At 45.6% G+C, this 72,089-nt stretch overlaps 1 long non-coding RNA gene across 1 annotated transcript; it reads right to left on the bottom strand.

Moving 5' to 3' along the window:
- Positions 1-32,077: 32,077 nt before the first annotated feature.
- Positions 32,078-48,450, bottom strand: LOC133375023 (uncharacterized). The gene is made up of 3 exons (XR_009760048.1): positions 48,303-48,450; positions 42,899-43,358; positions 32,078-33,031 (listed from the first exon to the last, which is right to left on the bottom strand). It is a non-coding gene; the product is annotated as an uncharacterized LOC133375023 (long non-coding RNA).
- Positions 48,451-72,089: the final 23,639 nt, after the last annotated feature.

The raw sequence follows: 72,089 nt of genomic DNA on the forward strand, positions 1-72,089 counted from the left end.
ATATAAAATGGACAAGAAAATGTATGGGTTTGAAATAAGTAAATCTGATTTTGAAATAGGATTGTGTACAAATGATGAAAATATAATTGCGAAAATGTATAAACTCTTACTGAAAATGGATATGGAGGAAGAACAAGTAAAAGAGTGTATGGTAAAGTGGGCAAAAAATTTTGGTTATAACATACAAATGGATCAATGGGAAAATATGTGGAAAAAAGGCTTGAGATTTACACTATGCTATAATCTTAAAGAAAATTTCTATAAAATGATGTACCGTTGGTACATGACTCCAGAAAAGTTGTCAAAAATGTATAGTAATGTTTCTAATGTTTGTTGGAAATGTAAACAACAAGAAGGATCATTTTATCATATGTGGTGGCTGTGTAAAAAGGCAAAATCATTTTGGGCACAGATAGGTAGGAAGATGCAAAAAATTCTAAAGATAAATATTCAGTCAAAACCAGAATTTTTTTTATTGGGTTTTATGGATAAACAAATAGAAAAGAAATATGGAAGAATAATATTATATATGATTACGGCAGCAAGATTATTATATGCACAAAAGTGGAAAATGGAATCAACACCAACAACGGAAGAATGGCTATTGAAATTAATGGACTTAGTAGAAATGGATAAATTGACATGTCTACTTAGAGAAAAATCGACAGATACATTTCTTAAGGAATGGAAGCCTCTCTTAGACTTTTTGTTGAAAGATCAAAATAAAATGATGATATTGGGATTTGACGATTAACTAAGACAGCCTATGGAGAAAAGTGATCCTGTATGTATACATTAAGGGACAGGTTTGATGTACATTATATACTTATAGCTGATCTGCGACAAATCGGAAGTCAACTATTTTATTTTTATTTTTTTTGTTGTATTGTTATGTTTTTTGACTTTGTTTTGTTTGTCTTTTGAAAAATTTGAATAAAAATTATTAAAAAAAAAAAGAAAGTGATTGGGAGATGTAGTGAGAAGTATAGGACAGAGGAAGGAATGGGTCTATGGTGAATGTTCATTGTCATTTAACCGCCCCGTAAACAAATCCGAACAAAGGATCATTAAAGGCCGGCCATAGGGTCCTCCAGACGTGCTGTTCACTGCATGTTCATGATCATTTGGGTATCAAGGCAGATATACACATCCCCTCTTTCAGCTGAAATAAATTTCGAGGGAGAAAGATAGTTTTGTTTCCAATCAGTGCTTGTCCTGCAGTTTAGCTTTTTATATTACAAGCAATCCTTCTTTCTTTTTTTGACCTGGTGAGATCCTGTAACTTTTTATACTGCAAATATTCGGGGGGGGGGAGAGAGGGTTGTTCTGCTTTCCTTACGCTACAGCACCAGAGTGCCCCTCCAGGGGACTATAATGAGAGCACACTGGGGAAGTGTCACAGAAATGACAAAGTGGAATGACGTGCAGGGTATCTACTATAAATCCACCACTAATGCAGTATTATTGCCTCAATGACATATTGCAGAATACCCCTCAAAAGCAATAATAATGATCTGGAGAGAACCTAGGAAGCTGCCTTAGACTCAGTCAGACCATTGCTCTATCTGGCTCAGTACTGTCTACACTGACTGGCAGCAGCTATTCCGGATTTCAGGCAGGAGTCTCTCCCAGCCCTGCCTGGAGATGGATTGAACCTGGGACCTTCTGCATGCGAGGCAGATGCTCTACCACTGAGCCCTGGGACATGAAGTTTGTGTGAGCCAATCGGGATCATCTGAAGAACTCCTGAGGCTCCGTGCTCCTCTTTAGGCCTGGACAGCGGCATAGTGGACAAAGCACTGCATTCCCCCCTGGGCAATTCCTCAGAGGCCACAGAGCAGTGCTGGGCGGGGCCAGTGGCAAAAGAGGGTGGAGCAACCAATGCAAATGTCTGTCTTTGATGGGGCCTCCTGCATGCCTAGATGGAGGAGAGGGAGGGGTGTGTAGAAACAAGCCCCCTGCACAGAGTCCAAGGAAACCTTCCGCCAGGCAAAAACCTTTAGAATGCAAAGCATTCGAGGGATGTGGGTTGGGGAGAGTCCCAAGGTGCAAACAGAGCAGGCCGGAGGGCCACATCTGTCCCCAAATCCTGGGGTCCCCCCATCCCTGCTTTCAAAGGGCATGCATTGCGGACTCGGTGTAGTGAAAAGGATGGACCCAGAAAGCGATTGGTGTGACACCTCCCAGTGTAAAAAGTTATATACAAGCAAATCTGTGTGTGGCTTGTGAAGGCAGAATAGGCCTAGCTGTGTACAACCACTCAATCCCGGCCAACACCCCAGACAGATGTATTCTTAAATTGCAATCTGGTAGCATTGACAGAACACAGATTAGCAGGCAACCTGCTATTATTTGGAAGTCTGGCACAGTATTCTTATCAAAGTTGTGACTTAAGAACATCAGAGCCTAAGAAGAGTCTGCTGGATCAGGCCAATGGCCCATCTAGTAACGCATCCTGCTCTCAGAGTGGCCACCCAGTTCTCCATGGGAAGCCCGTAAGCAGGACCTGAGTACAGAGAGCAAATTCGCTTCCTGCAGCTTCCAGCAACTGATGGAAGCAGAAGCTTGCCACGGGCGTAAATAAGTCTGAGTTTCTCATGTAAGCTTCTGCTTTAATGACTCTCACAGCAGACAGGCGTCAATCGGACCAGGGTGACCATAAAGATCTAAGCAGTTTTTTCTGCCTGCCTCCTTCAATTGTGCGTGTCTCCCCTCTAACATTAAAACAAGAGCAACAGCCAATCAATAGGGCTTGCATCATGAACAACTGAGAGAGCTTCATCTCTGGGCGTTTCAATTTCATTTTAGGGCTTCACCACATCGAGGAGAAGAAAGGCTAAAGACAACCAAACCTGATCATGGTTCTCGACTTTCAGAATGAGTTTTAGCAAAGAAAAGGAGGGTTGTTGAGGAGGGTGCTTGAAATGATAGCTCTGTGAGGGATAAAGTGCCGTTCCCAGGACTCTTTGGGGGGAAATAACATGCTTTCATGCACTCAGAGTATGGTGTGTACCCAGCCTCTATTCAAAGCTCTACCACTGCCAAAATATTTTGCCACATAAATAAAACCCGTCTTTTGTTAATCACAGCAGCATATATATTGTTTAGAGATTAACCGGATCCCAAAAGGGATCCAGAGCAAGCTTGAGTGAAGTGCCCTTTGATACCTATCTAATTGGAAAGGGGGGATAAATAAATACATGGGCAATGGCATCAGAACACTGAGAACTAGTGTGATGTAGTTATTACCATTGTTGTTGTTGTTGTTGTTGTTGTTAAATAATAAATACATGTGCAATGGCATCATAATGCTGAGAGCTGTTGTGATTTATTTATTTACTTACTTACTTACTTACTTACTTACTCTAAACCTGCCCTTCATGCTGTGGTCCCACCGCAGGTTAGAACAATTTAAAATACCTCCTTATATATATATATATATATATATATATATATATATATATATATATATAAAACAACTTAGTATGGAAATATGAATTGGATTCAAGTCAATTCCGACTTATAGCGACCCTATAAATAGGGGTTTCATGGTAAGCGGTATTCAGAGGGGGTTTACCATTGCCTTCCTCTGAGGCTGAGAGGCAGTGACTGGCCCAAGGTCACCCAGTGAGCTTCATGGCTGTGTGGGGATTCAAACCCTGGACCCCCAGGTCATAGTCCAACACCTTAAATGAAGTGGGTCCTAAAAATATACATCTTAGTGTGTTGGGCTGGAGCCTGGAAGACTCAAGTTCAAATCCTCACTCTTCAAATACCCCAATGAACATGCCCAGTGATGGTGCCAGAGGGCAGCCAGGTCAGGCCCTGGCCAAGGGCCCCTTTGGCCCAAGGGGCCCCTCTTTAGGGTGGCTGGATAGCACTCTCTTCCACAATATGTGGCAGTGTTGGCTCCCAATCCTGCCACGGATCGCAGAGAGAGAGATCCCAGGCACCTCCCCTACTACCGTGCAGGCCCGCAACATCCGCCTGCATGCCCCACCTACCTTTCCCTTGAAGTAAATGCTAGTTGTGCTGCGGGCACATGCCTGCCATCAACCAAGATGGCAGCCGAGGTTTCCCAAAGGGACTGATGTCCCTGCTGCCATCTTGGTTGATGGCAGGTATGTGTGCACGTAGCACACAGCACGGGCAGCATTCACTTCCAGGGAAAGGTAGGTGGGGGGATGTGCAGGTGCCAGGGACCGGGGCAGACTGGTGTCCAAGGGCCCCAGCATGCCTGGCGCCGGCCCTGAACATGCCATTCTCCTGTTGCAGGATGTCTAGGGACTAGGCTCCTGGCCCCATGATCTCTGTATATTTCTGCACCGCTATAGTCTCAGCAGCTGTGGTCCTGGACAAGGAGCACTGGTCCATTGTTAGTGGCGCATTTGACAGGAGCTCATGTAGTTGCTTCAACGCATCAAAGGTGGAATTCCACCTGGTCTTGTTCAGTACCTTAAGACACACACCATGTTGCGCATGGATGTACTCAGCAATCTGCGCTGACTGGTTCTGCTTGGACCACAACTTCCTGCACTTTCCCATCAAGGAATGAAAGCATTTCTTGAAAGAACCAAGAGGGCTACTTTTGGAGGAGTCAGAAAGCATGGCCTCTATGTCTTGCGTTGCCACCAGGCTGAGGGTGTGGCTAGCACATCTCTGGTGTGGTGGTAAAATGAAATCTTCTCCTGAATCTGCAGCTTCCTCTGCCTCAGGTCCTGTGTCCAGGATCTCAGAGATGGGCACAAACTCCGCCTCAGCCTCCTCCTCCTGGTTATCACCATCATTGTCATTCGCACTGGTGTCTGCAGCTTCTGCTGGTTCTTTGGCCATGAAAACTCTGGACGCTTTCACAGAGTTGGAGTCATAGTCCGTGGCAGTGCACACTCCTTTGTTGTGAATCCTGTACTGCACATGCACATCATGCTGTGCTTTTTGCAAGGACGTCGTAAGTATGGCATTCCTTCAGATGCATGCAAGCCGAGGCCCCTATTTCAGGGTCGTTAGGTTGATCCAGTGGGCTGTTACCCCAAAGTAACTCTTCTTGTCATCGGTCCAGCAATCTATAGTGGTTGCTATATACGCCACAACACCCATTCGGTCTGCAAGTGTTTCCCTCATGTGGCATGCTCTCTTCTCAATTCTGTCAGAGTCTTGGCACATACGATGGTGAGGTCTTTGGGGAGTCCAATGCGAACCAGATTAATGAATGATGGTTCGTCCACAGTCTGAAGTGGCTCCTCTACAATGAAATCAATTATTTTCCTGTCGAGAGTGCTCTGGGTGACAGCCTCCCTGCTGGATCCCCACCTCTCAAGAGTTGTCTGCTGCTGCTTCAGCATTTTGGAAGGAGGGGCATCATGCATCAGTTCAGAATGGCCACATCTCCTTGCCCTTATCGCAGATTCAATTGCTCTCAGCTTCTCAGGGTGTACCCTCCGAGGAAGAAAAAGATGAACCAAGCATGAATCCCAGGAAAAATGGAAGAGGCACTTCACAATTGAAACATAGATAGGCAATGGACACTTTGTGAGGACCAGCATGACAAAGGCTCACCTCTAAACGTTTCTTCACATTGGATGAGGAGGAAATAGCTGATTTCAGTGTTTTAATCCCCGGGAGGCAGTAATTGCATCATACAACGCCGTTTCACCCTCTCCGGCTCACAAATGTACAAGCTTTCTCAAAGCCAAACCATGGTACTTGCTGATCTGCAGATGTGGCTGTTGGCAACTGGCACTGCTTTATGTTGACCTCCTCCTTATGCACAGAGCCTCCCTTGTGAACGTTATGTCACCACCTCAGGCTGTGACTCAAGTGGCTGCAACAACTGGCTGTCGCTCTCAGGCGCAATGGCAAAACTGCAACAGGGTTTTCTGTAATGAATAAGAGAGATCTGTTTAGTTAATGCTCCTGTATGGGTGAACTTCAGCTGTGATGCCATGTGAAGTGTGTCCCCCCCCCGCATCTTTTCTCCATCCTGCAAGATAGCCCCCAGTCAGAGTGGAAGGAAGAGCAGGCTTGTAGCACAATTAAAAGAGATCCTCTTTGCATAATGTTTGCTCACTGAATATGCCTGCCTGGGCCAGTCGCTCATCCTAACCCACTAGTTCACAGGGAACAAAGTGAGAATAAAATGTGGGGGGGGGAAGCCATGTACAATGAATTGAGGCAGGATTTGAAGATGGTTATGATGATAATAAATATGCAGCATTTCAAATTGATTCTGTATGGGAAGAATTCTATGCCAAGCTTGGAAAACCAGGGACGAGGTATAAAATGTAGGCAAAAATACTTTTCACAAACTGCCATTTATCCTTTGTATCTATCTAATCAGTAGTATCTTTTCTTATACATATATATATATATAAGCTGAATGAGATGTATCTATGTAAAGCATTTTTTCTTTCCCTTTTCTTTCTTCTTATTTTTTGTTTTTATTTTAGTACTACTTTGTGATTTTCTTTTCCTTAATAAAGATTATTTTAAAATATTATTAATAAAGATAATTCATTGATTCTGCACAAGCCTCTATGCGCTACTGTAAAATGGCTTATATAGTGGGGAGGGGGGAAGGATGGATTGAAATGGGTTTGCTTTGGAAGGAAGAAACTATACAAACAAACTTCCCCTGCCAGCAAATTAAGGCACATGCTCGCCTCGCCTGCCCAAGCAAACATTATTAGGATGTGGGAAGCAGGCTGGCTAGCTAGCCTGCAGTAGTGGTCTCTCCATTGGTAAGAGGGGAGGGGAGGGAGGCAGAGGCCGTCACTGAGCTTTGTGCACCAAACCAAATGCAAAAACGAGAAAGAAAGGAACCACACACACACTCTCTCAGCCAGCAAACGTCTCTCTCACTCAACTACGTCCTGGACCCTGCCTTACCACCAGCTAACACACACCTGCCCAGTGGGGTGCAAAAAAAGTTGAACCTCTGCAAATGCAGCAAAGCAGCCAAGGCGGGAGGCGGAGGCCACTTCTCGCTAAGTGCCAACACAGTGTTCACACACACACACACTTTGTCGTCTCTCACCTCCACAGTTCTTCATCTCCATTCCGCTGCTGCCTCCTTCTCCTTCATTTACGGCCTTGCCATCCGGCTGCTTTCTCCCTTCACTCCCTTCTTCTCCATCGCCGTCTGTTTCTGAAACCTTTAATTTTGCTCTACACTCCACCCCCATCTCTCTCTCCACCTCCTCCCTCATCGCCTTCCAAACACCCCACAGAGCATGAGGGAAGAGCGATGCAAGCCCAGTTTGAGGCACATGACTTTCATCCATGAATCAGAGGAGCAGAAGACTTCCCCTGCTCCCCCCCCAGTAACACCCAAAAGGAATGTGGAAAACGTTACAATTACACCAAAAAAGTAACAAAATTATTCCTTGTTCTATTGCAATCAAAATGTAAAGAAATTACCCACTTATTCCTCACAAAAGTAATAAATTAGAAGTAATTCGTTTTTCCTAATGAATTCCTTCCAACCTGGTGATGAGTGTTGTTAGGTGACTCCTATTCCCCTCACAGAGCTACAATTTCCAAAGTTCTCTGGGAAGAGGGACTGACCATGAAAACACTCTGGGAGGAATGAGGGCTCTCCTAACAGCTCTCAGCACCCTTCAGAAACTTCCCAGGATTCTTTGGGGGAAGCCATGAGTGTTTAAAGTGGAATAACAGTGGAATAAATGTATGATCTGAATGTGGCCTGAAACTGAGGAAGCCGACAAGCAATGCCACCTCCTCAACTGGATGAAAGAAAGAACCAGGGGTGTAGTCGTCCAGAGTCTGGGGGGGTGTCTTAGACCCTTTACCTTTTGGGGAGGAGGGTCCCAGTAGGGTCCCTATGTCTCCAGCATTCTATGAGCCAATAATCATGAAAGGGGAGTGTGTTAGCCACTGAGAAGGGTCTTCTAACATGCTTCCTTGTCCTTTCCTGCTGATTGGAGCCAATCAGAGTGAAACGAGGTGAGTCAGCCAATGAGAAGACACTTCCCAGCAGCGAACACTCTCCCCTTTCATGATGATTGGCTCCTCGGGATGTCTGTTGTTGTGGGAGAAGGCATGAACCACCCAGCAGCAACAAAAAAAGCGTGTGTGGCTGTGACAACATGAAAGGACCCTGCACTTCTGAATTTGTGACTATACTGCTGGAAAGAAGGTGGGCAGATGGGGGCTGGCTGAGGGCAGACCGAGGGTGCTGGGGCCCTAATGGGCTAAGCTCTGTCCCAAATCTGGACCACCCAGTTCTTGGTAATGAACACAAGTTCTTCCCTTATTACAGGCAGAACTGGTGTGAAGTAATAGCACTACCAGATAGGCAGACAGGCATGAAAACTGCAATCCTGGAGGTGAGCAGCTGGTCCAGGACTCCAGCATAAACCTCAGGCTTCAGATATCAGGGGCCCCTTCTCCTGATCCAACTTGACCTGCTGCTGTGCCATAGAACTGCCGGCGACTGTCGCAACAGAGGCACAGCGGTCATCATTTCCCAACTTCCTCTCCTCCCAGACACAGGATCCATACAAGGAACAGAAGAGCGCACACTGACAAGAGTTGGGAAAATCAGCCCCCTCCCCAGAAATTCACGCATCAAAACCAGAGTACAGACTAGGTTCTAAGCGTACAAAGAGATTTCCTTTAAAAAAAACTGGCTGAAAATGAAATTCCACATACTGCTCTATAACACAAGAATGGGGAATCTTTTTTCAGCCAGAGGGCCATATTCCCTTCTGGGTAACCTTTCGAGGGCCACATGCCAGTGGTGGCTGGGTCCAGAAGCAAAACTAGGCAGAGCAGCGAATGTGAATTTTACCTTTGTACAGTAGGCTACTTTCTTCTGCACTCAGCTCAGGCACCCTTCACTCTGTCCTCCCTCTAGGCAAGCAACAGGCCCAGCCAGGCAAAAACATTCAGGGAAGAATCAGGAACACTGAGAGGCGTGGCTTGAGAAGAGGGGTGTGTGGCCAGGAGAGAGTTCTGAGGTCCAAATGGAGAGGTCTAGAGGGCCACATTTGGCTCTCAGGTTCCTCACCCCTGCTATAACAGGTCGCACCCACAAACCCACGAAATATAGCCAAACTGCAAAAAAATATAAATTCTTTTTTATTATTATTGACTTTTTGAATGCAACATCATTAAGGAAAAAGGAAAAAGAAAAACCCTGTCAGATCACTTTAACAGAACATTTAAAGATCTACACATACATTTAAGTTTGCACATAGCGATCGAGACATGCTGTCAAAATGTCCATACGTGTATCCAGATGAAGTTGGTACCCTCAAATGGAGTAAGGGTGTCTAGATCATCAAACCACTGCATAATAGTCGGCAGCTGGGAATATTATTATCATAATAATAATAATAATAAATTTAATTTCTGTGTCGCCTATCTGGCCAATGGCCACTCTAGGCGACGTACAAAATCATTAAAATACAAAATGATAAAATACAGTGATACAATATAAAAACAGTGTAAAAACAATGCAGCTGCAACAACAATATTAAAACAGGGCAGGAGGCATTTCAGTTATAACAATTAACCCTCCCCGGAGATCCCGAAGGCCTGTTGAAAAAGCCAGGTCTTTAAGGCTTTCCGAAATACATTTAGGGAAGAGGCGTGCCAGAGATCTTGTGGGAGGGAGTTCCAAAGAGTGGGGGCCGCCACTGAGAATGCCCTCTCTCTAGTCCCCGCCAATCTGGCTGTTTTTGTTGGCGGGATTGAGAGAAGGCCCTGTGTGGCCGATCTTCTTGGGCGGCATAATTGGTGGCGTTGAAGGCGCTCCGTAAGATAAACAGGGCCGAAACCGTGTAGGGATTTAAAGGTCAATACCAACACCTTGAATTGGGCTCGGAAAACAACTGGAAGCCAGTGTAGATCGAACAACACTGGTGTGATGTGATCCCGGCGGCGACTATTCATAAGTCTCCTAAGTGACAATCAGGACACAGGACACATAGTCCATCCTCGTGGCAATAAAATTATTCTATACTAAGCCCCCCCATAAAGAAAAAAAGAAACATAAATCCCAGATTGCAAAATTAATACTCATTGGACTTCAAGCTCCCAGTGAGCTTCTTGACAGAGTGAGGATTTGAACTTGGGTCTTCCAGGATCCTGCCCAACACACTAAGATATATATACAAACTTCCCTTCCCAGGATTTGGGGGAAGCAGCCGTGATTGCTTAAAGCAGAATAGGAGTGGAAGGAATGTACCTCCGTACATTTGATCTCATATGTCTCCAAGAAACATGGTTAATAGAAGATCAACCTTTTTTTGTTAATGGATTTAAATGTTGGACTAAACCAGCTAAGCGCTTTGCGCAGAAAGGCTGAGCCAGTGGAGGCCTAGCGTTTTTAATTTCCACAGAGCTAAACGCTACAGTAACAGAGATTTTTTTATAAATAAATTATTCAGTTTATTAATAAGTTGTTTATAGCCATAGGCTGTTACAACAAGAATACTATATACATTCATACAATATAAAATAATCATCCTAAATTGAATTTAAATTAAAATTTCAAATAAATTGATTTTAACAACTATTCCCAGAATAGGAAGCTCTCAGTTTCTTTGCCGCTAGAGCAAAGTTAGCAATAGAAATTATCATATGTGGCTGAATAGCAGATAATAAAAAAATCAAAATCTGGGACTTATTGTCGTTATTATTCATTGGAATCAGCGGTGCTAAAAATTTTGTTCGTGGGGAAGAATATAGAGGACAATCGAGCATGTAATGGATTAGATCTTCTGGCACTCTGCATCCTGCTATGCATAACCTTTCAGCATGTGGGATACCTAAGTATCGGTCATACAAATAATTTGAGGGCATCACCTGGAAACGTAATTCAGTATAGGCTCTTCTGAGGGGCACGCATGTTAGGACATCTAAATAGGGCGGCCATATATGATTTGGTTTGATGTAGATAAACCATTTGGAAAAATGGGAAGTGGCGATCCTTGTGATGTCATGTTGTGCGTCACTATCGTAAATTTGGTTAGACAGAGCCTTTGGATTGAGACTGGCGAGCAGAGGAGGGGTCAAATGATACTGGATACCCAGATCATAGAAATTTTTAGCCCAACCCCCTTTTTCTAGTTGTACCTCCCAGCAAAGTTTGGCCAGTGAGGGTGAGTTGGCCTCCGAGAATTTTTTCCATAAGCGTAAAAACGCTAGGTCAACTCTGGCTATTAGGGAGGGGGAATTAAGTTCTATTCTCATAAAAGCCGCCGGGGTGCCTTTGGGTAAGCCTAAGATTTGTTTAAAGAAGGTGTTTTGAATTGGTTCTAGGGCTGTCCGGAGGGAAGGGCCCCAGATCTCACACCCAAACAAGATTTTTGGAAGAATTTTTGATATGTAAAGTTTGGACATGGGTCTCAGCAGTTGGCCAACCTTGGAATAAAAAAATTTCTTCAAAAGACCAAGGGTCTTAAGAGCTAAAAGTCTGATGTGTGCCAACTGTTGAGCCCATGACAATTTGTTGTTAATGTAGATTCCCAAATACTTAAAAGTTTGGACCTGTTCTATTATATGTCCATTTAAGCGCCAGATGGATTTGACTTTGTTATACTTTCCGCATATCATTATTTTAGTTTTTGTATAATTAACTTGAAGACATTGAGCGGCACAGTATGTCTGGAAATGTGAGAGCATTCGTTAAAAGCCTATCCTATTTTGGGAGAGTAACAGAGATACCATTCTCATCTCCGGAACATTACCTAGCCCTAATTATATCTTTTAAATCACTTTCTTTACAAACGTCTCCATCTTTTCCACCTCTCATTTGTATAAATGTATATATTCCCCCCAGTGGCCCGAGCTTAAACTCTCAAAGGTGGCAAGATCTCCTAGAATTTATTGAGCAAATCCAAGAAAAATATCCCAGATATAATTTAGTTATGGGTGGAGACTTCAATGCCAGGACGGGACCCAATATTCCAAACTCATTAGTACTTCCAGACCTGTGTCAAGGAGACTATTCATTCCTTCCTTGTACTTCATATGATAAAGTAATAAATCTAAATGGACATGTTGGCAAAGAAAGAGTGCCTGAATGTATTTTTCCACAGCAGAGTTACAAGGCCAAGAAGCACAGAGTCCGTGCAGATCTCAAGGACAAGTATCCAAGGCAACCAGCTGGCCTTATCTATAAGACTTAGCAGATCTGGCCAGTCGGTGTGGGGGTCGAGGAGTTTGTACAGAGAGAGAGCTTGTGATATATTCTATTGTCAGTAAAGTGACTCTTAAAACTTATTACTTGTCTGGCTCATTGCTTCAACTGGCATCTAGCCTGTCACTATACTGTTCTGCATCCTGGGCATCTGCTTGCGCCAGATACAACATCCAACAAGTGGTAGCAGAGGATGGTTACCTGGTGCTGATGGTTACCTGGTGCTGAGGATTGCAGAAAAGCAGCAGAGAAAAGCCAGAACTGCAGACCAGCGAGTAAAACAGCAGAGAGACGGAGAAACTGAAAGCTGAGCTGAAAGCTGTGAGAGAGCCATGGGACTGAAGGACAGAGGTGAGAAGCTCTAATTACAAAGGCGGTGAACTGTGAAAAGTGAAAGTATGTCTATTACGTTATCGGCCGGGATTCCCTTGGAAAGGCTGACAGGGAAAAATTATGGCACTTGGAAACAGAGAATGCAGGCTTTTCTAGTGAAAGAAGACCTGTGGAAAGCTATCGCAGAAGACCCACCCTCCGGGGTGCCTATTCCAGCAGATTGGAGAAGGCTGGATGAGAGGGCAAAGGCGTTAATTGTTCTTGCTATTGATGATTCTCAATTACTGCACGTGCGTGATGCAACAACAGCTAAGGAAACCTGGGAAACTTTAAGAAATATTCATGTGAAAAAGACTGCCAGTTCTAAAATATATCTTGCCAGAAGATTGTATCAGATGCGCTTATCTGGAGATACAACCATGTCAGAGCATTTGTTGGAAATAAACAGACTGTTTACTGAGTTGTCAGAACGTGAAATTGAACATTCTCAAACGCAAAAAGTGTATATCACATTATCTTCACTAGATTCATGTTATGATAGTCTGGTGAGCTCTTTGGAAGCAATGGACGATGCAAATCTCAATATGGATTACATAGAAGGAAAACTTTTACAAGAATTTCAAAGAAGGCAAGAAATGACAAAGCAAGAAAGGACTGAGTCTAAACACGTGGAAAAGCAGAACAACAAAGCAGCGCAAGAGAGACTGTATGGACAAAAGGCATGTTATTTTTGTGGTTCCAAGCAACGTCTTCAAAGGAATTGTGAAGCAAGAAGAAGAGAAAGAGGAAGAAAACCATGTGTACAGGTGATCTATGCTAGTAAGAATAAGCAATGTATTAACAATGAGCAGGGAAATAACTGTAAAGATTTATGGGCAATTGACAGTGGGGCAAGAAATAGTATAATCAAAGATAAATCCATGTTTCATACATTTTGTGACGTAGAGGATCATGTAATAATGGCTGATGGATCTAAGAAACAGATCAAAACTAGGGGAACAGTGAAATTAGCACGTTTCAATACCATTATGACTGATGTGCTGTTTGTTCCTGATATTGAATGCAACATTATGGCTGTGTCGAAACTCAATGAAATGGGGTTCAATGTAATGTTCAAAAGGGGTTCAGTGCATGTAATGAGAGGAGGAAAAATATTCATGAAAGGAATAGTGAGGAACTCATTGTTCTTCTTACACGTGAAACAAACAAATCATGTACTCATGTGTGCTAATAAGAAACCCCATAATAATTGTGTTCATTTATGGCACAGAAAACTAGGCCATATAGGATATGAAAATGTGGTGAAAACAACAGAGAACAGTAATGATGTGACATTGAGAAACTGTGAAAAATATGTAGACTGCCACGTGTGTAAACAAACTAGGGCAGTTGTGACTGCAAAGAACAAAGAAGCCATGCCCAGTACAAATGCACCTTATCAATTAATACACGTGGACTTAGTGGGGCCATTTCAACCTACTCAGGGGGGTGCAAGATATTTCCTGACAATAGTTGATGATTTTTCAAAATTCTGCACTGTTTATTTACTAAAAGCTAAAAGTGAAGCTGCAGAGAAACTGAAAAGATTTATTACAAAAATTGAAGTGCAGTTTGGTGTCAAAATACAGAGATTAAGATCAGATCAAGGGGGAGAGTTCTTAGGACACTCTTTTACTGAATACTTGGATAAAAGAGGAATAAAACAGGAGTTAACAGCCCCTTATAGTCCTCATCAGAACGGGTTAGCTGAACGCTGGAACAGGTTGCTTCAGGACTCAATAAGATCAATGCTATGTGACTCCTCTTTAACACAAGGTTTCTGGGGAGAGTGTGTTCTGTATTCAGCTTACATTCAAAACAGAATATTCCATAAGGCCACTGGAATGTCTCCTTATCAGAAATTGTATGACAGAAAACCCAGATTAAAACATTTGATTAGGTTTGGAGCAGAATGCTGGGTACATGTTCCCAAAAATAAAAGGACAGGGAAGCTGCAAAGGAGAGCAGACAAAGGGTACATGCTGGGATTTGAAAACACGTATTACAGAATTTGGATGCCAAAACAAAGGTCTGTGGTGTTAAGCAGAAGCGTGCAAGCAATAGAGCAGGATTGGGAAGAGAAAACATATGTGGAGTTGGGAAACACTGAAGTTAGTAATGAACAAGAACAGGCAGATACAGTACCAAGAAAAAAACAAGAAGAAACAGGCAGCAGTAGTGAATCAAGTTCTAGCTCTGAGAGAGAAACTGAGGAATCGCCTGACACAGACACAGACACTAAGGCAGAAATACAACCACGCAGATCAGAGAGAACAACCAAAGGTATTCCACCTGTTAGATTTAAAATAAATTCCATTAAGCATATAGACTTCAGTAACTGGAAAAAGTGGGATGATGGGAATCATGAAAAATAATTGCTGAAAGAAATATAACGAAAATGATGCTGAGATTGCAATGGAGTAACTGTATTACAAATGATGCTGATGTAAACTGAAGAAAAGAAATGTATCATGTGGAGAAATGTAATTTAAGTGACTGCAAGAAATATAACTGTAATTGTGATAACAAAAGTTAGAAGAAACATGAAAGATGTAATGTAAATGATAAAGGTTTATGCTATGGAAAAATAGGTGGGGGGTGTTGGCAAAGAAAGAGTGCCTGAATGTATTTTTCCACAGCACAGTTACAAGGCCAAGAAGCACAGAGTCCGTGCAGATCTCAAGGACAAGTATCCAAGGCAACCAGCTGGCCTTATCTATAAGACTTAGCAGATCTGGCCAGTCGGTGTGGGGTCGAGGAGTTTGTACAGAGAGAGAGCTTGTGATATATTCTATTGTCAGTAAAGTGACTCTTAAAACTTATTACTTGTCTGGCTCATTGCTTCAACTGGCATCTAGCCTGTCACTATACTGTTCTGCATCCTGGGCATCTGCTTGCGCCAGATACAACATCCAACAGGACATGCTCTATATAAGATGCTGATAGGTATAGGCTTCTTGTGCCTCAATGGCACTGAATATGATTCGTCTGAAGGGTTTTTCACTTTTATAACCAAAAGAGGTGCCAGCGTGGTAGATTATGTGTTGATCTCTCCACAAATTCTAGATCTTGTAAAGAATTTTGATATTGCCTATAGATCTGACAGCGACCATCTTCCACTGTCACTGTCCTTGTCCCTTTTTGTTAGTAAATCAAAAATACCTTTAGTCAAAGAGACGTTTCAGGGCCCAAAACGCAGAAGATGGTCTCCCTTGGTTCTTGAGGAAGTAAAATCAATTCTAATGTCTTCTCCATTGATGGAGTTAAGGCATAAGGCTACCTTGCCATCTAATGACATAAATGTGATCTTTGAACAGATTGTATCCCATCTTCTTCCAGCTGTCAGCACATCTAAGGCTATCCCAGATATAATTCAGCATGGGAATAAACCGTGGTTTGATAAAGCCGGTCCTTCCCACACCCGCAAGGTCGTTGGTAGTCCTATCAGCCAACTCTCAGATCTCCAGTTGCTGTTATTAAATGCCAGATCGGTATATAATAAAACCTCCCTCGTCCACAATTTGATTGTGGATGAGGCAGCCGATCTGGCATGTATAACCGAGACCTGGGTGGGTGAGCAGGGAGGAGTTGGTCTCTCTCAGCTCTGCCCACCGGGGTACCTGGTCCAGCATCATGGTAGATCTGAGGGTCGGGGAGGTGGGGTCGCTGTCGTCTATAAGAGTTCCATCTCACTCACCAAGCACCATGTTCATTCAGTTACTGGCCTGGAGTGTTTACACCTTGTGTTGGGCCAGAGGGACAGGCTGGGAATCCTTTTGGTGTACCGCCCACCTTGCTGCCCAATGGCTTCCCTAACTGAGCTGGCGGAAGTGGTCTCGGATATATTGTTGAGGTCCCCCAGACTAATAGTACTGGGGGATTTCAACATTCATGCCGAGACCACTTTGTCTGGCGCGGCTCAGGACTTCATGGCTTCCATGACAGCCATGGGGCTGTCTCAATATGTTAGTGGTCCAACACATGTATCGGGGCACACTCTAGACCTTGTTTTTGCTACTGAGCATGGGGAAAGTGATCTGGATGTGGGGAGTTTTACAACACTCCCTTTGTCATGGACAGACCACTGCTTGCTGAAGTTTAGACTTTCAGTAACCTCTTCCCTCTGCAAGGGTGGGGGACTTATTAAAATGGTCCGCCCCCGGAGACTAATGGATCCTGAAGGTTTTCAAAGGGCTCTGGGGGATTTTCCGGCTGATAGGACTGGCGCTCCTGCTGAAGCCCTGGTCGCTCTGTGGAATACGGAGATGACCCGGGCTGTAAACACGATCGCTCCTGCACGCCCTCTCCTGTGTAGAGCTCATACAGCTCCATGGTATACTCCGGAGCTGAGAGCGATGAAGCAAGATAGGAGGAGGCTTGAGCGGAAATGGAGACGAACTCCCGACGGATACAATTATGCGCTGGTTAGTGCTTCGACTAAGCTCTATGTAGGAGCAGTGAAGGCAGCTAAAAAACATCATTTTGCTGCCACTATTAAATCATCTCTTTGCCGCCCAGCGGAGCTCTTTCGAGTTGTCCGGGGGCTTCTCCATTCAAACCCTCCGGACAGGGTGGAATCATCGGAGGCCCGCTGTAATCAGTTTGCCGATCACTTCCAGAATAAGATCTCATGTATCCGCCGGGACCTAGACTCTCAAGTTATAGCAGTAGATCCTAGTGAGGTGTCCGGAGCACAGTCTTGTCCTGTTTTGTTGGATGAGCTTCAGTTGGTTCAACTCGAGGACGTGGACAAGGTGCTTGGACAGGTACGTGCAACCACTTCGGTACTGGATCCTTGCCCCTCCTGGCTGATAAAAACTAGCAGGAATGGAACAGGTAGCTGGGCCAAGGAAGTGATAACTGCCTCTTTACGAGAGGGAGTGGTCCCGGGCTGTCTGAAAGAGGCAGTGGTGAGACCACTCCTGAAAAAGCCTTCCTTGGACCCAGACAATTTTAACAGCTACAGGCCAGTGGCGAATGTTCCATTCCTGGGCAAGGTCTTGGAACGGGTGGTTGCTGGCCAGCTCCAGGCGCTATTGGATGAAACTGATTATCTAGATCCATTTCAATCGGGTTTTAGGCCCGGTTTTGGCACTGAGACAGCCTTGGTCGCCCTGTACAATGACCTATGTCGGGAAAGAGACAGAGGGAGTGTAACTCTGTTGATTCTCCTTGATCTCTCAGCGGCTTTTGATACCATCGACCATGGTATCCTTCTGGAGAGGCTCGCGGAGTTGGGAGTTGGAGGTACTGCTTGGCAGTGGTTCCGCTCCTACTTGGCGGGTCGTCTCCAGAAGGTAGTGCTTGGGGAACATTGCTCGACACCGCGGGCTCTCCAATATGGGGTCCTGCAGGGGTCAGTTTTGTCCCCCCTGCTTTTTAATATCTACATGAAGCCGTTGGGAGAGGTCATCAGGAGTTTTGGAGTGCGTTGTCATCAGTATGCTGATGACACGCAGCTCTACTTCTCCTTTTCATCTTCTTCAGGTGAGGCTGTCGATTTGCTGAACCGTTGCCTGGCCTCGACAATGGACTGGATGAGAGTTAACAAACTGAAGCTCAATCCAGACAAGACTGAGATGCTGTTGGTGGACGGGTTCTCTGATCGGATGGTGGATATATACCCTGTCCTGGACGGGGTTACACTCCCCCTAAAGGACCGGGTTCGTAGTCTGGGAGTCTTTTTAGACTCTTCCCTCTCACTTGAGGCTCAAGTAGCCTCGGTGGTTAGGAATGCGTTTTACCAACTTCGGTTGGTAGCCCAGCTACGTCCCTATTTGAGTAAAGAGGACCTTACATCAGTGGTACATGCTCTGGTAACCTCACGTTTGGATTACTGTAATGCGCTTTACGTAGGGCTACCTTTGAAGACAGTTCGGAAGCTACAACTAGTGCAAAATGCGGCGGCCAGATTGCTGACAAGGACCAAGCGGTCCGAGCATATAACACCTGTTCTGGCCAGCTTGCACTGGTTGCCAATATGTTTCCGGGCTAGATTCAAAGTGTTGGTATTAACCTATAAAGCCTTATACGGTGCGGGACCACGATACCTTGCGGAACGCCTCTTCCGATATGAACCGGCCCGTGCACTACGTTCTGCTACGAAGGCCCTCCTCCGGGTTCCAACTCACAGGGAGGCCCGGAGGGTGATGACAAGATCTAGGGCCTTCTCAGTGGTGGCCCCCGAACTATGGAACAGTCTCCCTGAGGAAGTACGCCTGGCGCCGACTCTGCTTTCCTTCCGGCGCCAGGTCAAAACCTTCCTATTCTCTGAAGCATTTTAAGTTACATTGATCTAATTTTAATAATGTTTATTGTATTGTTGATTGTATTTTAATATTATTCTGTTATTCATTGTATTTTTATACTATTTTATGTTCACCGCCCAGAGAGCTATTGCTAGTCGGGCGGTATATAAATTTAATAAATAATAATAAATAATAATAAATAATAAATAAAGCCTGTTTGGCTAAAAAGAAGCAGTTCTGTTATCAAACCCGTTTTACTAGATTACATTATTTGGAATCTGCCATAGTCAAACTTTATACTCTCAAAAAAGAATATAATAACTTATTAAAATATAAAAGATCATCTTATGTTACCTCATTCTGGCAAAGACTTGGGGCTGCGGCTCTCAATTCCAATCAGGAGATCTTCTGGAGATTGGTTCGTAATTCTCAGTCTGATAATTCCCACATCTCAATTCCTCCAATCCTCCCCGAGTCTTGGATTACCCATTTTCAGGCAATTTTCGACGACCCATTCCCCTTGGATCTTCCCACCTTTGCCATCCCCATAGACTGTCCACAATGGCCCCCAGTAACTGGAACTGAAATAGACAACCTGATCACGCAATTGTGCTCCGGGAAAGCCCCGGGTCAAGACTTCTTACCAGCTGAACTGTATCAATCTTTCCCTATATGGTGGCACCCTATTCTTGCCACCTTATTGACTAAAATCAATGAAACGGGCCATATCCCCCATAGTTGGAAAACGAGCATTGTAGTGCCAATATTTAAAAAAGGTGATCCCACTAAACCATCAAACATTAGACCCATAAGCCTTTTGGACGTTGCGGCAAAACTGTATGGGCGTTTTCTTCTAAATAAACTCCTTGATTGGGACAAGGAGCAAGCTATTATATCAGACGTCCAAGCAGGGTTCAGGGAAGGGGCTTCAACAATACACCAACTGTTTATTCTACAGCACCTTATTAAGCATGTAAAGATGAACTCACAACGCTCTTTATATCTAGCGTTTATTGATTTCTCGGCCGCCTTTGATTCTGTTAACCGTCGTATACTCTGGAGTAAACTTGAAAAGGCTGGCATTAATAAAAGATTGCTTTGGCTTCTCCAATCCTTACATCAAGACACGGTCTTAAGAATTCGCTTAGGTCATACTGGTCGCCTATCGCAAAAAATTCCAATGAAGAGAGGAGTAAAGCAGGGCTGCATATTGGCCCCTTTCTTGTTCAACTTCTTTATTAATGATATTGTCCCGGCAATGTCCTCCCCGACTTTTTTTCCACCCTCAATCAAAGATAGAAAAATTCCGGTCCTTCTATATGCGGATGACTTATTCCTACTCTCCCAAAATAGGATAGGCTTTAAACGAATGCTCTCACATTTCCAGACATACTGTGCCGCTCAATGTCTTCAAGTTAATTATACAAAAACTAAAATAATGATATGCGGAAAGTATAACAAAGTCAAATCCATCTGGCGCTTAAATGGACATATAATAGAACAGGTCCAAACTTTTAAGTATTTGGGAATCTACATTAACAACAAATTGTCATGGGCTCAAAAGTTGGCACACATCAAACTTTTAGCTCTTAAGGCCCTTGGTCTTTTGAAGAAATTTTTTTATTCCAAGGGTGGCCAACTGCTGAGACCCATGTCCAAACATATCAAAAATTCTTCCAAAAATCTTGCATGGGTGTGAGATCTGGGGCCCTTCCCTCCGGACAGCCCTAGAACCAATTCAAAACACCTTCTTTAAACAAATCTTAGGCTTACCCAAAGGCACCCCGGCGGCTTTTATGAGAATAGAACTTAATTCCCCCTCCCTAATGGCCAGAGTTGACCTAGCGTTTTTACGCTTATGGAAAAAATTCTCGGAGGCCAACTCACCCTCACTGGCCAAACTTTGCTGGGAGGTACAACTAGAAAAAGGGGGTTGGGCTAAAAATTTCTATGATCTGGGTATCCAGTATCATTTGACCCCTCCTCTGCTCGCCAGCCTCAATCCAAAGGCTCTGTCTAACCAAATTTACGATAGTGACGCACAACATGACATCACAAGGATCGCCACTTCCCATTTTTCCAAATGGTTTATCTACATCAAACCAAATCATACATGGCCGCCCTATTTAGATGTCCTAACATGCGCACCCCTCAGAAGAGCCTATACTGAATTACGTTTCCAGGTGATGCCCTCAAATTATTTGTATGGCCAATACTTAGGTATCCCACATGCTGAAAGGTTATGCATAGCAGGATGCAGAGTGCCAGAAGATCTAATCCATTACATGCTCGATTGTCCTCTATATTCTTCCCCACGAACAAAATTTTTAGCACCGCTGATTCCAATGAATAATAACGACAATAAGTCCCAGATTTTGATTTTTTTATTATCTGCTATTCAGCCACATATGATAATTTCTATTGCTAACTTTGCTCTAGCGGCAAAGAAACTGAGAGCTTCTTATTCTGGGAATAGTTGTTAAAATCAATTTATTTGAAATTTTAATTTAAATTCAATTTAGGATGATTATTTTATATTGTATGAATGTATATAGTATTCTTGTTGTAACACCCTATGGCTATAAACAATTTATTAATAAACTGGGGGAAAAAAGGAGTGGAAGGAATGTATTGCGTGGAGCTCCAAGGTCAACTGAACTTTCAAGAGCTCTCAGAGGTGCTGGAACCTATTTCCAAAATAGTTTTGGCACCTTGGACACTTCCTTCAAAGTTTGGACTCAAACCCAGAGCGGATTCACTGCCCCACTGACATCAGAGACGCCAATCTCCCTGGAGGGACCACTTCCACTGAGCACCAGTCAGCACTGCTTTTACTTGCTATTAACATTTGGCATTTGGGATCGTTCTTTGGAGAGTTAGATACATTAGATACGGAGTCAAATGAATGGTCCTTCTAGTTCAATAAAGTCTAGGCAAGGGATGGGGAACATCTATATCCCTTGAACTGTTGCTGGACCACAACCCCTGTCATCCCTGACCATTGGCCGTGCTGGCTGGGGCTGATGGGCGTTGGAGTCCACCACTCCTGGTCTACACAGACTGCCGATGGCTCTCCAGGATTTCAGGTATCTTCCTGCCCTACCTTGAGTGATCCTGGGACCTTTCGCATGCAACACATTATCAATGATAATGATGATGATGATATTTATTAGTATATCTAACGAGGTCGTGCTGAAACACAGGGGTTGCTTCAGACCACCTAGTGGTCAACATGCATTTCCAAATTTGCGCCCCGTTCTTCCTTTCAAAAAGAAGCCCCCAGAGTCCTATTCCTGGGCTCCTGCCGGGAGGAAAGGCGGGATATAAATCTCATAATTAAGAAAGAAATAAAGGTACACAGCTGTGTGGCCTTGTGTCTGTGGAACAGAAGCACGTAAGGGTAGCCGGCTGGCTCAGGCCAGTGGCCCATCTAGCTGTTGAGCCTCGGCTCTCCCTGAAGGAGCAGGGAGGGGAGAGGCATGAGTTTCAGGCGCTTCAGCTGCCAGAAGGCGCTGAAGGCCCAGGAGTTCTTGAGTCTGCTCGGGACCTTGGGGGGGCAGTGAGCCTGAACTCCAGCCAGTTCCCACAGGTGGCGAGAGCTCCGAAGAGGAGAGTGCGCCGCCTCCAGTTGTTCTCGAGGGGGCGCCCCAGAGATCATGCCAACTCCTCCCTTGCCAAGCAGTTCCCAGGACGCTTCCAGCATGACACCTCCTCCTGACCTTGAGCCTGCAGCCCAAGAGCAGGTGTTTTCCGATGAGCCATTGGAAACACGCCCCCTTTGGTCTCGCGCCCGCCGCCGCGCGAAACAGACAGGGCAGAGGCAGGACTTGCGAAGGAGTCATAGATTACGATCAAAAACGTTCCCTACTTAAGCTGGCAGCTCACGGATGGGAGTCGCTGAGTCAACTTCCTTTACACACCGCAGAGCATGTCTAGAGTGCAGATAGGGATTTCTAGCGAGTAAGGCAGGTTTCTATATGAAGCGCAATGTCTTTGATGTATCCATTACTTTAATAAAGCAAGATGTAATTGCACCCGCGTCTCCGTCTCGTGGTTCCAGCTCTGGACGAGACACTAGCTCAGCATGCTGTTCTCACTGTTCTCCTGCTTGCCAGGGATCGAACTCAGGGCCTTCTGCATGCAAAGCAGGTGCTCTGCCGCTGAGTTACAGCCCTTTCCCTAGAAAACATACAAATTAAAATGTAGAAAACTAAACGAATGAATCCCATAGAACCGCTGCTTTAAAAGAGGTGCCTGCCTGCCTTGCCAGGTCGTTTCCAGGCCCACTTCAAGGCGCTCACATTAGTGTTAAACGCCCCGGACAACTTAGGTCCCAAATATCTCACAGACCGCCTCCTGCCCTACAGACCCTCTTGGGTGTTGAGGTCAGCAGAGGGGGCCCTTTTGGTAGTTCCGCCACCCTCAGGAGTTGGGGGGTCAGGAAGGGGGTATTCCAAGTGGCAGCCCCTAAGCTGTGGAACTCCCTGCCCCACCGAGGTGCGCCTGGCAACTTCATTGTACAATGTTCGGCAAATGCTGAAGGTGCATCTTTACCTTTTTACTCTTTACCCGAGAGGTATATTATTAGGACGCACCCTTTTTTCTGTGATGTTGTTTCAATTGTTCTTAACTGTTTCAAATTATACGTTTTGAAATTGTTGTTACCTGCCCTGGGACCTTTGGATGAAGAGTCCGTAATAAATTCTGATAGTGACATTGAATCAATATGTTTTTCCCCCATCACCAAAACCCCAATTTCTCATTTCAGACCAGCTCCATTGCTCCAAGATGTCCCACAGCTACATTCCATTTCTCCAGCACTCCTGCTACATCCCAACTGGAACCTCTTCTTGGGGGCACCCCATTAGCGGCACCAGTGATTTTGGGGGTGACGCAGTGCAATTGCAGTACCTTGCCATAACCTCTGGGGTCAGCGCTAATGGCGTCAATCTGATTGCATATTGTGATCACTTCCTGCCGCACCGTGTTATTGTGTTCGTCCCAGGACCAGGATTTAGACTTCCTCCCTCCAGAGGGCCGGTTGGTGGTTTCTAAAGGGAATGTCCGCAGCAGCAACTGACAAATACGATATGGCTTTACAGCAATGAGATCCTTCCTCTCTTCTCTCTGGTATGGGAAATGTCCTACGACTTCCTGCTTCTTTCATTAAAGCTTAGCTTCAGCATCGAACTCTGTGGATTTCTTTAAAGCTTTCCCCTCCCCCATCCCCAAGGGAGGCTGGCCCATTAGGGTAAAAGGGGCACCGCCCCACCAACGTCAACCTGCTCTCTACTGGCCCTCCCGCTTGTCTGCCTCCTTACTCAACAGCCATTCTATTTTTATTTGTATTCTCCCTTTTCTCCGAAAGGAAACGTACATAGTTCCCACCTCGTCACAACAACCCTCCAAGGTAGGTTGAGCTGAGAGGGAGACTTGCACAGGGTCTCCCAGTGAGCTTCTTGACAGAGTGAGGATTTGAACTTGGGTCTTCCAGGCTCCAGCCCAACACACTGTGTATCTATATCTATATATCTATGGTCTATATCACACTGTATATATAAATAAACACTGTAGATAAATAAGTACATCACAATAGCTCTCAGTGTTATGATGCCATTGCACATGTATTTATTTATCCCCCCTTTCCAATTAGATAGGTATCAAAGGGCACTTCACTCAAGCTTGCTCTGGATCCCTTTTGGGATCCGGTTAATCTCTAAACAATAGATATGCTGCTGTGATTAACAAAAGACGGGTTTTATTTATGTGGCAAAATATTTTGGCAGTGGTAGAGCTTGAGGATAGAGGCTGGGTACACACCATACTCTGAGTGCATGAAAGCATGTTATTTCCCCCCAAAGAGTCCTGGGAACGGCACTTTATCCCTCACAGAGCTATCATTTCAAGCACCCTCCTCAACAACCCTCCTTTTCTTTGCTAAAACTCAGTCTGAAAGTCGAGAACCATGATCAGGTTTGGTTGTCTTTAGCCTTTCTTCTCCTCGATGTGGTGAAGCCCTAAAATTAAATTGAAACGCCCAGAGATGAAGCTCTCTGAGTTGTTCATGATACAAGCCCTATTGATTGGCTGTTGCTCTGGTTTTAATGTTAGAGGCGAGACACGCACAATTGAAGGAGGCAGGCGGAAAAAACTGCTTTGATCTTTATGGTCACCCTGGTCCGATTGACGCCTGTCTGCTGTGAGAGTCGTTAAAGCCGAAGCTATTACATGATAAACTCAGACTTATTTATGCCCGTGGCAAGCTTCAGCTTCTACCAGTTGCTGAAGCCACAAGAAGGGAGAGTGCTCTCTGTACTCAGGTCCTGCTTACGGGCTTCCCATGGGCAACTGGTTGGCCACTCTGAGAGCAGGATGCGTTACTAGATGGGCCATTGGCCTGATCCAGCAGATTTTTCTTAGGCTCTGATGTTCATAAGTCACAGCTTTGATGAGAACCCCGTGCCAGACTTCCAAATAATAGCAGGTTGCCGCTAATCTGTGTTCCACCAATGCTACCACATTGCAATTTAAGAATACATCTGTCTGGGGTGTTGCCAAGTTTGACTGGTCATAGTCAGGGCGGCCTATTCTGCCCTCACAAGCCACATATAGATTTGCTTATATATGCCTTTTTTATCGTGGCAAGTGTCTCCCGTGTTTTGGCCGAGTGGGCCCATTTGCAAACTGGAGAAATTGTTGTGAGCAACCCACCCACAGACCACACACCGCCCCCGATTCTGTTTATTGCAATGGAATGCTTCTTTCTACGGGACGGGCTGTAGCTCAGTGGCAGAGTGCCTGCTTTGCGTGGAGAAGGTTCCATATTCTGTTCCCCAATGTCATTTACACGTGAGGCTCTGCATCCCCCATGGCTGAAACCGTGGAGTGCTGCTGCCTGTCGATGTAGGCCAGGGATGACCAGCTTGGTGCCCTCCAGCTTTTTTGGACTACCATTCCCATCGTCCCTGCCCATTGGTCACGCCAGCTGGGGATGATGGGAGTTGTAGTCTCACAACATCTGGAGGTATCCCATTGGCTACCCTCGGGATGGGAGATGGGCCACTGGTGTGATACTCAATACAAGGCAGCTTCCCTTGGAAGGCTGGCCTTTTCCTGTTCTCTCGGTGGGGTGGCACGGGGAGGAGACGCATATGAGTAGGGATGGGAAGATCCATCCATTTCTCTTCTCTCCGTTTCTCATTTTTCCAGTCTGAAATTCAGTCCCCCAAGTTTGTGCAGCAATTTGCGAACTTTTTTTTTTAAATCTATATGAAAATTCTTCAGCATTTTAGTGCAAATTTCTCCTCGCAAACCCATTTTGGTTACGGATGGAAAGATGTGTCCATTTCTTTTCTCTCAGTTTCTCAGTTTCTCATTTTTCCAATCTTAAATTCAATCCTCTACATTTCTGCAGCCATCTGCAATGCTTTTTAAAAAATCTTCATGAAAATTCTCCACTATTTTAGTGGGAATTTATCCTAATAAACACATTTGTAGACAGTTTTGACAGTTTTGCATTTTTGCATGCCATTTTTAGTCATATAATTTACTTTTGTATGTTAGTTTCACTCATATATTCGTTTTTATGCACACTTTCCCCTAATATATGCATTTGTACACATTATTTCATCGGGGAACTACGTCACAAAATTCTAATCAATGCGAATGTCTAAGGATAGCTGAGTTTTGGTTCCCACATTGTTTCAAAAAGTGCAGATTTGATCAATTGTGCTTGAAATGTCAATTGAATCAAAATTCTTGCCCATCTCTAATTCTGGTATGCAGTTTTGACTCATGCACACAGTTTTGTAAGCAATTTCTCTAAATATAATGCATTTTTGTATATTATTTTCAGTATTCGTTTTCATGCACACTTTCCCCTAATGTATGTATTTTTGAAAACAATGTGTGGTTGGAGAACTGCATTGAAAAATTCGGATAAGTGCGCATTTTGAAGGATTGTTGTGCTTTGGTTCTCATAGTGTTTTGGAAAGTGCGAATTTGACATATTTGATATATTTGGCTTGATATGTGAACTTAATGGAGTTTCTCGCCCATCCCTACATGCGAGTTGGGGGAAGCTGGGTCGAGTTTGCTGGCTGTGGGCATTATCTCTTTAAATGTCCCAGCTGCTCACATTTGAAGCAGAAGGATCCCAGCTCTGTCTGGCAAGGAGGAGGAGGTAGAATGTGTGTGTTGGGGCTCTGGGATTCTCTACTGCCTTAGCCAGACTTGTGGCTTGTGTGCCCATTCCCGGGGAGGGGTGGATAAAAGGCACATTTCCCTCTGCATCTCATTGGGCATGGCTGGGTTGCTGCTCTTGCCCCCAGGACAGCTGATCTGCTATCCTGGCAGCTTATGCGATCGTCGCCGTTGCCGCAGTGGACACTGGTGGCTCCAATATCAGTGGCAATGCATCCATTCCATGATTTACTGTGATCTTTCCAGGAGCTGTCCAAAGTGCTGAACCCATTTTGGGAATTGCTTTCAGCAGACTGGACAGATTCTTGAAAGTCTGTACTAAAACCTGGAGCAGATCCACTGCCCCACTGACATTGTAGACACGGAGTCTGGTCCTGGACCAGCTCTTGAAGTCCAATGAGTATTAATTTTGCAATCTGGGATTTATGTTTCTTTTTTTCTTTATGGGGGGGCTTAGTATAGAATAATTTTATTGCCACGAGGATGGACTATGTGTCCTGATTGTCACTTAGGAGACTACTATTCCCAGCTGCCGACTATTATGCAATGGTTTGATGATCTAGACACCCTTACTCCATTTGAGGGTACCAACTTCATCTGGATACACGTATGGACATTTTGACAGCATGTCTCGATCGCTATGTGCAAACTTAAATGTATGTGTAGATCTTTAAATGTTCTGTTAAAGTGATCTGACAGGGTTTTTCTTTTTCCTTTTTCCTTAATGAAGTTGCATTCAAAAAGTCAATAATAATAAAAAAGAATATTTTTTTTTGCAGTTTGGCTATATTTTGTGGGTTTGTGGGTGCGACCTGTTATAGCAGGGGTGAGGAACCTGAGAGCCAAATGTGGCCCTCTAGACCTCTCCATTTGGACCTCAGAACTCTCCCCTGGCCACACACCCCTCTTCTCAAGCCACACCTCTCAGTGTTCCTGATTCTTCCCTGAATGTTTTTGCCTGACTGGGCCTGTTGCTTGCCTAGAGGGAGGACAGAGTGAAGGGTGCCTGAGCTGAGTGCAGAAGAAAGTAGCCTACTGTACAAAGGTAAAATTCACATTCGCTGCTCTGCCTAGTTTTGCTTCTGGACCCAGCCACCACTGGCATGTGGCCCTCGAAAGGTTACCCAGAAGGGAATGTGGCCCTCTGGCTGAAAAAAGATTCCCCATTCTTGTGTTATAGAGCAGTATGTGGAATTTCATTTTCAGCCAGTTTTTTTTAAAGGAAATCTCTATATACGCTTAGAACCTAGTCTGTACTCTGGTTTTGATGGGTGAATTCCTGGGGAGAGGGCTGATTTTCCCAACTCTTGTCAGTGTGCGCTCTTCTGTTCCTTGTATGGATCCTGTGTCTGGGAGGAGAGGAAGTTGGGAAATGATGACCGCTGTGCCTCTGTTGCGACAGTCGCCGGCAGTTCTATGGCACAGCAGCAGGTCAAGTTGGATCAGGAGAAGGGGCCCCTGATATCTGAAGCCTGAGGTTTATGCTGGAGTCCTGGACCAGCTGCTCACCTCCAGGATTGCAGTTTTCATGCCTGTCTGCCTATCTGGTGGTGCTATTGCTTCACACCAGTTCTGCCTGTAATAAGGGAAGAACTTGTGTTCATTACCAAGACCTGGGTGGTCCAGATTTGACTCTGCTCTGTCCCCATTGGGTACAGAGCTTAGCCCATTAGGGCCCCAGCACCCTCGGTCTGCCCTCAGCCAGCCCCCATCTGCCCACCTTCTTTCCAGCAGTATAGTCACAAATTCAGAAGTGCAGGGTCCTTTCATGTTGTCACAGCCACACACGCTTTTTTTGTTGCTGCTGGGTGGTTCATGCCTTCTCCCACAACAACAGACATCCCGAGGAGCCAATCATCATGAAAGGGGAGAGTGTTCGCTGCTGGGAAGTGTCTTCTCATTGGCTGACTCACCTCGTTTCACTCTGATTGGCTCCAATCAGCAGGAAAGGACAAGGAATCATGTGAGAAGACCCTTCTCAGTGGCTAACACACTCCCCTTTCATGATTATTGGCTCATAGAATGCTGGACTAGTCCAGCTGCCGACTATTATGCAATGGTTTGATGATCTAGACACCCTTACTACATTTGAGGGTACCAACTTCATCTGGATACATGTCCTGGGACCTCAGGATAAATGGCTGGTTAATAAGTAACTAAATAAATAAGTACATCATAATAGCAGCTCTCAGTGTCCTGATGCCATTGCACATGTATTTATTTACCCCCCCCTTTCCAATTAGATAGGTATCAACTAGTACTTCACTCCAGCTTTGTCTGGATCCCTTTTAATCTCTAAAACAATATATATGCTGCCGTGAGTTGCTGTTGGGAGAAGCGCAGGTGGGAAGACCTTTTATGCAGCTCCGGGACTGTGACTCACTCTCTTGTTGCCTGACACTGTGTGCAGTTCTCCTGGCCTGAAGGCCCTTCCCAATGAATTTGGGCTTGCTAATTAATTTAACGCGGCTTCAGACAGGCATTTCTGGCCCGCCCTGCATTTATGATGTCCCTCTTACACACCTACGGTCCCCTTTCATTATCCAAGGGTTTATTTTTGAGAAGATTTCATACATTTCCTAAATAGGCCGCTCCCCTTTCTTATAACATATATGTTATTGACCTTCTTTTATCAGCGAGGTGGTCAATCTTTTCCATCAGCTGTTGAAATATTCTTGGCGAAAATTATTCCTCAACTCCTATATGGATCCCAAATTACCATCTTGGAGAAATTTACGGTCTTAGAATCTATTCAAAATACCTTTATGAGAGCTACTCTTGCAGTCTCGACCTATATACCCAGTTTTATTTTGAGGTTAGAAACAGGACTTCAATCTATAGAATCACGCATCTGGGCGCTTAAAATAAAAGCATGGTTAAAATTGATCTTTGAGCCAAAAAGTCTTTCTCCGCTTATTTTAGCCGATGATTTTAAATCAATATGGGAAATGCAAATTTTAGATAAAATAACCAAGTTGGGTTTCTCTATGCCCATAATCCTAGAAATGGGCCTAGACTCAGCCCGAGCGGCCATTTGTCAACGCATCAAGGACATTGATTTTCAGCATCATTTGATGCTAGTAAGAAAACATAGATACAACCCTAGATATTTTTCTCCCATGCCCTATCTAGGCGATTTAACACTTCCCAAATACCGAAGGGCTTTTACCTTGGCAAGGAGGAATACTCTCCCCTCTGCCCTTTTGGAGGGCAAGTTTAACAAAATTTCTTACAGTGAAAGTGCCCCTGTGGTGAGGGAGAAATTGAAACCAATGTGCATGTTTTACTGAGATGTCCCTTCTATTATGATTTAAGGCAACAGTTAATTTTCCCTATTTTAGTCCCTTTTCCAGGCAGACCAGAATTTTTCTATATCGACTACTTGCTGGGTGATTACTCCTCCCAGGTTACGTTTAAAGTTGCCAAATATATTGTGGCCTCTATTCTTTGTAGGAAAGTTCAGGTTAAGACTTTGTGAATTGTTATTTTTTACACTGTCCTTTGCTGTTGTATTGTATTTATATGTATCTGGTCTATGACTGAAATAAATTATTATTAGTAGTAGTTACGTCAAGGCTCTCCGTCCGCTGAATTCTACAGATGTGTTACAGTCCTCCTCCAAATCTTCCCATCCTTGGACAGTTTCATTTGTTGTATAGAAGCCGCTGCCGATTTCTGCGTGGAACCGAGACTTCCAAATTCAGCTCCAGGTCGTGTCTGTTTCTGCTTTGCTCCACTCTGAAATACAAATGCCATCTCGCTCTTGCAGCACTAAGGAAGAGAAAGCTGAGTGGTCACTGGGAAGGGCCTTCAGGCCAGGAGAACTGCACACAGTGACAGGCAACAAGAGAGTGAGTCACAGTCCCGGAGCTGCATAAAAGGTCTTCCCACCTGCGCTTCTCCCAACAGCAACTCTCGCCTTCTCCTGAGCAGTTTGTTCAAGACTTGGTAAGTGAAAGAACCTCTTCTTCGCTCACTTGCTCGCTCTCTTCCTGGAACCTAAACCTGCTTCTGCTCAGGGGAGGCTGGTTCAGGAGGGCAAAGGGGCCAGTGCCCCAACAGCCTCAGTCTGCCCTCAGCCGGTTCCCCCAGCCTGTCTCCTTACTTACAGGCAGGCGGAAGATAGCTCCGAGTGCCATTGGCTCTGGTCTGGCTGTGCCTGCTGCTGGGCCACATTCACGCCACCCATTAATTCCACTATTATTCCACTTGAAAAAGTCATGGCTTCCCCCAGAGAATCCTGGGAAATACAGCTTGTGAAGGGTGCTGAGAGTTGCTGGGAGACCGCTCTTCCCCTCACAGAGCAACAATTCCCAGAGTGCCCAGGGAAGAGGGAGGAATTGCTAAACCACTCTGGGAAATGTAGGGCTGTGAAGGGAATTGGGTTGCCCTAACTCTCAGCACCCTTCACAAACTTCCCTTCCCAGGATTCTTTGGGGGAAGCAGCCGTGACTGTTTAAAGCGGAATAGGAGTGGAAGGAATGCATTGCGTGGAGCTCCAAGGCCAACTGAACTTTCAAGAGCTCTCAGAGGTGCTGGAACCTATTTCCAAAATAGTTTTGGCACCTTGGACAGTTCCTTCAAAGTTTGGACTCAAACCCAGAGCGGATTCACCTCCCCACTGACATCAGAGACGCCAATCTCCCTGGAGGGACCACTTCCACTGAGCACCAGTCAGCACTGCTTTTACTTGCTATTAACATTTGGCATTTGGGATCGTTCTTTGGAGAGTTAGATACGTTAGATACGGAGTCAAATGAATGGTCCTTCTAGTTCAATAAAGTCTAGGCAAGGGATGGGGAACATCTATATCCCTTGAACTGTTGCTGGACCACAACCCCTGTCATCCCTGACCATTGGCCGTGCTGGCTGGGGCTGATGGGCGTTGGAGTCCACCACTCCTGGTCTACACAGACTGCCGATGGCTCTCCAGGATTTCAGGTATCTTCCTGCCCTACCTTGAGTGATCCTGGGACCTTTCGCATGCAACACATTATCAATGATAATGATGATGATGATGATGATATTTATTAGTATATCTAACGAGGTCGTGCTGAAACACAGGGGTTGCTTCAGACCACCTAGTGGTCAACATGCATTTCCAAATTTGCGCCCCGTTCTTCCTTTCAAAAAGAAGCCCCCAGAGTCCTATTCCTGGGCTCCTGCCGGGAGGAAAGGCGGGATATAAATCTCATAATTAAGCAAGAAATAAAGGTACACAGCTGTGTGGCCTTGTGTCTGTGGGACAGAAGCACGTAAGGGTAGCCGGCTGGCTCAGGCCAGTTGCCCATCTAGCTGTTGAGCCTCGGCTCTCCCCGAAGGAGCTGGGAGGGGAGAGGCATGAGTTTCAGGCGCTTCAGCTGCCAGAAGGCGCGGAAGGCCCAGGAGTTCTTGAGTCTGCTCGGGACCTTGGGGGGGGGGCAGTGAGCCTGAACTCCAGCCAGTTCCCACAGGTGGCGGGAGCTCCGAAGAGGAGAGTGCGCCACCTCCAGTTGTTCTCGAGGGGGCGCCCCAGAGATCATGCCAACTCCTCCCTTGCCAAGCAGTTCCCAGGACGCTTCCAGCATGACGCCTCCTCCTGACCTTGAGCCTGCAGCCCAAGAGCAGGTGTTTTCCATTGAGCCGTTGGAAACACGCCCCCTTTGGTCTCGCGCCCGCCGCCGCGAGAAACAGACAGGGCAGAGGCAGGACTTGCGAAGGAGTCATAGATTACGATCAAAAACGTTCCCTACTTAAGCTGGCAGCTCACGGATGGGAGTCGCTGAGTCAACTTCCTTTACACACCGCAGAGCATGTCTAGAGTGCAGATAGGGATTTCTAGCGAGTAAGGCAGGTTTCTATATGAAGCGCAATGTCTTTGATGTATCCATTACTTTAATAAAGCAAGATTTAATTGCACCCGCGTCTCCGTCTCGTGGTTCCAGCTCTGGATGGGACACTAGCTCAGCATGCTGTTCTCACTGTTCTCCTGTTTGCCAGGGATCAAACTCAGGGCCTTCTGCATGCAAAGCAGGTGCTCTGCCGCTGAGCTGCAGCCGTTTCCCTAGAAAACATACAAATTAAAATGTAGAAAACTAAACGAATGTATCCCATAGAACCGCTGCTTTAAAAGAGGTGCCTGCCTGCCTTGCTAGGTCATTTCCAGGCCCACTTCAAGGCGCTCACATTAGTGTTAAACGCCCCGGACAACTTAGGTCCCAAATATCTCACAGACCGCCTGCAGAATGCTGACAGGCAGGGCCACCCCATGGGCCAGTTTTAAAAGAAGAGAGGCGGGGGCTGGCTGGGGGCAGACTGACGTTGGTGGGGCACTGGCCCCAAGTGACCCACTGGGCGAGCCGCTGCTGCTCTCTGCCATGTTGCCTCCCTGACTTCCGTTTGGGAGGAAGGGCGGGACAGAGATGTAATAAATAAATAAATAGGTAGATAAATAAAATCTTCCATCCCTGGAGAAGAGCATTGCCAGGTGGTTGCACTCCAGAGCCCTACCCGCTTCATCCGCATGGGTGGGAGGCTACTGTTAGCACTTATCACACCAGCGATAAACAGAAAGCTCGAATACGGGGCATTTTGGGATGTGTGTGTGTGTGTGTGGAGGAGTCCGTTGGGGGCTTTGGGTCTGCTGGATCCAGACCCCACAGATCCCCTGACGGGCCTGGTCCTCACCCCCTCACCAGCTGCTGCAAGAAGCGGCCGGTTGATCTCTCCGTTCCCCCCATTCCTCCCAGTTGCAGGTGGGGAGTGTTGCTCTTGCCCTCATGTCCTGCCTTTGGGCTTCCCAGTGGGGCATTGGGTGGCCAGAGTGCAAAGAGGATGCTGGACTGTGATGGGCCCCCTTTGGCCGGACCTGGCAGCCAGACTCTTCTTAGGTTCTCATGGTCCACAACCCCAAACCCCAGGCCAGGGTTAGGATTGCTCCGTCTGCAATGAGTATTGGGTGAGAAAAAGCTTTGAAAAACATATATTTACTTTTTTTGTTATTTTCTTAAACAGATAAATACATACATCATAGATGAATGCATAAAAAGGACAGAACAAATCGTGGAATGGCATTTGTTTGTTTGCTTGTTTATTTGTTTGTGTATTGAATTTATATCCCACCCTTCCTCCCAAGAGAGCCCACGGAAGCAATCTTACAATTGAAATAGAAACAGTCTGATCCAGCCACACTGGCCCGGTGCTAGCAGGCAGCCAGGTTGGGCACTGGCCGAGGTGCCGTGTCGTTGACAGAGCCCCCTGGGCGAGTATAGCTCCTACTTCATGGCCTGCACTAGCATCGAGGCATGGAGCATGCGCCCCATGCCCTCATGCTGGCGTGGATTGTGGAATGGGAGCCACCCTCCCAGTCAACAGCCTTTGGCTGCTGCTGCAGGCTGGCTGTGCCACTTCCCACATTGCCACAGCAGCATGATATAATTGTCATCCTGCAAGATGGCGGTGGGGGTGTCCACATGCTCCCACTGCCATTTCAGGTGATGGCAGGCATGTGCGTACAGCATGCTGACACGGCTGGATGTATTTAAGCCCCCAGCAGTGGCAGTGGTGGTAGTGCCGCTGCGTGGCCACCGTTGCCTTCGAGGGCCCACTGCAGCCTGGATCCGGCCCTCCATCTACATCTCTCTCTCTCTCTCTCTCTCTCTCTCTCTCTCTCTTTCTCTCTCTCACCTCATCATTGTGATATTTCATATCACCTACAACTTGATATCTGATGTTGTTCATTACCATTCTATTTTTATTTGTATTCTCCCTTTTCTCCAAAAGGAAACGTACATAGTTCCCACCTCGTCACAACAACCCTCCAAGGTAGGTTGAGCTGAGAGGGAGACTTGCACAGGGTCTCCCAGTGAGCTTCTTGACAGAGTGAGGATTTGAACTTGGGTCTTCCAGGCTCCAGCCCAACACACTGTGTATCTATATCTATATATCTATGGTCTATATCACACTGTATATATAAATAAACACTGTAGATAAATAAGTACATCACAATAGCTCTCAGTGTTATGATGCCATTGCACATGTATTTATTTATCCCCCCTTTCCAATTAGATAGGTATCAAAGGGCACTTCACTCAAGCTTGCTCTGGATCCCTTTTGGGATCCGGTTAATCTCTAAACAATAGATATGCTGCTGTGATTAACAAAAGACGGGTTTTATTTATGCGGCAAAATATTTTGGCAATGGTAGAGCTTGAGGATAGAGGCTGGGTACACACCATACTCTGAGTGCATGAAAGCATGTTATTTCCCCCCAAAGAGTCCTGGGAACGGCACTTTATCCCTCACAGAGCTATCATTTCAAGCACCCTCCTCAACAACCCTCCTTTTCTTTGCTAAAACTCAGTCTGAAAGTCGAGAACCATGATCTGGTGTGTACCCAGCCTCTATCCTCAAAGCTCTACCACTGCCAAAATATTTTGCCACATAAATAAAATCCGTCATTTGTTAATCACAGTAGCATATCTATTGTTTTAGAGATTAACCGGATCCCAGAAGGGATCCAGACAAAGCTGGAGTGAAGTACCAGTTGATACCTATCTAATTGGAAAGGGGAGGGGGGTAAATAAATATATGTGCAATGGCATCAGGACACTGAGAGCTGCTATTATGATGTACTTATTTATTTAGTTACTTATTAACCAGCCATTTATCCTGAGGTCCCAGGACAGGTTACAATTTAAAATACATCCTTAGATATATATATATATATATGTATATATATATATCTATATATATCTTAGTGTGTTGGGCAGGAGCCTGGAAGACCCAAGTTCAAATCATCACTCTGTCAAGAAACTCACTGGGAGACCATGTGCAAGTCTCTCTCTCAGCTCAACCTACCTTGGACAGTTGTTGTGATGAGGTACATTTCCTTTAGGAAAGGGAGAATACAATTAAAAATAGAATGGTAATCATCAATACCAGATGTCCAGTCGTAGGTGATATGAAATGTCACAATGATGAGGAGAGAGAGAGAGAGATGTAGATGGAGGGCCGGAGCCAGGCTGCAGTGGGCCCTCGAAGGCAACGGTGGCCACGCAGCGGCACTACCACCACTGCCACTGCTGGGGGCTTAAATATATCCAGCCGTGTCAGCATGCTGTACGCACATGCCTGCCATCACCTGAAATGGCAGTGGGAGCATGTGGACACCCCCACCGCCATCTTGCATGATTTATCTATGCATCTATTTATTTATTAAGTTTCTGTCCCGCCCTTCCTCCCGAAAGGAAGCCAGGGTGGCAAGTGGCAGAGAGCAGCACCAGCTTGCGCTTTGGGGCGCCTGGGGACAGTGCCTCCCCGACCTCAGTCTGCCCTCAGCCAGCCCCCCACCCGCCTCTCTTCTTACACTGACCAGGCCCAGGGGGTGGCCCCACCACTCAGCTTCCTCTTCCTTAGTGCTGCAAGAGCGAGATGGCATTTGTATTTCAGAGTGGAGCAAAGTAGAAACAGACACGACCTGGAGCTGAATTTGGAAGTCTCGGTTCCACGCAGAAATCGGCAGCGGCTTCTATACAACAAATGAAACTGTCCAAGGATGGGAAGATTTGGAGGAGGACTGTAACACATCTGTAGAATTCAGTGGACGGAGAGCCTTGACATAACATATATGTTATATGAAAGGGGAGCGGCCTATTTAGGAAATGTATGAAATCTCTTCGAAAATAAACCCTTGGATAATGAAAGGGGACCGTAGGTGTGTCACAGGCACATCATAAATGCAGGGTGGGCCAGAAATGCTTGTCTGAAGCTGCGTTAAATTAATTAGCAAGCCCAAATTCATTGGGAAGGGCCTTCAGGCCAGGATAACTGCACACAGTGTCAGGCAACAAGAGAGTGAGTCACAGTCCCGGAGATGCATAAAAGGTCTTCCCACCTGCGCTTCTCCCAACAGCAACTCTCGCCTTCTCCCAAGCAGTTTGTTCAGGACTTGGTAAGTGAAAGAACCTCTTCTTCGTTCGCTCGCTCGCTCTCTTCCTGGGAACCTAAACCTGCTTCTGCTCAGGGGAGGCTGGTTCAGGAGGGCAAAGGGGCCAGTACCCCACCAGCCTCAGTCTGCCCTCAGCCGGTTCCCCCAGCCTGTCTCCTTACTTACAGGCAGGCGGAAGACAGCTCCGAGTGCCATTGGCTCTGGCTCTGGCTGTGCCTGCTGCTGGGCCACATTCACGCCACCCATTAATTCCACTATTATTCCACTTGAAAAAGTCATGGCTTCCCCCAGAGAATCCTGGGAAATACAGCTTGTGAAGGGTGCTGAGAGTTGCTGGGAGACCCCTCTTCCCCTCACAGAGCAACAATTCCCCGAGTGCCCAGGGAAGAGGGAGGAATTGCTAAACCACTCTGGGAAATGTAGGGCTGTGAAGAGAATCGGGTTGCCCTAACTCTCAGCACCCTTCACAAACTTCCCTTCCCAAGATTCTTTGGGGGAAGCAGCCATGACTGTTTAAAGCGGAATAGGAGTGGAAGGAATGTATTGCGTGGAGCTCCAAGGTCAGTGGGGCGGTGAATCCGCTCCAGGTTTTACTCTGAACTTTCAAGAGCTCTCAGAGGTGCTGGAACCTATTTCCAAAATAGTTTTGGCACCTTGGACACTTCCTTCAAAGTTTGGACTCAAACCCAGAGCGGATTCACTGCCCCACTGACATCATGTCATTTAGATAGTTTGGTAGACAGTGCTGGGAAGGAGCCAGTGGTCGTGGTGCACGTTGGCACCAACGACATGGGGAAATGCAGCCGTGAGGTCCTGGAAGCAAAATTTAGGTTGCTAGGTAGGATGCTGAAAGCCAGGACCTCCAAGGTGGCTTTCTCTGAAATGCTACCGGTTCCACGCGCAGGACCAGCCAGACAGGCCCAGCTTCGCAGTCTCAATGCGTGGATGAGACGATGGTGTCGGGTGGAAGGGTTTGGATTTGTTAGGCACTGGGGAACATTTTGGGACAAGCCGGGCCTGTACAAAAGGGACGGGCTCCACTTGAACCAGAATGGAACCAGACTGCTGGCACTTAAAATTAAAAAGGTAGCACAGCAGCTTTTAAACTGACTGAGGGGGGAAACCTGACAGGAGCTGAGAAAGGTCCGGTTCGGAATAAACCTCCCCCCTGGGATAAAAACCAAAGAAATGATGAAATTTTAAAAGGGGTAGGACTAGAAGTAGGCATTGTGAGAGCAGGGGCACAGGATATAAATTCAGAAGAGCAAAATTACCAAAGGCCTAACCACAAGTGCCAAAGACACTTGAAGAGAGACACTGCTTACAAGTGCCTGTACGCTAATGCTAGGAGCCTGCGAACCAAGATGGGAGAACTGGAGTGCTTGGTCTTAGAGAAGAGCATTGATATAGTGAGCATAACAGAGACCTAGTGGAATGGAGAAAACCAGTGGGATATGGTTATCCCTGGATATAAAGTATATCGGAAGGACAGGGAAGGACGTATTGGTGGCGGAGTCGCTCTGTACGTGAAAGAAGGCATTGAATCCAGCAAGCTCAAAACCCCAAAAGAGGCGGACTCCTCCACAGAATCGTTGTGGGTGGTGATCCCATGCCCCAGGAGGGACTTAATACTGGGAACGATCTATCGTCCCCCTGATCAAAATGCTCAGGGAGACCTTGAGATGAGATATGAAATTGAGGAAGCATCCAAACTAGGAAATGTGGTAGTAATGGGTGACTTCAACTACCCGGACATAGACTTGCCGCATATGTGTTCCAGTCATGACAAAGAAGCAAAGTTTCTAGATATTCTAAATGACTATTCCCTAGACCAGTTGGTCATGGAACCGACCAGAGGGACAGCAACCCTGGACTTAATCCTCAGCGGGGACCGGGACCTGGTGCGAGATGTAAGTGTTGTTGAACCGATTGGGAGCAGTGACCACAGTGCTATTAAATTAAACATACATGTAACTGGCCAATTGCCAAGAAAATCCAACACGGTCACATTTGACTTCAAAAGAGGAAACTTCAAAAAATGAAGGGATTGGTAAAAAGAAAGCTGAAAAACAAAGTCCAGAGGGCCACATCACTCGATAATGCTTGGAAGTTGTTTAAAAACACTATATTAGAAGCTCAACTGGAGTGCATACCGCAGATCAGAAAAGGTACTGCCAGGGCCAAGAAGATGCCAGCATGGTTAACGAGCAAAGTCAAGGAAGCTCTTAGAGGCAAAAAGTCTTCCTTCAGAAAATGGAAGTCTTGTCTGAATGAAGAAAATAAAAAAGAACACAAACTCTGGCAAAAGAAATGCAAGAAGACAATAAGGGATGCTAAAAAAGAATTTGAGGAGCACATTGCTAAGAACATAAAAACCAAGAACAAAAAATTCTATAAGTACATTCAAAGCAGGAGACCATCTAGGGAGACGATTGGACCCTTGGATGATAAGGGAGTCAAAGGTGTACTAAAGAACGATAAGGAGACTGCAGAGAAGCTAAATGAATTCTTTGCATCTGTCTTCACAGTGGAAGATATAGGGCAGCTCCCTGAACCTGAACTAACATTTGCAGGAAGGGATTCTGAGGAACTGAGACAAATAGTGGTAACGAGAGAGGAAGTTCTAACCTTAATGGACAATATAAAAACTGACAAATCACCGGGCCCAGATGGCATTCACTCGAGAGTTCTGAAAGAACTCAAATGTGAAATTGCTGATCTGCTAACTAAAATATGTAACTTGTCCCTTGGGTCCTCCTCCGTGCCTGAGGACTGGAAAGTGGCAAATGTAACGCCAATCTTCAAAAAGGGATCCAGAGGGGATCCCGGAAATTACAGGCCAGTTAGCTTAACTTCTGTCCCTGGAAAACTGGTAGAAAGTATCATTAAAGCTAGATTAACTAAGCACATAGAAGAACAAGCCTTGCTGAAGCAGAGCCAGCATGGCTTCTGCAAGGGAAAGTCCTGTCTCAGTAACCTATTAGAATTCTTTGAGAGTGTCAACAAGCATATAGATAGAGGTGATCCAGTGGACATAGTGTACTTAGACTTTCAAAAAGCGTTTGACAAGGTACCTCACCAAAGGCTTCTGAGGAAGCTTAGCAGTCATGGAATAAGAGGAGAGGTCCTCTTGTGGATAAGGAATTGGTTAAGAAGCAGAAAGCAGAGAGTAGGAATCAACGGACAGTTCTCCCAATGGAGGGCTGTAGAAAGTGGAGTCCCTCAAGGATCGGTATTGGGACCTGTACTTTTCAACTTGTTCATTAATGACCTAGAATTAGGAGTGAGCAGTGAAGTGGCCAAGTTTGCTGACGACACTAAATTGTTCAGGGTTGTTAAAACAAAAAGGGATTGCGAAGAGCTCCAAAAAGACCTCTCCAAACTGAGTGAATGGGCGGAAAAATGGCAAATGCAATTCAATATAAACAAGTGTAAAATTATGCATATTGGAGCAAAAAATCTGAATTTCACATATACGCTCATGGGGTCTGAACTGGCAGTGACCAACCAGGAGAGAGACCTCGGGGTTGTAGTGGACAGCACGATGAAAATGTCGACCCAGTGTGCGGCAGCTGTGAAAAAGGCAAATTCCATGCTAGGGATAATTAGGAAAGGTATTGAAAATAAAACAGCCAATATCATAATGCCGTTGTATAAATCTATGGTGCGGCCGCATTTGGAATACTGTGTACAGTTCTGGTTGCCTCATCTCAAAAAGGATATTATAGAGTTGGAAAAGGTTCAGAAGAGGGCAACCAGAATGATCAAGGGGATGGAGCGACTCCCTTACGAGGAAAGGTTGCAGCATTTGGGGCTTTTTAGTTTAGAGAAAAGGCGGGTCAGAGGAGACATGATAGAAGTGTATAAAATTATGCATGGCATTGAGAAAGTGGATAGAGAAAGGTTCTTCTCCCTCTCTCATCATACTAGAACTCGTGGACATTCAAAGAAGCTGAATGTTGGAAGATTCAGGACAGACAAAAGGAAGTACTTCTTTACTCAGCGCATAGTTAAACTATGGAATTTGCTCCCACAAGATGCAGTAATGGCCACCAGCTTGGATGGCTTTAAAAGAAGATTAGACAAATTCATGGAGGACAGGGCTATCAATGGCTACTAGCCATGATGGCTGTGCTCTGCCACCCTAGTCAGAGGCAGCATGCTTCTGAAAACCAGTTGCTGGAAGCCTCAGGAGAGTAGAGTGTTCTTGCACTCGGGTCCTGCTTGCAGGCTTCCCCCAGGCACCTGGTTGTCCACTGTGAGAACAGGATGCTGGACTAGATGGGCCACTGGCCTGATCCAGCAGGCTCTTCTTATGTTCTTATCAGAGACGCCAATCTCCCTGGAGGGACCACTTCCACTGAGCACCAGTCAGCACTGCTTTTACTTGCTATTAACATTTGGCATTTGGGATCGTTCTTTGGAGACTTAGATACATTAGATACGGAGTCAAATGAATGGTCCTTCTAGTTCAATAAAGTCTATGCAAGGGATGGGGAACATCTATATCCCTTGAACTGTTGCTGGACCACAACCCCTGTCATCCCTGACCATTGGCCGTGCTGGCTGGGGCTGATGGGCGTTGGAGTCCACCACTCCTGGTCTACACAGACTGCCGATGGCTCTCCAGGATTTCAGGTATCTTCCTGCCCTACCTTGAGTGATCCTGGGACCTTTCGAATGCAACACATTATCAATGATAATGATGATGATATTTATTAGTATATCTAACGAGGTCATGCTGAAACACAGGGGTTGCTTCAGACCACCTAGTAGTCAACATGCATTTCCAAATTTGCACCCCGTTCTTCCTTTCAAAAAGAAGCCCCCAGAGTCCTATTCCTGGGCTCCTGCTGGGAGGAAAGGCGGGATATAAATCTCATAATTAAGAAAGAAATAAAGGTACACAGCTGTGTGGCCTTGTGTATGTGGAACAGAAGCACGTAAGGGTAGCCGGCTGGCTCAGGCCAGTGGCCCATCTAGCTGTTGAGTGTGATGTTCGTATATATTAGTGTATATATGGTAAGTGCTGGTTGTTTAGAGTATACATGGTAAGTAGTGAAAGAGGAGGGGGAGTGAATGGGCAATAGAATGCTTGATGATTTGCTGAATGTTTAAAATGGCTGAGAGTATAAATGAAAGGATGACAGGTAAATCTGGGTGAATGTGAGGTGGTGAATTGTGGAATCTGGGGGGAGAAGAGAAAGAGTGGATTGCTTGGTGGGGTTTAGAGAGTTGTTTACCAGGAGGGAGGTGGAGTTCGGATTAGTATTGAGTAAAACCATATGCTTATGTGCCTTAAGAAGAAATCTTGTTAATCTTGTTAGCTTTGTTATCTGTAATAAATACTTAATTTGGTTTACCAAAGGCCTGTTCCTTGGCTGGGGTTTCACAGACCAGAAGGGAGGGTAAGGTAATGACCAAGGCTGAAGGGGAACTGTAACAAAGGGTGGCAGCGGTGAAGAGAGTAACAATACCAGTATTCAGAGTCTCTGGGAATACTAGTATTGGGACGTTACTGGTGGTTGCTTAGCAGGGGGATCTGTTGAGATCTGTGCTAGAGCGGGGAGAGAAATCATAAGAGAGAGCGGTCCGGACTGGTGGAGTCCCTGGTGGTGCCTAGAGACAGGCAGTAACCACGAGCAGGTAGGAACCTGACAGGGACAGCCAGGGAAGGACGCCTCACATTGAGCCTCGGCTCTCCCTGAAGGAGCAGGGAGGGGAGAGGCATGAGTTTCAGGCGCTTCAGCTGCCAGAAGGCGCGGAAGGCCCAGGAGTTGTTGAGTCTGCTCGGGACCTGGGGGGGGGGGCAGTGAGCCTCAACTCCAGCCAGTTCCCACAGGTGGCGGGAGCTCCGAAGAGGAGAGTGCGCCACCTCCATTTGATCTTGAGGACCCATCAGGGGACGCCCCAGAGATCATGCCAACTCCTCCCTTGCCAAGCAGTTCCCAGGACGCTTCCAGCATGACGCCTCCTCCTGACCTCGAGCCTGCAGTCCAAAAGCAGGTGTTTTCCGATGAGCCGTTGGAAACACGCCCCCTTTTGTCTCACGCCTGTCGCTGCAAAAAACAGACAGGGCTGAGACACGACTTGCGAAGGAGTCATAGATTACGATCAAAAATGTTCCCTACTTAAGCTGGCAGCTCACAGATGGGAGTCGCTGAGTCAACTTCCTTTACACACCGCAGAGCATGTCTAGAGTGCAGATAGGGATTTCTAGCGAGTAAGGCAGGTTTCTATATGAAGCGCAATGTCTTTGATGTATCCATTACTTTAATAAAGCAAGATGTAATTGCACCCGCGTCTCCGTCTCGTGGTTCCAGCTCTGGATGGGACACTAGCTCAGCATGCTGTTCTCACTGTTCTCCTGCTTGCCAGGGATCGAACTCAGGGCCTTCTGCATGCAAAGCAGGTGCTCTGCCGCTGAGCTGCAGCCCTTTCCCTAGAAAACATACAAATTAAAATGTAGGAAACTAAACGAATGAATCCCATAGAACTGCTGCTTTAAAAGAGGTGCCTGCCTGCCTTGCCAGGTCGTTTCCAGGCCCACTTCAAGGCGCTCACATTAGTGTTAAACGCCCCAAACAACTTAGGTCCCAAATATCTCACAGACCGCCTCCTGCCCTACAGACCCTCTCGGGTGTTGAGGTCAGCAGAGGGGGCCCTTTCGGCAGTTCCGCCACCCTCAGGAGTTGGGGGGGTCCAGAAGGGGGTACTCCCAGTGGCAGCCCCTAAGCTGTGGAACTCCCTGCCCCACCGAGGTGCGCCTGGCAACTTCATTGTACAATGTTCGGCAAATGCTGAAGGTGCATCTTTACCTTTTTACTCTTTACCCGAGAGGTATATTTTTAGGACGCACCCTTTTTTCTGTGACGTTGTTTCGGTTGTTCTTGATTGTTTCAAATTATACGTTTTGAAATTGTTGTTACCTGCCCTGGGACCTTTGGATGAAGAGCCGGTAATAAATTCTGATAGTGATATTGAATCAATGTGTTTTTCCCCCATCAGCAAAACCCCAATTTCTCATTTCAGACCCAGCTCCATTGCTCCAAGATGTCCCACGGCTACATTCCATCCCTCCAGCACTTCTGCTACATCCCAACTGGAACCTCTTCTTGGGGGCACCCCATTAGCGGCACCAGTGATTTTGGGAGTGACGCAGTGCAATTGCAGTGCCTTGCCATAACCTCTGGGGTCAGCGCTAATGGCGTCAATCTGACTCCACGTCGTGATTACAAGTACGTGCACATCATCCAGCCCCCTGTTGTTGTGATCATCCCAGGACCAAGACTTCCTCCCTCCAGAGGGCCGGTTCGTGGTTTCTAAAGGGAATGTCCGCAGCAGCAACTGACAAATACGATATGGCTTTACAGCAATGAGATCCTTCCTCTCTTCTCTCTGGCATGGGAAATGTCCTACGACTTCCTTCTTCTTTCATTAAAGCTTAGCTTCAGCATCGAACTCTGTGGATTTCTTTAAAGCTTTCCCCTCCCCCACCCCCAAGGGAAGCTGGCCCATTAGGGCAAAGGGGGCACCACCCCACCAACGTCAACCTGCTCTCTACTGGCCCTCCCGCTTGTCTGCCTCCTTACTCAACAGCCACTCAGGGGGCGGCCCTGCCCGTCAGCTCCCTCCTCCTTACTCAGTCTTGTCCTTGTAGAACTCAGCAGGGAGGAGGATGGGGTCAAAGCTACGATGAGGCTGCCTGTCATTGGCTCTGCCTCTGCCTGTCATTGGCTCTGGTTCCACCTGCTGTTGGGCTCCCTGCCTTCCGCCCCACCAGGCCCACTGGGCAGCAGCCACCACCACCACCCAGCACCATCATCCCATTTTCTTTCCTAGCCCAGACTCATAGCCCTGGAAGAAGTAACACAAATGTTGGGGGGGGGTTCTAAATTCCAGTGAAAAATGCTGGACGGTTAAGTCTCTTTTCATGACTCAGTTTTTCTTTCATGAAATCCCAATATGTTAACACTGGCTGTGATGAAAGAAGCCCACCAGTGGCAAAAACCAGTAGATTTGGGGGAGATTTTTTTAAATTTAGTACATTTATAGATCTCACAGATGTTTACAATAAAGGGAGAATAATGAAAATACATAAACATTAAGCTGCTGCCAGTCAGTGGCAACAGTACTGAGCTAGATGGACCCATCCACCTCACTTGCTATAAGGCTCCTATGCTACCTCTTCATTACCGTCAGGGTTAGGGAAACATATTTCGGCCCAAGGGCCGCATTCCCTCCTGGGCAGCTTTCCAAGGGCCACAGGCCAGTGGCAGGTGGGGCCAGAGGCAAAAGTGGGTGGAGCAAGGAATGCAAATATTACCTCTGTACAGTAGGCCAGCTTCTGCACATGCTCACGGGCCCCTCTCTGCCCTCCATCCAGACAAGCAAGAGGTGGGATCCGAGTTCAAGGACACACTGAAGCGAGGCAAAAGCACTCGGGGTGTGAAGCAGGGCCAGTAAGGGGCGTGGCCTGCGGAGAATCCCGAGGACCGAGCCGAGAGGCCTGGAGGGCCTCATTTGGCCCCGGGCCTGAGGTTCCCCACACCTGCATTCTGTCTTTGATTCAGAACCATGAGGACTACAATCTGACTTTGTTTTGAAAGGAAGGGCGATGTCTGCCTTGCACACAGAAGGTCCCAGGTTCAATCCCCAAAGGCATCTCCAGGAAGGGCTGGGAAAGAAAGAGCCTGCCTGAAAGCCTAGAGAGAGCCGCTGCCAGTCAGTGTAGAACATACGGAGCCAGAGGCACCAATAGTCTGGACTCGGTATAAGGCAACTTTTCCATGTTCCTCAATTAAATGGAGGATGCGGTCCTCACTATGGAAGCATCCCCGTGCAGTATACGGGATATTTCTGTTTCAGAAACTGAACATCTGAGACCCAGACAAAAACTTATTCTACCGCCACCCTGCAGAAATGGGATTTGCCCTCTCTGCCTAGAATTAGAATTCTAATCCTAGAATAGGATAATCCTAGACTAGAATTCTAATCCTAGAATTAGGAGTGAGCAGTGAAGTGGCCAAGTTTGCTGACGACACTAAATTGTTCAGGGTTGTTAAAACAAAAAGAGATTGCGAAGAGCTCCAAAAAGACCTCTCCAAACTGAGTGAATGGGCGGAAAAATGGCAAATGCAATTCAATATAAACAAGTGTAAAATTATGCATATTGGAGCAAAAAATCTGAATTTCACATATACGCTCATGGGGTCTGAACTGGCGGTGACCGACCAGGAGAGAGACCTCGGGGTTGTAGTGGACAGCACGATGAAAATGTCGACCCAGTGTGCGGCAGCTGTGAAAAAGGCAAATTCCATGCTAGCGATAATTAGGAAAGGTATTGAAAATAAAACAGCCGATATCATAATGCCGTTGTATAAATCTATGGTGCGGCCGCATTTGGAATACTGTGTACAGTTCTGGTTGCCTCATCTCAAAAAGGATATTATAGAGTTGGAAAAGGTTCAGAAGAGGGCAACCAGAATGATCAAGGGGATGGAGCAACTCCCTTACGAGGAAAGGTTGCAGCATTTGGGGCTTTTTAGTTTAGAGAAAAGGCGGGTCAGAGGAGACATGATAGAAGTGTATAAAATTATGCATGGCATTGAGAAAGTGGATAGAGAAAAGTTCTTCTCCCTCTCTCATAATACTAGAACTCGTGGACATTCAAAGAAGCTGAATGTTGGAAGATTCAGGACAGACAAAAGGAAGTACTTCTTTACTCAGCGCATAGTTAAACTATGGAATTTGCTCCCACAAGATGCAGTAATGGCCACCAGCTTGGATGGCTTTAAAAGAAGATTAGACAAATTCATGGAGGACAGGGCTATCAATGGCTACTAGCCATGATGGCTGTGCTGTGCCACCCTAGTCAGAGGCAGCATGCTTCTGAAAACCAGTTGCCCGAAGACTCAGGAGGGGAGAGTGTTCTTGCACTCGGGTCCTGCTTGCGGGCTTCCCCCAGGCACCTGGTTGGCCACTGTGAGAACAGGATGCTGGACTAGATGGGCCACTGGCCTGATCCAGCAGGCTCTTCTTATGTTCTTATGTTCTTATGCCCCCACCCTTTGTTATTTTTTCATGGTGCTGCCACGGGCAATACTGAAATGTGGAGCAGCCAATCAACAGGGAAATACAAAAATCTGAAGCCTAGATGCATTCATCTATAAATGTACAAATATTATGTGAATCTTCAGTCTATGGTGTACAAAAACATTCCTTGTTATTCAATCTAAGATCACCCGAGCAATCCTTTTAATTCATAAGATAAATTAATTAATTTATAATTAATTTATAAAAATAATTAGTTTTTTTTAAAAAGAAAAAAAGAAAAACTTAAACCGGGTCTTTTTCATACACAACTGGACCTCAAACATATTTCAACATATATCTCCCCCAATAAGCTATACGGATTTATCACCTGCTACATCCTTCCATTCCAATACGATAGGAACGAACTCCCTTTTTCTATTTATCTTATCTTGCTGTCAACCTTCTCTAACCCTTATTATATTCCTCAGTTCCTGCTAGGAACATGTCAAGAGCGCTGCTGTCTTTCAGGTGGACTGCTGCGATAGTCCAGGCTGTTTGCAATGCAAAGAATCCAAATCGACACCTCTCCCCAGATATAATTTCTATCTCTCTGGACATGTACAGATAATGCATCATCCAGGTGACAGGGAAGATCTTACGGTATGACTTTCCCCAACAGACAGAAAGCCAGATCTCAAGAACTGAGTACGTGTTTGGCATGCAGAACCTCCCAGCATCTATCACCAACATCGCCACTTAAAAGACGTGGAAGCCCAATCGAAGTGGAAGACCCTGGGGAGCTTAAACATATGGGGCAGAACTGCAGCTCAGTGGCAGAGCATCTGCTTTGCATGCAGAAGGTCTCAGGTTTGATCCCTGACATATCCAAGTAGCGCTGGGGAAGTTTCCCTGTCTGAAACCCTGGAGAGCAGCTGCCAGTCAGTGTGGACCATACAGAGCCAGATGGACCCAACGGTCTGTCTCACTATAAGGCAACTTTCCAAACAAACATACATTTAAAGCACACGGCATCCCCCAAGAATCCTGGGAACGGTCGTTTGTTGAGGGTGCTGGGAATTGCAGTTCTGTGTGAGGGGTAAACTACAGTTCCCAGGATTCTTGGGGGGGTCCTTTAAATGTATGCCGTGCAGCTAAATCAGATAAAGGGAATGCAGACATGTTCCTAAGACCGCAACTCCCATCACCCCTGACCATTAGTCATGCTGGCTGGGGCTGATAGGAGCCTGAGTCCAACTGCATCTGGAGGGCCACAGAGTGCCCCATTCCCGAGCCTGACAGACCGGCAGTTTGATTCAGCACAAGATAGTAGAAAGAGGAAAGGAAAACAAACCTTTCGCAGCCGGAGGTCTATGCACATACCAGGATCTCAGCCCAACAGCTGAGAATGTCTGGAGCAGGAGGAAAGAGCTCAACCAGGCAAGCTGTAAATAGCAAGCGGCGATGTCATCCCAGCTCCTCCCGCTCCCTTCTGTCATCCAGGGAAGAGCAAAAAAGGAGGGGAAGGAAAAGGGGCCGACAAAGGCCTGGGCTTGTTGCCCCCTGCTGGAGAAACGTTTGTCTTGCATCTTGTTAATTTCCTTTTTTAATAGGAAGTCTCCAGGCGGTGAGGGGTGTAAACGCACACTGAGGTTTTTAAGGATTGCGCATGGTTAAGGTGTTGGACCAAGGTTCGCATCCCCACACAGCCATGAAGCTCACTGGGTGACCTTGGGCCAGTCACTGCCTCTCAGCCGCAGAGGAAGGCAATATGGTAAACCACCTCTGAATACCGCTGACCATGAAAACCCAATTCACAGGGTCGCCCATAGGTGGGGACCGACTTGAATGCAGTCCATTTCCATGTCAAAGCACTCTGTTGCTCTTGAGAATGAAAAGAAAAAAGACATAGCTTGGAAAGTGATTGGGAGATGTGGGGATGGCATGGATATATATGGTATGACAAAGTAAAAGTAAATGTAGACTTTAACAATCATTTTATAAGACGTCCTCTGTTGAAAATATGGAATAGATATAAACCAAGGTTTTATTCGAAAATACCATTATGTGTCTCAAGTCAAGAAGCGTTTTACAGAAGAGAAATGGCTGGAAAAGAGAAATGGTTAACTTATCAAGAACTATTAGAAAATGTACATGGAGAATATATAATGAAAGAGAGAGAACAACTGACAAAGGAAGGATATAGTTTTCAATGGTTTGCCTATTTACAATTGTTAGAAAGATATAAAATGGACAAGAAAATGTATGGGTTTGAAATAAGTAAATCTGATTTTGAAATAGGATTGTGTACAAATGATGAAAATATAATTGCGAAAATGTATAAACTCTTACTGAAAATGGATATGGAGGAAGAACAAGTAAAAGAGTGTATGGTAAAGTGGGCAAAAAATTTTGGTTATAACATACAAATGGATCAATGGGAAAATATGTGGAAAAAAGGCTTGAGATTTACACTATGCTATAATCTTAAAGAAAATTTCTATAAAATGATGTACCGTTGGTACATGACTCCAGAAAAGTTGTCAAAAATGTATAGTAATGTTTCTAATGTTTGTTGGAAATGTAAACAACAAGAAGGATCATTTTATCATATGTGGTGGCTGTGTAAAAAGGCAAAATCATTTTGGGCACAGATAGGTAGGAAGATGCAAAAAATTCTAAAGATAAATATTCAGTCAAAACCAGAATTTTTTTTATTGGGTTTTATGGATAAACAAATAGAAAAGAAATATGGAAGAATAATATTATATATGATTACGGCAGCAAGATTATTATATGCACAAAAGTGGAAAATGGAATCAACACCAACAACGGAAGAATGGCTATTGAAATTAATGGACTTAGTAGAGATGGATAAATTGACATGTCTACTTAGAGAAAAATCGACAGACACATTTCTTAAGGAATGGAAGCCTCTCTTAGACTTTTTGTTGAAAGATCAAAATAAAATGATGATATTGGGATTTGACGATTAACTAAGACAGCCTATGGAGAAAAGTGATCCTGTATGTATACATTAAGGGACAGGTTTGATGTATATTATATACTTATAGCTGATCTGCGACAAATCGGAAGTCAACTATTTTATTTTTATTTTTTTGTTGTATTGTTATGTTTTTTGACTTTGTTTTGTTTGTCTTTTGAAAAATTTGAATAAAAATTATTAAAAAAAAAAAAGAAAGTGATTGGGAGATGTAGTGAGAAGTATAGGAGAGAGGAAGGAATGGGTCTATGGTGAATGTTCATTGTCATTTAACCGCCCCGTAAACAAATCCGAACAAAGGATCATTAAAGGCCGGCCATAGGGTCCTCCAGACGTGCTGTTCACTGCATGTTCATGATCATTTGGGTATCAAGGTAGATATACACATCCCCTCTTTCAGCTGAAATAAATTTCGAGGGAGAAAGATAGTTTTGTTTCCAATCAGTGCTTGTCCTGCAGTTTAGCTTTTTATATTACAAGCAATCCTTCTTTCTTTTTTTGACCTGGTGAGATCCTGTAACTTTTTATACTGCAAATATTCGGGGGGGGGGGGAGAGAGGGTTGTTCTGCTTTCCTTACGCTACAGCACCAGAGTGCCCCTCCAGGGGACTATAATGAGAGCACACTGGGGAAGTGTCACAGAAATGACAAAGTGGAATGACGTGCAGGGTATCTACTATAAATCCACCACTAATGCAGTATTATTGCCTCAATGACATATTGCAGAATACCCCTCAAAAGCAATAATAATGATCTGGAGAGAACCTAGGAAGCTGCCTTAGACTCAGTCAGACCATTGCTCTATCTGGCTCAGTACTGTCTACACTGACTGGCAGCAGCTATTCCGGATTTCAGGCAGGAGTCTCTCCCAGCCCTGCCTGGAGATGGATTGAACCTGGGACCTTCTGCATGCGAGGCAGATGCTCTACCACTGAGCCCTGGGACATGAAGTTTGTGTGAGCCAATCGGGATCATCTGAAGAACTCCTGAGGCTCCGTGCTCCTCTTTAGGCCTGGACAGCGGCATAGTGGACAAAGCACTGCATTCCCCCCTGGGCAATTCCTCAGAGGCCACAGAGCAGTGCTGGGCGGGGCCAGTGGCAAAAGAGGGTGGAGCAACCAATGCAAATGTCTGTCTTTGATGGGGCCTCCTGCATGCCTAGATGGAGGAGAGGGAGGGGTGTGTAGAAACAAGCCCCCTGCACAGAGTCCAAGGAAACCTTCCGCCAGGCAAAAACCTTTAGAATGCAAAGCATTCGAGGGATGTGGGTTGGGGAGAGTCCCAAGGTGCAAACAGAGCAGGCCGGAGGGCCACATCTGTCCCCAAATCCTGGGGTCCCCCCATCCCTGCTTTCAAAGGGCATGCATTGTGGACTCGGTGTAGTGAAAAGGATGGACCCAGAAAGCGATTGGTGTGACACCTCCCAGTGTAAAAAGTTATATACAAGCAAATCTGTGTGTGGCTTGTGAAGGCAGAATAGGCCTAGCTGTGTACAACCACTCAATCCCGGCCAACACCCCAGACAGATGTATTCTTAAATTGCAATCTGGTAGCATTGACAGAACACAGATTAGCAGGCAACCTGCTATTATTTGGAAGTCTGGCACAGTATTCTTATCAAAGTTGTGACTTAAGAACATCAGAGCCTAAGAAGAGTCTGCTGGATCAGGCCAATGGCCCATCTAGTAACGCATCCTGCTCTCAGAGTGGCCACCCAGTTCTCCATGGGAAGCCCGTAAGCAGGACCTGAGTACAGAGAGCAAATTCGCTTCCTGCAGCTTCCAGCAACTGATGGAAGCAGAAGCTTGCCACGGGCGTAAATAAGTCTGAGTTTCTCATGTAAGCTTCTGCTTTAATGACTCTCACAGCAGACAGGCGTCAATCGGACCAGGGTGACCATAAAGATCTAAGCAGTTTTTTCTGCCTGCCTCCTTCAATTGTGCGTGTCTCCCCTCTAACATTAAAACAAGAGCAACAGCCAATCAATAGGGCTTGCATCATGAACAACTGAGAGAGCTTCATCTCTGGGCGTTTCAATTTCATTTTAGGGCTTCACCACATCGAGGAGAAGAAAGGCTAAAGACAACCAAACCTGATCATGGTTCTCGACTTTCAGAATGAGTTTTAGCAAAGAAAAGGAGGGTTGTTGAGGAGGGTGCTTGAAATGATAGCTCTGTGAGGGATAAAGTGCCGTTCCCAGGACTCTTTGGGGGGAAATAACATGCTTTCATGCACTCAGAGTATGGTGTGTACCCAGCCTCTATTCAAAGCTCTACCACTGCCAAAATATTTTGCCACATAAATAAAATCCGTCTTTTGTTAATCACAGCAGCATATATATTGTTTAGAGATTAACCGGATCCCAAAAGGGATCCAGAGCAAGCTCGAGTGAAGTGCCCTTTGATACCTATCTAATTGGAAAGGGGGGATAAATAAATACATGGGCAATGGCATCAGAACACTGAGAACTAGTGTGATGTAGTTATTACTATTGTTGTTGTTGTTGTTGTTGTTGTTGTTATTAAATAATAAATACATGTGCAATGGCATCATAATGCTGAGAGCTGTTGTGATTTATTTATTTATTTATTTACTTACTTACTTACTTACTCTAAACCTGCCCTTCATGCTGTGGTCCCACCGCAGGTTAGAACAATTTAAAATACCTCCTTATATATATATATATATATATATATATAAAACAACTTAGTATGGAAATATGAATTGGATTCAAGTCAATTCCGACTTATAGCGACCCTATAAATAGGGGTTTCATGGTAAGCGGTATTCAGAGGGGGTTTACCATTGCCTTCCTCTGAGGCTGAGAGGCAGTGACTGGCCCAAGGTCACCCAGTGAGCTTCATGGCTGTGTGGGGATTCAAACCCTGGACCCCCAGGTCATAGTCCAACACCTTAAATGAAGTGGGTCCTAAAAATATACATCTTAGTGTGTTGGGCTGGAGCCTGGAAGACTCAAGTTCAAATCCTCACTCTTCAAATACCCCAATGAACATGCCCAGTGATGGTGCCAGAGGGCAGCCAGGTCAGGCCCTGGCCAAGGGCCCCTTTGGCCCAAGGGGCCCCTCTTTAGGGTGGCTGGATAGCACTCTCTTCCACAATATGTGGCAGTGTTGGCTCCCAATCCTGCCACGGATCGCAGAGAGAGAGATCCCAGGCACCTCCCCTACTACCGTGCAGGCCCGCAACATCCGCCTGCATGCCCCACCTACCTTTCCCTTGAAGTAAATGCTAGTTGTGCTGAGGGCACATGCCTGCCATCAACCAAGATGGCAGCCGAGGTTTCCCAAAGGGACTGATGTCCCTGCTGCCATCTTGGTTGATGGCAGGTATGTGTGCACGTAGCACACAGCACAGGCAGCATTCACTTCCAGGGAAAGGTAGGTGGGGGGATGTGCAGGTGCCAGGGACCGGGGCAGACTGGTGTCCAAGGGCCCCAGCATGCCTGGCGCCGGCCCTGAACATGCCATTCTCCTGTTGCAGGATGTCTAGGGACTAGGCTCCTGGCCCCATGATCTCTGTATATTTCTGCGCCGCTATAGTCTCAGCAGCTGTGGTCCTGGACAAGGAGCACTGGTCCATTGTTAGTGGCACATTTGACAGGAGCTCATGTAGTTGCTTCAACGCATCAAAGGTGGAATTCCACCTGGTCTTGTTCAGTACCTTAAGACACACACCATGTTGCGCATGGATGTACTCAGCAATCTGCGCTGACTGGTTCTGCTTGGACCACAACTTCCTGCACTTTCCCATCAAGGAATGAAAGCATTTCTTGAAAGAACCAAGAGGGCTACTTTTGGAGGAGTCAGAAAGCATGGCCTCTATGTCTTGCGTTGCCACCAGGCTGAGGGTGTGGCTAGCACATCTCTGGTGTGGTGGTAAAATGAAATCTTCTCCTGAATCTGCAGCTTCCTCTGCCTCAGGTCCTGTGTCCAGGATCTCAGAGATGGGCACAAACTCCGCCTCAGCCTCCTCCTCCTGGTTATCACCATCATTGTCATTCGCACTGGTGTCTGCAGCTTCTGCTGGTTCTTTGGCCATGAAAACTCTGGACGCTTTCACAGAGTTGGAGTCATAGTCCGTGGCAGTGCACACTCCTTTGTTGTGAATCCTGTACTGCACATGCACATCATGCTGTGCTTTTTGCAAGGACGTCGTAAGTATGGCATTCCTTCAGATGCATGCAAGCCGAGGCCCCTATTTCAGGGTCGTTAGGTTGATCCAGTGGGCTGTTACCCCAAAGTAACTCTTCTTGTCATCGGTCCAGCAATCTATAGTGGTTGCTATATACGCCACAACACCCATTCGGTCTGCAAGTGTTTCCCTCATGTGGCATGCTCTCTTCTCAATTCTGTCAGAGTCTTGGCACATACGATGGTGAGGTCTTTGGGGAGTCCAATGCGAACCAGATTAATGAATGATGGTTCGTCCACAGTCTGAAGTGGCTCCTCTACAATGAAATCAATTATTTTCCTGTCGAGAGTGCTCTGGGTGACAGCCTCCCTGCTGGATCCCCACCTCTCAAGAGTTGTCTGCTGCTGCTTCAGCATTTTGGAAGGAGGGGCATCATGCATCAGTTCAGAATGGCCACATCTCCTTGCCCTTATCGCAGATTCAATTGCTCTCAGCTTCTCAGGGTGTACCCTCCGAGGAAGAAAAAGATGAACCAAGCATGAATCCCAGGAAAAATGGAAGAGGCACTTCACAATTGAAACATAGATAGGCAATGGACACTTTGTGAGGACCAGCATGACAAAGGCTCACCTCTAAACGTTTCTTCACATTGGATGAGGAGGAAATAGCTGATTTCAGTGTTTTAATCCCCGGGAGGCAGTAATTGCATCATACAACGCCGTTTCACCCTCTCCGGCTCACAAATGTACAAGCTTTCTCAAAGCCAAACCATGGTACTTGCTGATCTGCAGATGTGGCTGTTGGCAACTGGCACTGCTTTATGTTGACCTCCTCCTTATGCACAGAGCCTCCCTTGTGAACGTTATGTCACCACCTCAGGCTGTGACTCAAGTGGCTGCAACAACTGGCTGTCGCTCTCAGGCGCAATGGCAAAACTGCAACAGGGTTTTCTGTAATGAATAAGAGAGATCTGTTTAGTTAATGCTCCTGTATGGGTGAACTTCAGCTGTGATGCCATGTGAAGTGTGTCCCCCCCCCGCATCTTTTCTCCATCCTGCAAGATAGCCCCCAGTCAGAGTGGAAGGAAGAGCAGGCTTGTAGCACAATTAAAAGAGATCCTCTTTGCATAATATTTGCTCACTGAATATGCCTGCCTGGGCCAGTCGCTCATCCTAACCCACTAGTTCACAGGGAACAAAGTGAGAATAAAATGTGGGGGGGGGAAGCCATGTACAATGAATTGAGGCAGGATTTGAAGATGGTTATGATGATAATAAATATGCAGCATTTCAAATTGATTCTGTATGGGAAGAATTCTATGCCAAGCTTGGAAAACCAGGGACGAGGTATAAAATGTAGGCAAAAATACTTTTCACAAACTGCCATTTATCCTTTGTATCTATCTAATTAGTAGTATCTTTTCTTATACATATATATATATATAAGCTGAATGAGATGTATCTATGTAAAGCATTTTTTCTTTCCCTTTTCTTTCTTCTTATTTTTTGTTTTTATTTTAGTACTACTTTGTGATTTTCTTTTCCTTAATAAAGATTATTTTAAAATATTATTAATAAAGATAATTCATTGATTCTGCACAAGCCTCTATGCGCTACTGTAAAATGGCTTATATAGTGGGGAGGGGGGAAGGATGGATTGAAATGGGTTTGCTTTGGAAGGAAGGAACTATACGAACAAACTTCCCCTGCCAGCAAATTAAGGCACATGCTCGCCTCGCCTGCCCAAGCAAACATTATTAGGATGTGGGAAGCAGGCTGGCTAGCTAGCCTGCAGTAGTGGTCTCTCCATTGGTAAGAGGGGAGGGGAGGGAGGCAGAGGCCGTCACTGAGCTTTGTGCACCAAACCAAATGCAAAAACGAGAAAGAAAGGAACCACACACACACTCTCTCAGCCAGCAAACGTCTCTCTCACTCAACTACGTCCTGGACCCTGCCTTACCACCAGCTAACACACACCTGCCCAGTGGGGTGCAAAAAAAGTTGAACCTCTGCAAATGCAGCAAAGCAGCCAAGGCGGGAGGCGGAGGCCACTTCTCGCTAAGTGCCAACACAGTGTTCACACACACACACACTTTGTCGTCTCTCACCTCCACAGTTCTTCATCTCCATTCCGCTGCTGCCTCCTTCTCCTTCATTTACGGCCTTGCCATCCGGCTGCTTTCTCCCTTCACTCCCTTCTTCTCCATCGCCGTCTGTTTCTGAAACCTTTAATTTTGCTCTACACTCCACCCCCATCTCTCTCTCCACCTCCTCCCTCATCGCCTTCCAAACACCCCACAGAGCATGAGGGAAGAGCGATGCAAGCCCAGTTTGAGGCACATGACTTTCATCCATGAATCAGAGGAGCAGAAGACTTCCCCTGCTCCCCCCCCAGTAACACCCAAAAGGAATGTGGAAAACGTTACAATTACACCAAAAAAGTAACAAAATTATTCCTTGTTCTATTGCAATCAAAATGTAAAGAAATTACCCACTTATTCCTCACAAAAGTAATAAATTAGAAGTAATTCGTTTTTCCTAATGAATTCCTTCCAACCTGGTGATGAGTGTTGTTAGGTGACTCCTATTCCCCTCACAGAGCTACAATTTCCAAAGTTCTCTGGGAAGAGGGACTGAGCATGAAAACACTCTGGGAGGAATGAGGGCTCTCCTAACAGCTCTCAGCACCCTTCAGAAACTTCCCAGGATTCTTTGGGGGAAGCCATGAGTGTTTAAAGTGGAATAACAGTGGAATAAATGTATGATCTGAATGTGGCCTGAAACTGAGGAAGCCGACAAGCAATGCCACCTCCTCAACTGGATGAAAGAAAGAACCAGGGGTGTAGTCGTCCAGAGTCTGGGGGGGTGTCTTAGACCCTTTACCTTTTGGGGAGGAGGGTCCCAGTAGGGTCCCTATGTCTCCAGCATTCTATGAGCCAATAATCATGAAAGGGGAGTGTGTTAGCCACTGAGAAGGGTCTTCTAACATGCTTCCTTGTCCTTTCCTGCTGATTGGAGCCAATCAGAGTGAAACGAGGTGAGTCAGCCAATGAGAAGACACTTCCCAGCAGCGAACACTCTCCCCTTTCATGATGATTGGCTCCTCGGGATGTCTGTTGTTGTGGGAGAAGGCATGAACCACCCAGCAGCAACAAAAAAAGCGTGTGTGGCTGTGACAACATGAAAGGACCCTGCACTTCTGAATTTGTGACTATACTGCTGGAAAGAAGGTGGGCAGATGGGGGCTGGCTGAGGGCAGACCGAGGGTGCTGGGGCCCTAATGGGCTAAGCTCTGTACCCAATGGGGACAGAGCAGAGTCAAATCTGGACCACCCAGGTCTTGGTAATGAACACAAGTTCTTCCCTTATTACAGGCAGAACTGGTGTGAAGCAATAGCACCACCAGATAGGCAGACAGGCATGAAAACTGCAATCCTGGAGGTGAGCAGCTGGTCCAGGACTCCAGTATAAACCTCAGGCTTCAGATATCAGTGGCCCCTTCTCCTGATCCAACTTGACCTGCTGCTGTGCCATAGAACTGCCAGCGATTGTCGCAACAGAGGCACAGCGGTCATCATTTCCCAACTTCCTCTCCTCCCAGACACAGGATCCATACAAGGAACAGAAGAGCGCACACTGACAAGAGTTGGGAAAATCAGCCCCCTCCCCAGAAATTCACGCATCAAAACCAGAGTACAGACTAGGTTCTAAGCGTACATAGAGATTTCCTTTAAAAAAAACTGGCTGATAATGAAATTCCACATACTGCTCTATAACACAAGAATGGGGAATCTTTTTTCAGCCAGAGGGCCACATTCCCTTCTGGGTAACCTTTCGAGGGCCACATGCCAGTGGTGGCTGGGTCCAGAAGCAAAACTAGGCAGAGCAGTGAATGTGAATTTTTCCTTTGTACAGTTGGCTACTTTCTTCTGCACTCAGCTCAGGCACCCTTCACTCTGTCCTCCCTCTAGGCAAGCAACAGGCCCAGTCAGGCAAAAACATTCAGGGAAGAATCAGAAACACTGAGAGGTGTGGCTTGAGAAGAGGGGTGTGTGGCCAGGAGAGAGTTCTGAGGTCCAAATGGAGAGGTCTAGAGAGCCACATTTGGGTTAGGGTTAGGGTTAGGGTGACGATCGCATAAGCTGCCAGGATAGCAGATCAGCTGTCCTGGGGGCAAGAGCAGCAACTCAGCCATGCCCCAATGAGATGCGGAGGGAAATGTGCCTTTTATCCACCCCTCCCCGGGAATGGGCACACAAGCCACAAGTCTGGCTAAGGCAGTACAGAATCCCAGAGCCCCAACACAAATGTGTTTATTAGGAGAAATTCACACTAAAATAGTGTAGAATTTTCATGAAGACTGTTTAAAAAGCATTGCAGATGGCTGCAGAAATGCAGAGAACTGAATTTAAGATTGGAAAAATGAGAAACTGAGAGAAAAGAAATGGACACATCTTTCCATCTGTAACCAAAATGGGTTTGCGAGGAGAAATTTGCACTAAAATGCCATCGGCAGTCTGTGTAGACCAGGAGTGGTGGACTCCAACGCCCATCAGCCCCAGCCAGCACGGCCAATGGTCAGGGATGACAGGGGTTGTGGTCCAGCAACAGTTCAAGGGATATAGATGTCCCCCATCCCTTGCATAGACTTTATTGAACTAGAAGGACCATTCATTTGACTCCGTATCTAACGTATCTAACTCTGCAAAGAATGATCCCAGTTAATAGAGGCTGGGTACACACCATACTCTGAGTGCATGAAAGCATGTTATTTCCCCCCAAAGAGTCCTGGGAACGGCACTTTATCCCTCACAGAGCTATCATTTCAAGCACCCTCCTCAACAACCCTCCTTTTCTTTGCTAAAACTCATTCTGAAAGTCGAGAACCGTGATCAGGTTTGGTTGTCTTTAGCCTTTCTTCTCCTCAATGTGGTGAAGTCCTAAAATTAAATTGAAACGCCCAGAGATGAAGCTCTCTGAGTTGTTCATGATACAAGCCCTATTGATTGGCTGTTGCTCTGGTTTTAATGTTAGAGTCCTGGCCTGATCCAACAGATTCTTCTTAGGCTCTGATGTTCATAAGTCACAGCTTTGATGAGAACACTGTGCCAGACTTCCAAATAATAGCAGGTTGCCTTCTAATCTGTGTTCCACCAATGCTACCACATTCTAATTGGAAAGGGGGGGTAAATAAATACATGTGCAATGGCATCAGGACACTGAGAGCTGCTATTATGATGTATTCATTTATTTACTTACTTATTAACAAGCCATTTATCTTGAGGTCCCAGGACAGGTTACAATTTAAAATACATCCTTATATATATATATATCTCTTAGTGTGTTGGGCAGGAGCCTGGAAGACCCAAGTTCAAATCCTCACTCAAATCCTCAAATCCTCACCTTGGACAGTTGTTGTGATGAGGTACATTTCCTTTCGGAGAAAAGGGAGAATACAATTAAAAATAGAATGGTAATTATCAATACCAGATGTCAAGTCGTAGGTGATATGAAATGTCACAATGATGAGGAGAGAGAGAGAGAGAGAGAGAGAGAGAGAGAGAGAGAGAGAGATGTAGATGGAGGGCCAGAGTAGCGCTGGGTAAAAACCTTTAGAATGCAAAGCATTCGAGGGATGTGGGTTGGGGAGAGTCCCAAGGTGCAAACAGAGCAGGCTGGAGGGCCACATCTGTCCCCAAATCCTTGGGTCCCCCCATCCCTGCTTTCAAAGGGCATGCATTGCAGACTCGGTATAGTGAAAAGGATGGACCCAGAAAGTGACTGGGGTGACACCTGCCAGTGTAAAAAGTTATATACAAGCAAATCTGTGCGTGGCTTGTGAAGGCAGAATAGGCCTAGCTGTGTACAACCACTCAATCCTGGCCAACATCCCAGACAGATGTATTCTTAAATTGCAATGTGGTAGCATTGACAGAACACAGATTAGCAGGCAACCTGCTACTATTTGGAAGTCTGGCACAGTATTGTTATCAAAGTTGTGACTTAAGAACATCAGAGCCTAAGAAGAGTCTGCTGGATCAGGCCAATGGCCCATCTAGTAACGCATCCTGCTCTCAGAGTGGCCACCCAGTTCTCCATGGGAAGCCCGTAAGCAGGACCTGAGTACAGAGAGCAAATTCGCTTCCTGCAGCTTCCAGCAACTGATGGAAGCAGAAGCTTGCCACGGGCGTAAATAAGTCTGAGTTTCTCATGTAAGCTTCTGCTTTAATGACTCTCACAGCAGACAGGCGTCAATCGGACCAGGGTGACCATAAAGATCTAAGCGTTTTTCCCCCGCCTGCCTCCTTCAATTGTGCGTGTCTCCCCTCTAACATTAAAACCAGAGCAACAGCCAATCAATAGGGCTTGCATCATGAACAACTCAGAGAGCTTCATCTCTGGGCGTTTCAATTTAATTTTAGGGCTTCATCACTCGCTCGCTCTCTTCCTGGGAACCTAAACCTGCTTCTGCTCAGGGGAGGCTGGTTCAGGAGGCCAGTATCTGGAAGCAGCCTGCCTCCGACGATGGGTTTCATAGTCTTCGATACTTGTCCAGTTGGCTTTTAGGCACTTGGAGACTATGCCTCAGTGTTGTCTGTTTTGCTGGGCAGATCACCCAGACGCTGGCTGCGGTTGTTAGACTCATAGGAAGCTGCCATAGGAGTCCGGCCACTGCTCCATTTCACCCAGCAGCGGCCTCAAAGCTATTAAAACCCGCGGGAGGGAGGAAGCTAGAGATATTAAGCCGGGGTAACCAAGAGCTCTGAGCAGAAAAATATTCCTTTCCTTTTTTGCTGCAGACCCAGGAATCAGGTAGGAGAGAGACTCCTGACCTAAAACGAGAACCAAACCCCCAAACAGACATTTCCGCCATCCAAGCAAGACTGGACTTTCTCAGCGGAGCGTGGCGGGTTTCGTTCTGGCTGACTGTGGAAGCAAGGAGGAAGACTAGCAGGGTGAAGGGAGATCTTTTTGAGCACTGTACGGAATGGGGCACACTCTGCCACCTTCCGCGCCCACCCTCAAACAAACCTTAGAGCAGGTGTGGGGAACCTGTGGCCCTCCAGATGTTGCTGAACTGCAACCCCCATCAGCAATGTCTGGAGGGCCACAGGTTCCCTAGCTAAGGGCGCTGGGAACTGTCACTCTCTGAGGGGTAAACTACAGTTCCCAGGATTCTTTGGGGGAAGCCACAGGCTTCAAATGTGTTTCAAATGCAGTGGTGGCTCGTAACACTTTGACTTGTTAGGGCTGCAAATTTTTCTTCACAGTAGGACTTCTACAACACTTATTTGGAAAAGTGTGCAGAGTGTCCCTGCCGCCCCACGAAAGAAAAGCAATTTTCTGTACATTTATCAGTGGAGAAGAGCTTCCACGTTAGAGGGCCCAAGTATGATTTTCAGACAAGATTGACTCCGTACTTCTTACTTAGAAATTGAGCCATAACACAAGACAAACCATTTTAAGTGACCTGCGGGATGCGGAAACTCAGGATTATGAACTGATCATAAGAACATAAGAGCCTGCTAGATCAGGCCAGTGGCCCATCTAGACCAGCATCCTCTTCTCACAGTGGCCAACCAGATGCCTCGATGGGAAGCCCACAAGCAGGATCTGAGCGCAACAGCAACCTCCCCTCCTACGGTTACCAGCAACTGGTATTCAGAAGCATACTGGCTCCAACCGTGGAGGGAAAACATAGCCATCATGGCTAATAGCCATTGAGAGCCTGATCGTCCATGAAATTGTCTAATCCTCTTGTAAAGCCATCCAAGTTGGTGGCCATCACTGCCTCTTGTGGCAGTGCGTGAAGAAGTACCGTTTCGTCTGTCCAAATCTTCCAGCATTTGGCTTCATTGGATATCCATGAGTTCTAATGCTTTGAGAGAAGGAGAAATGTTTTTATCTATTTGCTCTCTCCATACTATGCATGTCACCACTTATTCACCTTTTCTCTAAACCCAAAAGCCCCAAATGCTGTAACCTTTCCTCACAGGGGAGTCACTCCATCCCCTTGATCCTTCTGCTTGCTCTTTTCTGAACCTTTTCCAAGACTACAGCTTTACAATATCCGACTCTTTCACAACGGTACACAGTATTCCAAATGTGATCACACTGTAGAATGGTATAATGGCATTATGAAATAGGTAGTTTTATTTTCAAGTCCTTTCCTCATGATCCCTAGCACACAATTTGCCTTTTTCACAGCCAGCGCCACTGAGTCATCTTCTTCAGTCCACTCTGGAATCCTTTAGATTGACACCGGAACACAGGAGGCGTGACTTTAGAGCACTCTATAAGGGGGGAAAGAAAGATGCACTTGGGATGTCATTTGGACCACCTCCTGGATATTGGGAGAGGGAGCAGGCGACTTTTGAGCAGTCATTTAATTTTGTGAGACTTAAAATGTTTTATGAGACTCTCCCTATTGGTCTTCAAGAGCTGGTCCAGGACCAGACTCTGTGGCTCCAATGTCAGTGCGGCAGTGAATCTGCTCCAGGTTTTAGTACAAACTTTCAAGGAGTTATCCATGGTGCTGAAAGCAATTCCCAAAATAGGTTCGGCGCCTTGGACAGCTCCTGTAAAGCTCAGAGTAAATCCTGGAACGGATTCACTGCCACTGATATTGCAGCCACCAGTTTCCACTGCAGCAGAAAGAGTCCATAGAAATGAATATACGTGTGAAATAGATGGAAGTCACCCCAACTTCAAATCTATCAAATTCACACTTTCCACAATAATGAGAACCAAAACACAGCTATCCTCCAAGAGGTCTTCTGTATCTTCAAAAGTTGTGCAGGGGGAAGGGAGAATTCCTCCTTGTGGTTTTTCCCATTACAGAGTTGCAAGAACACCTGCACTTGGCTGACTCTCTCTTCTCCTAAAGATACAGGATCAGTCTCAGGCCAGGAAACTGGCAACCTTACTTCCCGTAGAAAGAAGCATTCGATTATAATAAACAGAATCGGGTGTGGTGTGTGGTGTGTGGTGTGTGGGTGGGTTGCTCACAACAGTTTCTCCAGTTTGCAATTGTGCCCACTGGGCCAAAACATGAGTGACACTTGCCAGCGTAAAAAAAAGGCATATATAAGAGAAACTATGCATTGCTTGTGAAGACAGGATGGGCCTAGCTGAGTACGACCACTCAATCCCGGCCAAGACCCCAGACAGACGTACTCTTAAATTACAATGTGGTAGCGTTGGGGGAACACAGATTAGCAGGCAACCTGCTATTATTTGGAAGTCTGGCACAGTGTTCTCATCAAAGCTGTGACTTATGAACATCAGAGCCTAAGAAGAATCTGCTGGATCAGGCAATGGTCCATCTAGTAACGCATCCTGCTGTCAGAGTGGCCAACCAGTTGCACATGGGAAGCCCGTAAGCAGGACCTGAGTACAGAGAGCACTCTCCCTTCTTGCGGCTTCAGCAACTGGTAGAAGCTGAAGCTTGCCACGGGCATAAATAAGTCTGAGTTTATCATGTAATAGCTTCGGATTTAACGACTCTCACAGCAGACAGGCGTCAATCGGACCAGGGTGACCATAAAGATCAAAGCAGTTTTTTCCGCCTGCCTCCTTCAATTGTGCGTGTCTCCCCTCTAACATTAAAACCAGAGCAACAGCCAATCAATAGGGCTTGTATCATGAACAACTCAGAGAGCTTCATCTCTGGGCGTTTCAATTTAATTTTAGGGCTTCATCACATTGAGGAGAAGAAAGGCTAAAGACCTTGCAACCAAACCTGATCATGGTCCTTGACTTTCAGAATGAGTTTTAGTTTTGGGAGGGATAAAGTGCCGTTCCCAGGACTCTTTGCGGGGAAATAGCATGCTTTCATGCTCTCAGTGTATGCTGTGTACCCAGCTTCTATCCTCAAAGCTCTACCACTGCCAAAATGTTTTGTCACATAAATAAAATCTGTCTTTGGTTAATCACAGCAACGTATACATTATTTAGAGATTAACCGGATCCCAAAAGGGATCAAGAAGAAAGCTTGAGTGAAGTGCCCTTTGATACCTATCTAATTGGAAAAGGGGGGTAAATAAATACATGGGCAATGGCATCACAACGCTGAGAACTAGTGTGATTTATTTATTTACTTACTATTAACCTGTCCTTCATCCTGAGGTCCCAGGAAGTATACATCTCAGCTTAGTGTGTTGGGCTGGAGCCTGGAAGACCCAAGTTCAAATCCTCACTCTGCCGTGAAGCTCGCTAGCAGACCTTTGGCAAGCCACTATCTCTCAGCCCAACCTATGGGTGGGAACTATGTATGTTTCCTTTCGGAGGAAAAGGGAGAATACAAATAAAAACAGAACAGTAAATGAACAATATCAGATATCACATCGTAAGTGATATGAAATGTAACAAGAATCAGGAGGGAGAGAGAGAGGGAGAGAGCGATGTGGATGGAGGGTCAGAGCCAAACTGCAGCAGGTCCTCAAAGGCAATGGTGGCGACACAGCAGCACTACCACCACTACCACCGCTGAGGGCTTAAATACGTCTGGCCACATCAGCATGCTATACACACAGGCCTGCCATCTTGAGTGATGGTAATCATGTGCATGCTGATGTGGCAATGTGGGAAGTGGTGCAGCCAGCCTACAACAGCAGCAAGGGGATGTTGTCTGGGAGGATGGCTCCCATTCCACAATCCATGCCAGCATTGGGGCATGGGCCACAGGGCGCATGCTCCGTGCCCCAATGCTAGTGCGGATCACAAAGCAGGAGCTACACTCATCCAGGGGCCCCTGTCAACCACAGGGGCCTTCGGCTAGTGCCCGACCTGGCTGCCTGCTGGTGCCAGGCCTGTGTGTCTGGATCCATCTATTTTCATTCCAATCGAAAGATTGCTTCCCTGGACTCCTTTTGGAGGAAGGGTGGGATATAAATTCAATGAACAGATTAGATTAGATTAGATTAGATTAGATTAGATTAGATTAGATAGATAGATTAGAGAGAGAGAGAGAGAGATTGAGAGAGATTGAGAGAGAGAGAGAGAGAGACAGACAGACAGACAGACAGACAGACAGACAGACAGATAGATAGATAGATAGATAGATAGATAGATAGATAGATAGATAGATAGATAGATAGATAGATAGATAGATAGATAGATAGATAGATAATGTCATTCCACAGTCTTTCTGTCCTTTTATGCATTCATCTATGATGTATGTATTTATCTGTTTAAAAAAAGAACCAAAAAATCAAATACACATTTTTCAAAGCTTTTTCTCACCCAATACTCATTACAGACGGAGCAATCCTAACCCTGGCCTGGGGTCTGGGGTTGGGGACCATGAGAACCTAAAAAGAGTCTGGCTGTCAGGTCAGACCATCACAGTCCAGCATCCTCTTCACACTCTGGCCACCCAGATGCCCCACTGGGAAGCCCAAAGGCAGGACATGAGTGCAAGAGCAACACTCCCCACCTGTGACTGGGAGCAGTGGGGGGAACGGAGAGATCAACTGGCCGCTTGTTCCAGCAGCTGGTGAGGGGGTGAGGACCAGGCCCATCAGGGGATCTGTGGGGTTTGGATCCAGCAGACCCAAAGCCCCCAACGGACTCCTCCACACACACACACAAACATCCCAAAATGCCCCGTATTCAAGCTTTCTGTTTACCGCTGGTGTGATAACTGCTAACAGTAGCCTCCCACCCATGCGGATGAAGCAGGTAGGGCTCTGGCGTGCAACCACCTGGCAATGCTCTTTCCCAGGTATGGAAGATTTTTCAGAACATAAAAACATAAGAAGAGCCTGCTGGATCAGGCCAGTGGCCCATCTAGTCCAGCATCCTGTTCTCACAGTGGCCAACCAGGTGCCTGGGGGAAGCCCGCAAGCAGGACCCGAGTGCAAGAACACTCTACCCTCCTGAGGCTTCCGGCAACTGGTTTTCAGAAGCATGCTGCCTCTGACTAGGGTGGCAGAGCACAGCCATCATGGCTAGTAGCCATTGATAGCCCTGTCCTCCATGAATTTGTCTAATCTTCTTTTAAAGCCATCCAAGCTGGTGGCCATTACTGCATCTTGTGGGAGCAAATTCCATAGTTTAACTATGCGCTGAGTAAAGAAGGACTTCCTTTTGTCTGTCCTGAATCTTCCAACGTTCAGCTTCTTTGAATGTCCACGAGTTCTAGTATTATGAGAGAGGGAGAAGAACTTTTCTCTATCCACTTTCTCAATGCCATGCATAATTTTATACACTTCTATCATGTCTCCTCTGACCCGCCTTTTCTCTAAACTAAAAAGCCCCAAATGCTGCAACCTTTCCTCGTAAGGGAGTCGCTCCATCCCCTTGATCATTCTGGTTGCCCTCTTCTGAACCTTTTCCAACTCTATAATATCCTTTTTGAGATGAGGCAACCAGAACTGTACACAGTATTCCAAATGCGGCCGCACCATAGATTTATACAACTGCATTATGATATCGGCTGTTTTATTTTCAATACCTTTCCTAATTATCCCTAGCATGGAATTTGCCTTTTTCACAGCTGCCACACACTGGGTCGACATTTTCATCGTGCTGTCCACTACAACCCCGAGGTCTCTCTCTTGGTCGGCCACCGCCATTTCAGACCCCATGAGCATATATGAAATTCAGATTTTTTGCTCCAATATGCATAATTTTACACTTGTTTATATTGAATTGCATTTGCCATTTTTCTGCCCATTCACTCAGTTTGGAGAGGTCTTTTTGGAGCTCTTCGCAATCCCTTTTTGTTTTAACAACCCTGAACAATTTAGTGTCGTCAGCAAACTTGGCCACTTCACTGCTCACTCCTAATTCTAGGTCATTAATGAACAAGTTGAAAAGTACAGGTCCCAATACCGATCCTTGAGGGACTCCACTTTCTACAGCCCTCCATTGGGAGAACTGTCCGTTGATTCCTACTCTCTGCTTTCTGCTTCTTAACCAATTCCTTATCCACAAGAGGACCTCTCCTCTTATTCCATGACTGCTAAGCTTCCTCAGAAGCCTTTGGTGAGGTACCTTGTCAAACGCTTTTTGAAAGTCTAAGTACACTATGTCCACTGGATCACCTCTATCTATATGCTTGTTGACACTCTCCAAGAATTCTAATAGGTTACTGAGACAGGACTTTCCCTTGCAGAAGCCATGCTGGCTCTGCTTCAGCAAGGCTTGTTCTTCTATGTGCTTAGTTAATCTAGCTTTAATAATACTTTCTACCAGTTTTCCAGGGACAGAAGTTAAGCTAACTGGCCTGTAATTTCCGGGATCCCCTCTGGATCCCTTTTTGAAGATTGGCGTTACATTTGCCACTTTCCAGTCCTCAGGCACGGAGGAGGACCCGAGGGACAAGTTACATATTTTAGTTAGCAGATCAGCAATTTCACCTTTAAGTTCTTTGAGAACTCTCGGGTGGATGCCTGTTGTTCAGTAAAGCAAGCTATGAGACTCACAGACAGGGTTTTTAGTAGAGAGAAGGAAACCTGAAGCAAAAGAGTTAAGCAGAGCAGAACAGAGCGCCAGGTTTGTCAAGGCCAGCAGCTGGTTGGCAAGTAGATAAGAAGGAACTCGCAGAAGCTCTGGTGTGGGGGAAAGTCGTTTGTAACTGTGTTTAATGTATTTTGTCAGTAAAGACTCTTACAAGATACTTGCCTGACCTGGCTTATTTACTGATCTATTCAGCACCGGAATTTCTTACTTGTACGGTATCTATACGCAAGCACCGACAGGGGTTATGGGCCCAGCTTATCATACAAAGTAAGGGGTTCCAGTGTCGTTTAAGTACGTTGTTGCAGAGGAACGAAAGAGCAAGAAAGAGGCAAGTAAAGAGTGGACAACATGGCTGTAAACCTGTCATCTGGGATGCCGATGGAGAGACTGAATGCTGTGAATTACTCCAGCTGGAAATGGAGAATGAGAGCAGTTCTGATTAAAGAAGATTTGAATGATGTCGTGGAAAAAACCCCTCCAGCAGCTCCTTCAGTAGTGTGGACGAAGAAAGACGAGAAAGCAAAGGCTTTTATTACTCTGGGGCTGTCTGATTCTCAACTGTTGCTGGTGAGTAATGAGCCGACAGCTAATCAAATGTGGGAGAAGCTAAGAGCCGCTCATGTGCAGCAAACCACAGGGAGCCGGCTGTGTTTAGCGCGGAAGCTTTATCAGATGCGTTTTACAGATGAAGTGACTATGACAGAGCATCTTGCTGAATTTCGTAGATTATTTGCTGAGCTTCAAGATAGAGGAGTACATCATAGTGACATTCAGATGGTCTATATACTGTTGTCTTCTTTTGATCGAAAATGGGATGTACTGGTCTCTAGTTTGGAAACTTTACCAGACGGAACTTTATCTCTGGACTTTGTAGAGCAGAAACTTCAACAAGAATGGAACAGGAGACAAGAGAGTAAAAGGACTGAGTTAAGAGACTGAGGCTGTACAACAACAACATCAAAGAAACAGGCAAGAGAATAAAATATGTTATTTTTGTGGGTCCCGGGGACATATACAGAGACATTGTTTAAGTAAGAAGAGAAGTAACAGGGACTTTGGACGTCGGAGAACAAGTGTGAACTTTATTACTAAGGAGGATAATAAACTAATTAACTCTAAATGGCTTCTGGACAGCGGAGCGTCTAATTGCCTGATCACAGACTCAAGTTTGTTTTACACATCAAAGCCAGTGCAAGAGAAGATCTACCTGGCTGACGGATCGACTCAGGATGCAATTGCAAGAGGCACGCTCAGGTTAAATAATTTGAGAACTATATTGACAGATGTGTTATTAGTTTCTGGTTTAAAATATAACATTCTATCAGTGAGAAAACTAACTCAAATAGGTTGTAAAATTACATTTGAAGGGAATAGATGTTTTATACGGAAAGATGATGAAATCTGTATGCAAGGGAAATTACAGAACTCAATGTATATAGTAGAGAGTAAGCTTGATGAACCCACGTGTGCCTGGATAGGAGTAAATAAAAATATACACGAAAACTGTATACATGAATGGCACAGAAAATTAGGGCACGCACATTTTGAGAAAGTGAAGAATACCCCAAAGCATAGTCAAGATTTGAAACTAACACATTGTGAGCATGTGGATGAATGCAAGGTATGCTATAAATCAAAAATGACAGTGGCACCTATCAATAAGAGCTGTGAAAGTACTACTACTAAGCCCTATCAACTCATTCATGTGGATTTGGCTGGACCTCTCCAGTGTTCAAAAGGTGGGGCAAGATTTTATTTAGTGATTGTAGATGATTTTTCCAGATTTACACATGTATTCTTGTTGAAAAAGAAAAGTGAAGCAGAAGATAAATTAAAGACATTTATACAGAGGACAGAGACACAATATGGGGTTGTTATCAAAAATATCAAATCAGATCAAGGAGGAGAATTCACCAGTAAGTCGTTTAAAACATATTTAGAAAAGAAAGGAATAATACAAAGTCTCACTGCTCCTTTCTCACCATCCTCCAGTGGAACTGCAGAGAGGAGGAACCGGTCGCTGCAGGATTCAATGAGAGCCATGCTGGCTGATGCAGACATGAATAACACCTATTGGGGTGAATGTATTCTGTACACTGCTTACATTCAGAACCGCCTTGTGCACAGAATAATAGGCATGTCTCCCTATGAGAAATTGACAGGAAGAAAACCCAGGGTAAAACACATAGAGCGTTTTGGAGCAAAATGCTGGGTGCATGTTTCAAAGCAGAAAAGGCATGGTAAATTGGCCCCAAGAGCTCAGGCAGGTCGTATTTTGGGATTTCAGAATTCATATTATAGAATTTGGTTGCCTGAGAAACAACAATTAGTGTTAAGTAGAAGCATAAAGGTGGTAGATAAACCTTGGAAAGACAGTCAAACAGTAGTACTTGATGATACAAGCAAGCAGGAAGCAGCAGATGTTCCTTTTGGTCATCAAATACCAGTAAGAACCGCATTGACTGACTTAATTCAGAGTGGCAAACATACTGTGAAAAGACTGAGGAGTGAAGACATAGCAATGCAAGATAAAGAAGTGCCAGGTACAAGCGCAGGAACAAGTGCAGAATCAGGTGCAGGACCAAGTAAAATTGAGAGTGATGAAGAAATGGAAATAGATAGTGTTAGACGGTCAGAAAGAAAAACGAAAGGAAAACCACCTCATAGATTCACATTTAACGTTACACAAAAGAATGATGAGACAGATGAATATCCTGTAGAATGGGAAAAAGAAGGATCAATAGACAAAGAAACTATGGATCTAATGTGGAAATACTGTATTGAAGAATGAAATATATATGAGTGTTATCAAAATGCTGTATAACTTGTATGAATAAAGAAAACAAAAAATGGAAATGTAAATAGATACTGTAATGAAACAAAGCCATGTACCGATGTGTATTGCAATAATAATGGAATGGAAATTTATATTGTATAAATGAACATGTAGTTTTGTGATCTGTGAGTCCCAGGTGGGGGCTGTTGTTCAGTAAAGCAAGCTATGAGACTCACAGACAGGGTTTTTAGTAGAGAGAAGGAAACCTGAAGCAAAAGCGTTAAGCAGAGCAGAACAGAGCGCCAGGTTTGTCAAGGTCAGCAGCTGGTTGGCAAGTAGATAAGAAGGAACTCGCAGAAGCTCTGGTGTGGGGGAAAGTCGTTTGTAGATAGAACTGTGTTTAATGTATTTTGTCAGTAAAGACTCTTACAAGATACTTGCCTGGCCTGGCTTATTTACTGATCTATTCAGCACCGGAATTTCTTACTTGTACGGTATCTATACGCACGCGCCGACAATGCCATCCGGGCCCGGTGATTTGTCAGTTTTTATATTGTCCATTAAGCTTAGAACTTCCTCTCTCGTTACCACTATTTGTCTCAGTTCCTCAGAATCCCTTCCTGCAAATGTTAGTTCAGGTTCAGGGATCTGCCCTATATCTTCCACTGTGAAGACAGATGCAAAGAATTCATTTAGCTTCTCTGCAATCTCCTTATCGTTCTTTAGGACACCTTTGACTCCCTTATCATCCAAGGGTCCAATTGTCTCCCTAGATGGTCTCCTGCTTTGAATGTATTTATAGCATTTTTTGTTGTTGGTTTTTATGTTCTTAGCAATGTGCTCCTCAAAATCTTTTTTAGCATCCCTTATTGTCTTCTTGCATTTCTTTTGCCAGAGTTTGTGTTCTTTTTTATTTTCTTCATTCGGACAAGACTTCCATTTTCTGAAGGAAGACTTTTTGCCTCTAAGAGCTTCCTTGACTTTGCTCGTTAACCATGCTGGCATCTTCTTGGCCCTGGCAGTACCTTTTCTGATCTGCGGTATGCACTCCAGTTGAGCTTCTAATATAGTGTTTTTAAACAACTTCCAAGCATTTTCGAGTGATGTGACCCTCTGGACTTTGTTTTTCAGCTTCCTTTTTACCAATCCCCTCATTTTTGTGAAGTTTCCTCTTTTGAAGTCAAATGTGACCGTGTTGGATTTTCTTGGCAATTGGCCAGTTACATGTATGTTTAATTTAATAGCACTGTGGTCACTGCTCCCAATCGGTTCAACAACACTTACATCTCGCACCAGGTCCCGGTCCCCACTGAGGATTAAGTCCAGGGTTGCCGTCCCTCTGGTCGGTTCCATGACCAACTGGTCTAGGGAATAGTCATTTAGAATATCTAGAAACTTTGCTTCTTTGTCATGACTGGAACACATATGTGGCCAGTCTATGTCCGGGTAGTTGAAGTCACCCATTACTACCACATTTCCTAGTTTGGATGCTTCCTCAATTTCATATCTCATCTCAAGGTCTCCCTGAGCATTTTGATCAGGGGGACGATAGATCGTTCCCAGTATTAAGTCCCTCCTGGGGCATGGTATCACCACCCACAACGATTCTGTGGAGGAGTTCGCCTCTTTTGGGGTTTCGAGCTTGCTGGATTCAATGCCTTCTTTCACGTATAGAGCGACTCCGCCACCAATACGTCCTTCCCTGTCCTTCCGATATAGTTTATATCCAGGGATAACCGTATC

The sequence above is a fragment of the Rhineura floridana genome, chromosome 22, assembly GCF_030035675.1.
Source record: "Rhineura floridana isolate rRhiFlo1 chromosome 22, rRhiFlo1.hap2, whole genome shotgun sequence".
NCBI classification, from domain to species: domain Eukaryota; kingdom Metazoa; phylum Chordata; class Lepidosauria; order Squamata; family Rhineuridae; genus Rhineura; species Rhineura floridana.